General features: G+C 59.9%; 3 protein-coding genes across 11 annotated transcripts in view; 2 read left to right on the plus strand and 1 right to left on the minus strand.

The window, feature by feature from the left end:
• The first annotated feature begins 663 nt into the window (after positions 1–663).
• Positions 664–22,738, plus strand: DENND4B (DENN domain containing 4B). 2 transcript variants are annotated; one of them, XR_014616830.1, is made up of 28 exons: positions 664–743; positions 1,692–2,001; positions 2,732–2,984; positions 3,066–3,135; positions 3,626–3,795; positions 5,172–5,413; positions 5,493–5,559; positions 5,654–5,712; positions 5,791–5,935; positions 6,297–6,472; positions 6,558–6,658; positions 7,504–7,719; positions 8,653–8,798; positions 9,835–9,974; positions 10,043–10,166; positions 10,368–10,574; positions 12,006–12,134; positions 12,219–12,363; positions 12,706–13,226; positions 13,313–13,435; positions 13,966–14,141; positions 16,236–16,371; positions 17,332–17,565; positions 18,313–18,412; positions 19,067–19,232; positions 20,000–20,064; positions 21,642–21,898; positions 21,940–21,993. XR_014616830.1 is itself a non-coding variant. In XM_084223181.1 (27 exons), exons 2-27 carry the CDS (start codon positions 1,706–1,708, stop codon positions 21,785–21,787), a joined length of 4,353 nt encoding a protein of 1,450 aa, XP_084079307.1. In that variant the 5' UTR covers positions 664–743; positions 1,692–1,705; the 3' UTR covers positions 21,788–22,738. The 2 variants fall into 2 exon arrangements, 1 of the variants encoding a protein (XP_084079307.1); XM_084223181.1 differs by having other exon boundaries at positions 21,642–22,738.
• Positions 22,739–24,397: 1,659 nt separating this feature from the next.
• On the plus strand, positions 24,398–54,190 carry GATAD2B (GATA zinc finger domain containing 2B). The gene is given in 13 exon segments (XM_084223420.1): positions 24,398–24,567; positions 38,483–38,812; positions 40,496–40,625; positions 40,829–40,960; positions 41,075–41,206; positions 41,721–41,891; positions 42,853–43,168; positions 45,504–45,706; positions 48,206–48,316; positions 49,424–49,433; positions 49,436–49,482; positions 49,484–49,541; positions 50,622–54,190. Coding segments are annotated over 12 exon segments (1,773 nt in total). The 5' UTR covers positions 24,398–24,567; position 38,483; the 3' UTR covers positions 50,756–54,190.
• A 4,895-nt stretch (positions 54,191–59,085) lies between these two features.
• POLR3C (RNA polymerase III subunit C) overlaps positions 59,086–68,179 on the minus strand; it is a 16,954-nt gene continuing 7,860 nt past the window's right edge. The window contains exons 6-16 of one of the 8 annotated variants that reach the window (XR_014616821.1): positions 67,330–67,434; positions 65,882–65,974; positions 64,517–64,597; positions 63,355–63,406; positions 62,303–62,363; positions 62,067–62,217; positions 61,303–61,404; positions 61,038–61,256; positions 60,928–60,949; positions 60,332–60,783; positions 60,137–60,258 (exon numbers count right to left, since the gene is read on the minus strand). Coding sequence is in view for 1 of the 8 variants with exons in the window: in XM_084223063.1 (XP_084079189.1) it covers positions 59,151–59,232; positions 59,329–59,478; positions 60,096–60,145; positions 61,303–61,404; positions 62,067–62,217; positions 62,303–62,363; positions 63,355–63,406; positions 64,517–64,597; positions 65,882–65,974; positions 67,330–67,434 (927 nt within the window). In the remaining 7 variants the exon portion in view is untranslated. Of the gene's footprint in view, positions 59,233–59,328; positions 59,479–60,095; positions 60,259–60,331; positions 61,257–61,302; positions 61,405–62,066; positions 62,218–62,302; positions 62,364–63,354; positions 63,407–64,516; positions 64,598–65,881; positions 65,975–67,329; positions 67,435–68,179 lie in introns of those variants that run through there. The other 7 variants (XR_014616822.1, XM_084223063.1, XR_014616823.1 and 4 more) reach the window with 7 other exon arrangements.

Below are 68,179 nucleotides of genomic sequence, written 5' to 3' on the forward strand. Positions count from 1 at the left end.
ATTATTATTATTGTTTTTTAAAATATATTCTATGTTAATTAAATCCCCCCCTCCCCGCTGGTGTGTGGTTGATTTTGGGGAGGGGGGGGTTAAAAGGGGGGGTTCAGTCTCCCCCCAGCCCTGCCAGGCCATTGGGGCTGGGGTCGCTTAGTGGGGAGACAACAAGGGGGTCCCTTAATGGGGAGGGGGGGCAAAGGGGTCTCACTTTGGGGGGGCAGATAGGATCCTTACTCTGGGGGGGGAATGGGGTCCCCACGTTCCTTGGGGGCTCCTTGAGTTTCCTGGGGCGGGTCGGAGGGGTCTGGCAGTTTCTGTGGGATTTTGGGGGGGTTCTGGGGGTTTGGGGGGGTTCTGGGGGTTTGGGGGGTTCTGGGGGTTTTGGGGTTTTGAGGATTTGGGGGGTTCTGGAGATTTCGGGGTTTTGAGGATTTGGGGGGTTCTGGAGGTTTGGGGGGTTCTGGGGATTTTGGAGGGTTCTGGGGGTATAGGGGGTTCTTAGAATTTTGGTGGGTTTTGGGGATTTGGGGGGGTTCTGAGGCTTTTGGGGGGTTCTGGGGATTTTGGGGGGGATTTGGGGGGTTCTGGGGGTTTGGGGCGGGGGGCGGTGTCCCCCGGCGGGTACCGCGAGTCCTCCGCGCCCGCAGGGGGCGCTGTCGCGGCAGGGGCCGGGCGGGCGCGCGGTCGCGGCCCAGCGGAGCCCAAAGACGCGGCCCCGGCCCGGCCCGGCCCGGCCCGGCCCGCAGGTACCGGGGGAGGCGGGGGGAGACCCGGGAGGGGCCGGGCCGGGGGTCCCGCGGGGGCTGCGGGGCCGGGTCGGGGGCCTGCCAGCCCCGCGGCAGGACCCGGGCCGCATGTGGGGGAGTCACCGGGGGGGACACGGGGATGCGGACCCCGCCAGGGGGGTCACCGGGGCGGCCACGGGCGTGGGGAACCCTCCGGAGGCGTCACCCGGAGGGACACGGGGACAGAGGATCCTCCGGGGGGGTCACCGGGGAGGACGCGGGGATGGGGACCCTCGCAGGCCCTGGGCAGGAGGTGACCCCCGGCAGGGGCTGTCGCTGTCCCCGGGGGTGTCACCGCCCGTCTGAGGGGGTGGCACTGCTCCCCGGGGCTCGGGACCCCTCGGGGCAGCGACCGTGACCTCCGTCCCCAGGGTGCCCTCCCGGGGTCACGGTGCCACCCCGGTGGTCCTGCGGGGTGTCCGCGGCGGGGTCGCGGCCGTGTCGCCCCCGCGGTGTGGCGGGGCCGGGGTGACGTGGGCGGCCGGGCCTGGCGCCGCTTCCTTCCCCTTTCCCGCTGCCCCCGTTCTCCGGCTCCGCGCCTCCGGGCACTCCCCGTGGGCAAACCGGCCGTGCCGCGGGCGCGGAGCGGGGCTGGCCACACCGGAGGGGCTCCGGGCACCGGGGGGACTCAGGGGACGGGGCGTGCTGCCGGGCCCGGCGGCGCTGGGGACGGGGAGGGGGCGCAGGGAGGGAGCGGGTCCGCAGGCAGGGGCGCAGCCCCGATCCGGGGGTGTCTCGGGGTGGGGGCTCCGTCCCCCGGGCGCTGCCGAGGGGCCCTGCCCGTGCCCGGGGCTGGCTGGAAGCTCTGGGGGGTCCCCGTGTCCCGCGGCGTGACCGGAAACCTCCTCCCTTCCCGTCGGCCGGGGCAGCGGCGCGGCGGGGGTGGCGGCATCGCCCGTGTCCCCGCAGATGCTGTGACAGCCATGTCGGACGAGAAGCCCCCGCAGCTCGTGGATTACTTCGTGGTGGCCGGGCTGGCGGAGGCGTCGCGGGCGCTGGAGGAGGAGCAGCAGCCGCGGCCGGCGCGGCCCGGGGAGCCCATCACGGACGTGGCCGTGATCATCCGCTCGCAGGGCGAGGAGGTGCCCCAGGGCTTCACCTGCATCGAGACCAGCACGTCGGGCCACCCCGTGGACCTCAACGCGGGGCTGCTCAACAACCCCCAGATGTTCCTGTGCTACAAACGCGGGCGGGACAAACCCCCCCTGATCGAGCTGGGGTGAGTGGGGGAAGAACCGAGTCCTGCTCTGGGTCACACCAGGCTGGGCAAAGAGTTTGGGAAGGTGGGAGAGAACCTGGAGGGGGAAGAGTTTGGGAAGCTGGGAGAGACCCCGGAGGGGGAAGAGTTTGGGAAGCTGGGAACGACCCCAGAGGGGGAAGAGTTTGGGAAGGTGGGAGAGACCCCAGAGGGGGAAGAGTTTGGGAAGGTGGGAGAGAACCTGGAGGGGGAAGAGTTTGGGAAGTAGAGAGACCCCAGAGGGAGAAGAGTTTGGGAAGTAGAGAGACCCCAGAGGGGGAAGAGTTTGGGAAGGTGGGAGAGACCCCGGAGGGGGAAGAGTTTGGGAAGGTGGGAGAGACCCTGGAGGGGGAAGAGTTTGGGAAGTAGAGAGACCACAGAGGGAGAAGAGTTTGGGAAGGTGGGAGAGAACCTGGAGGGGGAAGAATTTGGGAAGGTGGGAGAAACCCTGGAGGGGGAAGAGTTTGGGTGGGAAGGTGGGAGAGAACCTGGAGGGGGAAGAGTTTGGGAAGGTGGGAGAGACGCCAGAGGGGGAAGAGTTTGGGAAGGTGGGAGAGACCCCAGAGGGGGAAGAGTTCGGGAAGGTGGGAGAAACCCCAGAGGGGGAAGAGTTTGGGAAGCTGGGAGAGACCCCAGAGGGAGAAGAGTTTGGGAAGCTGGGAGAGACCCCGGAGGTGCCGCTGGGGTTCCCCTGACCCCTCTCCCCTCTCAGGGTGCACTATGAGGGCAAGGACCGCCCGAAGCCGGGCTACCAGATCCTGGACACGACCCCCTACAGCCGCTCGGCCAACCTGGCCTCGGGCTCCCCGGGCCACCAGCGCACCTTCCTGACGTTCCGGCGCGCGGCCGAGCCCCCCGGCCACCACACGCTGGGGGTCACCGACATCTGCCTGGTGATGCCCAGCAAGGGCGAGAGCACCCCCCACACCTTCTGCCGCGTGGACAAGAACCTCAACACCAGCATGGTGGGTTTGGGGGGGTCCCTCTCATCCCTCCGGTGCTGCCCAGCCCGTGCTGAGCCCCAAAACCTCGATCCCTCCTTGCAGTGGGGCCCTGCCTTGTTCCTGTGCTACAAGATCGCCGTGGCCAAGGACAACACGCTGGTCTACGAGGCAGGTGGGGAGCTGGGGCTGGGGGTTCTGGGGCCTCCCAGGCAGGGGCAGAGTCGTTTATTGTCACAATTGTTTTAAAAATATTTTCTGTGTTGATTTTTGGGGGAGGTGCAGGAGCCCCTGGGTCTCCTCAGGGGGGTTTGGGGGGCACGAGGTGGGGCCCTTCAGCTGCTTCAGCACCCCTGGGGGGGCCTTGCCAGGCTTTTGGGACCAGAGTCACTTAATGGGGAGGGGGCACAATGGGGTCCCTTGTTGGGAAGTGGGGTCCCTTACTGGGGGGACAGCGGGGTCCCTTACTGGGGGGACAATGGGGTCCCTTACTGGGGTTTGGGGGCAATTTGGTTTCCTGTTGGGGGGAAGTTTTGGGAGGTGGTTTTGTGGAGCTGTGGGCACTCACCTGGCTGCTCCCTCTTCTTTGGGGTGGGTGAGATGACCTAGGGGGGTGATGCTGGTGTCCGGTGTCCATGTGTCCGGGTGTCCGTGTGTCCGTGCAGGGCTGCTGAGCCGCTACCCCGAGCAGGACAGCGAGTCCTTCCCTCTGCCCGAGTCGGTGCCCGTGTTCTGCCTGCCCATGGGGGCCACCATCGAGAGCTGGCCCGTGGGCACCAAGTACCCCCTGCCCGTCTTCTCCACCTTCGTCCTCACCGGCGCCTCGGGGGACAAGGCACGGCAGGATGGGGGGCTTGGGGGGGTGGGATGGGGGTCCCCAGTGCCATGGGAGGGGTTGGGTGTCAGCACCCGCAGCCTCGTGGGACTGGGATCCCTGTGCCAAGGATTCCCAGGGCTGTGGGACCAGGATGCCTTTTGCCAGGGGTTCCCAGGGCTGTATGACCGGGATCTCCAGTGCCAGGGGTTCCCATCCCTTGTGGGACCAGGATCCCCAGTGCCAGGGGTTCCCAGGGATGTGGGATGGGGATCCCAGTGCCAGGGGTTCCCATCCATCATGGGACCAGGATCCCTGTGCCAGGGGTTCCTAGGGCTGTGGGACCAGGATCTCCAGTGCCAGGGGCTCCCATCTCTCGTGGGACTGGGATCCTCAGTGCCAGAGGTTCCCAAGGATGTGGGCCCCGGATCCCAGTGCCAGGGGTTCCCAAGGATGTGGGCCCCGGATCCCAGTGCCAGGGGTTCCCATCCCTTGTGGGACCAGGATCCCCAGTGCCAGGGGTTCCCATCCCTTGTGGGACCAGGATCCCCAGTGCCAGGGGTTCCCATCCCTTGTGGGACCGGGATCCCAGTGCCAGGGGTTCCCAGCTCTGTGGGACCAGGATCTTGGTGCTAGGGGCTCTCATCTCTCATGGGACCAGGATCCCCAGTGCCAGGGGTGCCCAGCTCTGTGGGACCGGGATCCCCAGTGCCAGGGGTGCCCAGCTCTGTGTGACCAGGATCCTGGTGCCGTGGGTTCCTGTCACTGTGGGCCCCGGATCCCAGTGCCCGGGGTTCCTAGCTCTGTGGGACCAGGATCCCAGTGCCAGGGGTTCCCATCCCTTGTGGGACCAGGATCCCCAGTGCCAGGGGTTCCCATCCCTTGTGGGACCAGGATCCCCAGTGCCAGGGGTTCCCATCCCTTGTGGGACCAGGATCCCCAGTGCCAGGGGTTCATCCATCATGGGACCAGGATCCCCAGTGCCAGGGGTTCCCATCCATCATGGGACCAGGATCCTGGTGCCGTGGGTTCCTGTCACTGTGGGCCCCGGATCCCAGTGCCCGGGGTGCCCAGCTCTGTGGGACCAGGATCCCAGTGCCCGGGGTGCCCAGCTCTGTGGGACCAGGATCCTGGTGCCGTGGGTTCCCATCCCTCGTGGGCCCTGGATTGCAGTGCCCGGGGTTCCCAGCTCTGTGGGACCAGGATCCTGGTGCCGTGGGTTCCTGTCACTGTGGGCCCCGGATCCCAGTGCCCAGGGTGCCCAGCTCTGTGGGACCAGGATCCCAGTGCCAGGGGTGCCCAGCTCTGTGTGACCAGGATCCTGGTGCCGTGGGTTCCCATCCCTCATGGGCCCCAGATCCCGGTGCCCGGGGTGCCCTGACGGCCGTGCCCCGCAGGTGTACGGTGCCGCCATCCAGTTCCACGAGGCGTTCCCCCGGGAGCGGCTGTCGGAGGCGCAGGCGCTGCGCCTGGGGCTGCTCAGCGTGGTGGACCGGCGGCCGGTGCCCGGGCGCTCCCTGCACACCCGCAAGAGCATCTGCGTCCTGTCCCACTGGCCCTTCTTCGACGTCTTCCGCAAGTTCCTCATGTTCATCTACCGCTACTCCATCTCGGGCCCCCACGTGCTGCCCCTGGAGACGTGAGCGCGGACTGGGGGGGCTCCGGGGGGGGCGGGGGCCGGGGTCACCCCCGCGCTGACGGGGCCGCTCCGCCCGCAGGCACATCTCCCACTTCATGCACAACGTGCCCTTCCCGTCCCCGCAGCGCCCGCGGATCCTGGTCCAGGTGAGTCACCTGGGGGGGGTGTGATTGTCCCATCCCAGCCCGCCCCACCTCGGCGTGTCCCCGTGTCCCCCACCGCGTCCGTGTGTCCCTGCAGATGTCCCCGTATGACAGCCTGCTGCTGTGCCGGCCCGTGTCCTCCCCGCTGCCCCTCAGGTAGGACTGGGGGGTGCTGCTGGGGTGGGGACAGGTGGGGAGGGGGCTGTGGGTGACAGGTGATGTCCCCGCCCACAGCGGGGCCAGTTTCCTGACACTGCTGCAGAACCTGGGCCCTGACAACGCGGTGGCACTGCTGGTGGCCGTCCTCACCGAGCAGAAGCTGCTCATCCACTCCCTGCGCCCCGATGTGCTGACCAGCGTGGGCGAAGCCCTGGTGGCGGTGAGTGACCGCAGGGGACACCGCGGGGACACCGAGGGGACGCGCCACCGTGGGGCTGGGGACCCGCCGTGCTGGGGATCCTGGTCCCGCAGCGCTGGGGACTGCTGCCCCTCAGCACTGGGGACCCTGTCCTGCGGTGTTGGGAGCACTGATCCCGTAGTGCCGGGGACCTGCCGTGGAGATCTCGGTGCCACGGTGCCGGGGATCCCCGTTTGGTGCTGCTGGGGACCCCGATCCCGCAGGTCCCGTGCCATTGGCGATCCCGGTCCCGCAGCTCTGGAGACCCCTCCCCGCGGCGCCGGGCCCCCCATCCCGCCTGGCGGGGGCCCTGCGGCGCTGACCACCCTCGTCCTGTCCCCAGATGATCTTCCCCCTGCGCTGGCAGTGCCCCTACATCCCGCTGTGCCCGCTGGCGCTGGCTGACGTGCTGTGTGCCCCCGTGCCCTTCATTGTAGGCATCCACTCCAGCTACTTCGACCTCTACGAGCCCCCCCGCGACGTCATCTTCGTCGACCTGGACACCAACACCATTTTCCAGTGAGTGTCCCCAGGGCTGGGGGCGAGTGGGCTGTCCCGGGGGGTCCCAGGGGGTCCCGCCCTGCCCTCGTGCCTGTGTCCCCAGGAGCGAGGAGCGGAAGCTGCTGTCGCCCCGCGCGCTGCCCCGCCGGCCCTGCAAGGTGCTGCTGGCCTCGCTGCACAGCCTGTCCCAGCAGCTGGATGAGCGTGAGTGGGGGGCCTGGGGCTGGCCTGGGGGCTGCAGGGTGTCCCGGGGGGTCTGGGGGTCACCACGTCCCCCACCTCTGCTGTTATCATGGAATAGCCCAAACTGGGAGGGACCCGCTGGGCTCAAAGGCCGCCCTGAAATCCCTCCCTGCCTGGGAGCATTTTCCAAGCAGGATCAGAGCTGTGGCTTCACTCCCTCATTCCCTGGGCGTTGCTTCCCAACCAGCCCCAATCTCAGGGCTCCGTCCCATCCATATCCCCGATGCCAACACTGTCCTGTCCCTGTCCCCAGTGCCAACACTGTCCCATCCGTGTCCCTGATGCCAGCACTGTCCCGTCCCTGTCCCCAGTGCCAGTTCTGTCCCGTCCCTGTCCCCGGTGCCGACCCTGTCCCATCTGTGTCCTCGATGCCAATGCTCTCCCGTCCGTGTCCCCAGTGCCAACGCTCTCCCGTCCCTGTCCCCAGGGCCAATGCTCTCCCGTCCCTGTCCCCAGTGCTGACCCTGTCCCATCCATATCCCCGATGCCAGCACTGTCCCGTCCCTGTCCCCGGTGCCAACCCCGTCCCGTCCCTGTCCCCGATGCCAATGCTCTCCTTTCCGTGTCCCCGGTGCCAACCCCGTCCCGTCCCTGTCCCCGGTGCCAACCCCGTCCCGTCCCTGTCCCCGATGCCAATGCTCTCCTTTCTGTGTCCCCGGTGCCAGCACTGTCCCGTCCCTGTCCCCGGTGCCAACCCTGTCCCGTCCCTGTCCCCGGTGCCGACCCGGTCCCGTCCCTGTCCCCGGTGCTGACCCTGTCCCGTCCCTGTCCCCGGTGCCGACCCCGTCCCGTCCCTGTCCCCGCAGTGCTGAGCGCGCCGGGCGAGGAGGAGCCCCCGGAGCTGGTGCTGAGCGACGCGGAGGCGGCGGGCGCGCGGCGGGCGCAGCTGGAGCTGGAGGCGCGGGCGGCCTTCCTGCGCTTCATGGCCTGCGCCCTGCGCGGCTACCGCTCCTTCCTGCGCCCCATCGCGCCCGCGCCCGCCCCGGCCGGCCGCGACGCCGGCAGCCTCTTCGCGCTGCAGGGTGAGCGGGGAGCCGGGCTGAGCCTGGGGTGTCCCTGGGGGTTCTGTGCTGGTCCTGCTCGGAGAGTTCCGGCTCATCTGCAGCCCGTCCTGTCCTGTGCATCCTATCACATCCTGGGCATCCCGTCCCGTCCTGTGCATCCCATCACATCCTGGGCATCCCGTCCTGTGCATCCCATCCTATCCTGTGCATCCCATCACATCCTGGGCGTCCCATCACATCCTGGGCGTCCCATCACATCCTGGGCATCACATCCCATCCTGTGCATCCCATCCCATCCTGTGCATCCCATCCTATGCATCCCATCCTGTGCATCCCATCCTGTCCTGTGCATCCCATCCTGTCCTGTGCATCCCATCCCATCCTGTGCATCCCATCCCATCCTGTGCATCCCATCCCATCCTGGGCATCCCATTCTGTCCTGGGCATCCCATCCTGTCCTGTGCATCCCATCCCATCACATCCCATCACATCCTGTGCATCCCATCCCATCCTATGCATCTCATCCTATCCTGTGCATCCCATCCCATCCCATCACATCCCATCCCATCCTGTGCATCCCATCCTGTGCATCCCATCCTGTGCATCCCATCCCATCCTGTGCATCCCATCCCATCCTGTGCATCCCATCCCGTCCTGGGCATCCCATCCTGTCCTGTACATCCCATCCCATCACATCCCATCACATCCTGTGCATCCCATCCCATCCCATCACATCCCATCCCATCCTGTGCATCCCATCCCATCCCATCCTCTGCATCCCATCCCATCACATGCTGTGCATCCCGTCCTGTGCATCCCATCCTGTGCATCCCATCCCGTCCCATCCCATGCATCCCATCCCATCCTGTGCATCCCATCCCATCCCATCCCATCGATCCCACCCCACCCCAATGACCCCCTCCCCTTGTCCCCGTGTCCCCGTGTCCCCAGGGTTCCTGCGCTCCCGCGAGCGGGCGTACCAGCGTTTCTACGGGCAGCTGCTGCGCACGCAGCTCTTCACGCAGTTCATCGAGGACTGCTCCTTCGCCAGCGACCGCGAGCCCTGCCTCGAGTTCTTCGACACCTGCGTCGACAAGGTGTGTCCCTGTGTCCCCTCCGTGTGTCCCTCGTGTGTCCCTCGCTCCCCACCTCGAGTTCTTCACCCCTGTGTCCCCTCCGTGTGTCCCTGGTGTGTCCCTCGCTCCCCACCTCGAGTTCAAGGTGTGTCCCTGTGTCCCCTCTGTGTGTCCCTCCTGTGTCCCTTCTGTGTGTCCCTGGTGTGTCCCTCGCAACCCACCTCGAGTTCAAGGTGTGTCCCTGTGTCCTCTCGATGTGTCCCTGGTGTGTCCCTCACTCCCCACTTCGAGTTCCAAGGTGTGTCCCTGTGTCCCCTCTGTGTGTCCCTTGTGTGTCCCTCACTCCCCACCTCAAGTTCCAAGATGTGTCCCCTCTGTGTGTCCCTCGTGTGTCCCTCACTCCCCACTTCGAGTTCCAAGGTGTGTCCCTGTGTCCCCTCCGTGTGTCCCTCGTGTGTCCCTCGCTCCCCACCTCGAGTTCACGGTGTGTCCCTGTGTCCCCTCCGTGTGTCCCTCGTGTGTCCCTCGCAACCCACCTCGAGTTCCAAGGTGTGTCCCTGTGTCCCCTCCGTGTGTCCCTTGTGTGTCCCTCACTCCCCACCTCGAGTTCCAAGGTGTGTCCCTGTGTCCCCTCCGTGTGTCCCTCGTGTGTCCCTCGCTCCTCACCTCGAGTTCCAAGGTGTGTCCCTGTGTCCCCTCCGTGTGTCCCTCGTGTGTCCCTCGCTCCCCACCTCGAGTTCCTCACCCTTGTGTCCACAAGGTGTGTCCCTGTGTCCCCTCCATGTGTCCCTTGCTCCCCACCTCGAGTTCCAAGGTGTGTCCCTGTGTCCCCTCCATGTGTCCCTCGCTCCCCACCTCGAGTTCCAAGGTGTGTCCCTGTGTCCCCTCCATGTGTCCCTGGTGTGTCCCTCTCTCCTTGCCTCGTTTTTCCCCCCTGTGTCCACAAGGTGTGTCCCCTCCACATGTCCCTTGTTCGTCCCTCTCTCCCTGCCTCGAGTTCGTCCCCTGTGTCCACAAGGTGTGTCCCCACCGTGCTGACCCCGCTGCCCCTCCCCAGGTGCAGGTGGACCTGGAGAAGCCCGAGGACACGCCCCTGATGGAGCTGGACGACCCCCGGGGCGGGGAGCACACGGTGTTCATCACCCCCCCCGAGCAGCCGGCGGGGCCGGATGGAGCCGAGCCCCCCGCCCGCTACAGGTGAGCCCCCCCCAGGCCCTCCCTGCGTCTCCCCCTCCCCAAACCCCCCTCACCTGTGCCCCCCCCAGGTATGACGGGTTCCCCACGCTGCGCCCCGAGCTGCTGGAGCCCCCCAGGGACCCTCTGGTGGCCCAGCTGTGCCAGGCCCGGAGCAGCGCCCCGAGCAGCCCCGCCCCGCGCCGCACCAAGCAGGTGAGGGACGGCACCTGGGCCGCTGTGACACCCAGCTGGGACAGCACGTGCCTAAGGAGTGTCCCCGTGATCTGTGCCACCTGGACAGGTGCCCAGCTGGCACAGCACCCGCCCAGGTGTCTCTGAGCCGTGCCAGCTGGGCACGGCGCCGAGGAGCTCAGCTCCCCTTCCCTGACTCTGCCCTGTCCCTGCTGTCCCCAGGAGATGAAGGTGGCCCAGCGGGTGGCCCAGAAGTCGTCGGCGGTGCCCGAGCTGTGGGCACGGTGCCTGCTGGGGCACTGCTACGGCCTCTGGTTCCTGTACCTGCCCACGCACGTGCGCGCCGCCCCCGCCAAGCTCCGCGCGCTGCAGCTGGCCTACGACGTGCTGCGCAAGATGGAGCAGCACAAGGTGGTGCTGCCCGACGAGGTGGGTCAGGTCCTGCCCCACATCCTCCTGGATCCTCCTGGGGACAGGGGGAGCTGCCCCTGGGGGTGGGACTGCTGCCCAAAGAGGTGGGTCAGGTCCTGCCCCGGATCCTCCTGGGAAAGGGGGAGCTGCCCCTGGGGTGGGACTGCTGGGACTGCTGCCCAACGAGGTGGGTCAGATCCTGCCCTGGATCCTCCTGGGAAAGGGGGAGCTGCCCCTGGGGTGGGACTGCTGGGGGTGCTGCCCGACGAGGTGGGTCAGATTCTGCCCTGGATCCTCCTGGAAAAGGGGGAGCTGCTCCTGGGGTGGGACTGCTGGGACTGCTGCCCAACGAGGTGGGTCAGGTCCTGCCCCACATCCTCCTGGATCCTCCTGGGGACAGGGGGAGCTGCCCCTGGGGTGGGACTGCTGGGGGTGCTGCCTGATGAGGTGGGTCAGATCCTGCCCTGGATCCTCCTGGAAAAGGGGGAGCTGCTCCTGGGGGTGCTGCCCGACGAGGTGGGTCAGGTCCTGCCCCACATCCTCCTGGATCCTCCTGGGAAAGGGGGAGCTGCCCCTGGGGTGGGACTGCTGGGGGTGCTGCCCAACGAGGTGGGTCAGGTCCTGCCCCACATCCTCCTGGAAAAGGGGGAGCTGCCCCTGGGGTGGGACTGCTGCCCAACGAGGTGGGTCAGATCCTGCCCTGGATCCTCCTGGAAAAGGGGGAGCTTCCCCTGGGGGTGCTGCCCGACGAGGTGGGTCAGATCCTGCCCCGGATCCTCCTGGAAAAGGGGGAGCTGCCCCTGGGGTGGGACTGCTGCCTGATGGGGTGGGTCAGATCCTGCCCCACATCCTCCTAGGAGAAGGGGGAGCTGCCCCTGAGTCAGCAGGGCTGGAGGCTGGGGGAAATGGGAATCTGTGTCCAGTGGCCAGTGCTGTGTCCAGTTCTCAGGAGCACATCCAGAGAAGGGGAAGGGGCTGGAACAGCAGGAGAAGGGAATGGAGAACTCCTGAGGGAGCTGGAGAGGGGCTCAGCCTGGAGAAAAGGAGGCTCAGGGGGGACTTTGTGGCTCTGCACATCTCCTGGCAGGAGGGGACAGCCAGGGGGTCAGCCTGTGCTGCCAGGGAGCAGGGACAGGATGAGAGCTGGGCCAGGGGAGCCTCAGGGTGGAGATATTTGGGAAAACTCCTGCTGGAAAGGTTGCTCAGACCTCGGAAGGGCTGCCCAGGGAGGTTTGGAGCAGCCACCCCTGGAGGTGTGTGAGGAAGGCCTGGAGATTGGTCCAGGTGGGGATGGGGCCCTTTCCCCCCGGCTGCCCGTGGCACCTGAGGCCGGGCAGGTGGCCGGGGTGCCCCCAGGCTGACGGGCAGGTGGCCGGGGTGCCCCTGTGGCACCTGAGGCTGGGCAGGTGGCCGAGGTGCCCCCCAGGCTGACGGGCAGGTGCCCCCCAGGTGTGCTACCGCATCCTGATGCAGCTCTGCGGGCAGTACGGCGAGCCCGTGCTGTCCGTGCGCGTCCTGCTGGAGATGAAACGCGCCGGCATCGTCCCCAACACCGTCACCTACGGCTACTACAACAAGGTGACCCCGCGGGGATCCCCCTGGGTTGGGGATGGTGGGGGGGGTCCCCTGGCCCCTCCTAACGCCCCCCGTGTCCCCTGGCAGGCGGTGCTGGAGAGCAAGTGGCCGGCGGGGACGCAGGGCGGGCGGCTGCGCTGGGCCAAGCTGCGGAACGTGGTGCTGGGGGCGGCGCAGTTCCGGCAGCCCCTGCGGCAGCGCCAGCGCCAGGGCGCCGCCGGAGACCCCCCCGGTGAGGGCACGGGGGGCACCCCACTCACACCCCCTGGCACCTGCAGCCCCTCTGGGCATCTCCAGGCCTGGGGGAGATCCCAGCGATTCTCCCCTGCCGCCCCTCTGGGCTGGGGGGGTGTTATGGGGGTCGGGGGGGGGTCGTTGACACCCCCTTCTCCTGCTCAGGTGACTGAGCCCCCCCAGCCCACCCACTCACATCCCCCGATTAAGCCCCTCCGAGTATCTCCAGAGCCTGGGGGAGACCCTGGTGACTCTCCCCTGTCCCCTCCTGTCCTGGCCAGAGCCCCCCTGGGCCGGGGGGGTGTTCCGGGGGTCGCTGACACCCCCTTGTCCCCCCCAGGTGACCGGGCGCCCCCCGCCCCGCGCCCCCCCCTGCAGCGCCAGACCACCTGGGCCGGTCGGAGCCTGCGGGACCCGGTACCGGCCCCGCGGCTCGTCAAGAGCGGCAGCCTCAGTTTCCCCGGCCCCGCCCGGCCCGAGGGGGCGGCCCGGGAGAGGCCGGGGGAGCCCCCCCTGCTCCCCGTCACCCCCACCCCGCCGCCCCCCCGCCCGCGGGGCCCCCCCGGTTCGGCCGACGGGAGCCTCTCGGACATCGCCACCGACGACAGCGGCGGCGACGAGGGGCCCGGCGGGGGTCCCGGGGGGGGTCCCGGGGCGGCGACCCCGCGGCGGGGGCTGGCGGCCAAGCTGCAGCAGCTGCTGTCGCCCGGCAAGCGGCCCCCCCCGCGCTCCGCGGAGCCCCCCCGGGAGCCCGGGACACGCCGGGGGTCGGAGCAGCGCGACGGGGACCCCTCCTCACGGCGCAGCCCCGCCGAGACCCTGCTGCGGCCCCGGGAGCGGCCCGAGTCCACGGCCTCCGAGGTACCGGCGTCGCCGTGTCCTGTCTGTCCCGTCCGTCCCTCTGTCCCCCCGGCCCGGCGCCCCCCCTGAGCCCGTGTCCCCCCCAGAGCTCCGTGTCCCTGGGCAGCGAGCTGGACCTGTCCGATGCCTCGGGGGGCAGCAGCGGGGCCCCCAAATCCACGGAGCCCTGCACGGAGGGGGCAGCGGGGACGGAGCCCCCCGCCCTGGAGGTGAGAACGGGGGGGCACAGGGCTTGGGGGGCAGAGCTGGGGGTGGGGGGCACAAAGGGTTTGGGGGCAGAGTTGGGGTTTGGCGGCAGAGCTCAGGTTTGTGGGGCACAGGGGGTTTGGGGGGTAGAGCTGGGGTTTGGGGGGGCAGAGCTGGGGTTTGGGGGGCACAGCAGGTTTGAGGGCAGAGCTGGGGTTTGGGGGCAGAGCTGGGGTTTGGGGGGTAGAGCTCAGGTTTGGGGGCAGAGCTCAGGTTTGGGGGGCACAGGAGGTTTGGGGGCAGTGCTGGGGTTTGGGGGCAGAGCTGGGGTTTGTGGTGCACAGCTGGGGTTTGGGGGCAGAGCTCAGGTTTGTGGGGCAGAGCTCAGGTTTGTGGGGCACAGGGGTTTGGGGGGCACAGCTGGGGTTTGGGGGGCACAGGGGGTTTGGGGGGCAGAGCTGGGGTTTGGGGGGCACAGCTGGGGTTTGGGGGCACAGCAGGGTTTTGGGGGGATGCAGAGCCCAGCTGGGGCAGCAGTGACCGCCGTCCCCAGGTGCTGCTGTCCAGCTGCTCGCGCTGCCCGGGCTGTGCCGGGCTGGTGTTCGACGAGGAGCTGATGGCGGGCTGGACCTCGGACGACTCCAACCTCAACACCTCCTGCCCCTTCTGCTCCCGCTCCTTCGTGCCCTTCCTGAGCATCGAGATCCGCGACTTCCGGCGGCCCCCCAGGTGCCACCCCCGGGGACACACCCAGACACACCCCCGGGGACCCCTCTGCCCTCCCCATGTCCCCAAGGTGTCCCCCAGGACACCCCTCTCTGCTCCCTGACATTTCCCCATCCATCCATCCATCCATCCATCATCCATCCATCCATCATCCATCCATCCATCCATCCATCATCCATCCATCCATCCATCCATCATCCATCCATCATCCATCCATCCATCCATCCATCCATCCATCCATCCATCCATCATCCATCCATCATCCATCCATCCATCATCCATCATCCATCATCCATCCATCCATCATCCATCCATCATCCATCATCCATCCATCCATCCATCATCCATCCATCATCCATCCATCCATCATCCATCCATCATCCATCCATCATCCATCCATCATCCATCCATCCATCCATCCATCATCCATCCACCATCCATCCATCCATCATCCATCATCCATCCATCCATCATCCATCCATCCATCCATCCATCATCCATCCATCCATCCATCCATCCATCCATCCATCCATCCATCCATCATCCATCCATCCATCATCCATCCATCCATCCATCCATCCATCCATCCATCCATCCATCCATCCATCATCCATCCATCATCCATCCATCCATCCATCCATCATCCATCCATCCATCCATCCATCCATCCATCCATCATCCATCCATCCATCCATCATCCATCCATCCATCCATCCATCCATCCATCCATCCATCCATCATCCATCCATCCATCATCCATCCATCCATCATCCATCCATCCATCCATCCATCCATCCATCCATCCATCCATCCATCATCCATCCATCCATCATCCATCCATCATCCATCCATCATCCATCCATCCATCATCCATCCATCATCCATCCATCCATCCATCCATCCATCATCCATCCGTCCGTCCATCCATCCATCCATCCATCCATCCATCCATCCATCATCCATCCATCCATCATCCATCATCCATCCATCCATCCATCATCCATCCATCCATCCATCCATCATCCATCATCCATCCATCCATCCATCCATCCATCCATCCATCCATCATCCATCCATCCATCCATCCATCATCCATCATCCATCCATCCATCCATCCATCCATCCATCATCCATCCATCCATCCATCCATCCATCCATCCATCCATCATCCATCCATCATCCATCCATCCATCATCCATCATCCATCCATCCATCCATCCATCCATCCATCCATCATCCATCCATCCATCCATCATCCATCATCCATCCATCCATCATCCATCCATCCATCATCCATCATCCATCCATCCATCATCCATCCATCCATCCATCATCCATCCATCATCCATCCATCCATCATCCATCCATCCATCATCCATCCATCATCCATCATCCATCCATCCATCATCCATCCATCCATCCATCATCCATCCATCCATCCATCCATCCATCCATCCATCCATCCATCCATCCATCATCCATCATCCATCCATCATCCATCCATCATCCATCCATCATCCATCCATCCATCCATCATCCATCCATCATCCATCCATCCATCATCCATCCATCCATCCATCCATCCATCCATCCATCCATCCATCATCTATCCATCATCCATCCATCATCCATCCATCCATCCATCCATCCATCCATCCATCCATCATCCATCCATCATCCATCATCCATCCATCCATCCATGGATCCATCCATGGATCCATCCATCCATCCATCCATCCATCCATCATCCATCCCTCCATCCATCCATCATCCATCATCCATCCATCATCCATCCATCATCCATCCCTCCATCCATCCATCCATCCATCATCCATCCATCATCCATCCATCCATCCATCCATCCATCCATCCATCATCCATCCATCCATCATCCATCCATCATCCATCCATCATCCATCCATCCATCCATCATCCATCCATCCATCATCCATCCATCCATCCATCATCCATCCATCATCCATCCATCCATCCATCCATCCATCCATCCATCATCCATCCATCCATCCCTCCATCCCTCCCTCCTTTGGGGGTCCCCCAGTGCCCCCCATTCCCGTGACCCCCCTGTCTGTCCCGCAGCCCCCCCGGTTCCGGCCCGGTGCCCCCCTCCCCTCAGGGGCCGGTGCTCAGCGACCGCCGGCGCTGCCTGGAGCTGGACGAGACCCCCGAGCCCCCCGAGCCCCCCGAGCTGTGCAACGGCTGCGCCGAGACCCCGGTACCGGGGGGCACCGGGAATGGGGGGGGGGGGTCCTTCCCTCACCCCTGAAACTGGGGCTGGGACAGTCCCACCTGGGCTTTGGGGTCACTGGGGGGGCTGGGCAGGGGGTCCCAAGCGTGTCCCCCCCATTCCGAGGTCCTGCTGAATTCCAGGCTGGGCAGGGGGTGTCCCTCCCCCCTAATTCGGGGGTCCCCCCCATTCCCAGGGCTGGGCAGGGGGTCCCACACCTCTAATTTGGGGATCCCCCTCCATTCCCAGGTCCTGCTCCATTCCAGGGCTGGACAGGGGGGTCCCCTTCCACTAATTTGGGGGTCCCAAGTGTGTCCCCCCCATTCCCAGGTCCTGATGCATGCCAGGGCAGGGCAGGGGGTGTCCCTCCCCCCTAATTCAGGGGTCTCCCCCCCATTCCCAGGTCCTGCTCCATTCCAGGGTTGGGCAGGGGGTGTCCCCTCCCCTAATTCAGGGGTCCCAAGTGTGTCCCCCCATTCCCAGGTCCCAGGGCTGAGCAGGGGGTGTCCCTCCCCCCTAATTCGGGGGTCCCAAGTGTGTCCCCCCCCATTCCCAGACCCCACTCCATTCCAGGGCAGTGCAGGGGGTGTCCCCTCCCCCCTAATTCAGAGGTCCCAAGTGTGTCCCCCCATTCCCAGGTCCCAGGGCTGAGCAGGGGGTGTCCCTCCCCCCTAATTCGGGGGTCCCAAGCGTGTCCCCCCATTCCCAGGTCCCAGGGTTGGGCAGGGGGTGTCCCTCCCCCCTAATTCGGGGGTCCCAAGTGTGTCCCCCCCCTCGCAGCCCATTCCCAGGTTCTGGTGCATTCCAAGGCAGGGCAGGGGGTGTCCCCTCCCCTAATTCGGGGGTCCCAAGCGTGTCCCCCCCCCTCGCAGCCCATTCCAGGGCAGGCCAGGGGGTGTCCCCTCCCCTAATTCAGGGGTCCCAAGCGTGTCCCCCCCCCCCCCCCAGCCCCCGGGGCGCCGGGAGCGCGTGGCCTTCGCCTACCTGAGCCCGCTGGTGCTGCGCAAGGAGCTGGAGAGCCTGGTGGAGAACGAGGGCGGCGAGCTGCTGGCCCGGCCCGAGCTGGTGGACAGCCACCCCATCATCTACTGGAACCTCGTCTGGTACTTCCAGCGCCTGGCCCTGCCCAGCCAGCTGCCCCTGCTGCTGCTGGGCTCCCAGCACGCCCCCCGCCACCCCCAGGTGGGTTTGGGGGGCTTTGAGGGTCTTTGGGGGGGTCTGGGGGTGTCCTTGGTGGTGCTGAGCCACCCTCCATCCTGCAGCCCCGCTGCTGTTGGGCTCGCAGCATGCCCCCTGTGACCCCCAGGTGGGTTTTTGGGGGGCTCTGGGGGGTGGTGGTGGTGCTGAGCCCCCCTCCATCCTGTAGCCCCGTTACTGCTGGGCTCCCAGCACGCCCCCCATGACCCCCAGGTGGGTTTTTGGGGGGCTCTGGGGGGGTCCCTGGTGGTGCTGAGCCCCCCTCCATCCCACAGTCCAGTTACTGCTGGGCTCCCAGCACGCCCCCCATGACCCCCAGGTGGGTTTGGGGGGCTTTGAGGGTCTTTGGGGGGGTCTGGGGGTGTCCTTGGTGGTGCTGAGCCCCCCTCCATCCTGTAACCTGGCTGCTGCTGGGCTCCCAGCACGCCCCCCGCGACCCCCAGGTGGGTTTGGGGGGGCTGGGGGGTTCCTGGTGATGCTGAGCCCCTCTCCATCCTTCAGCCCCATTAAATGCTGGGCTCCCAGCACGCCCCCCGTGACCCCCAGGTGGGTCTGGGGGGCTTTGAGGGTCTTTGGGGGGCTGGGGGTGTCCTTGGTGGTGCTGAGCCCCCCTCCATCATGCAGCCCAGTTATGGCTGGGCTCTCAGCACGCCCCCCATGATCCTCAAGTGGGTTTTTGGGGGGCTCTGGGGGGGTCCTTGGTGGTGCTCAGCCCCCCACCCTGTCGTGCAGCCCCCCGAGCCCTCCCGGGTGCGTGTGAGGCTCCTGTGGGATGTGCTGAGCCCCGACCCCGAGAGCTGCCCCCCACTCTACGTGCTCTGGAGGCTGCACAGTGAGACTGGGGATGGGGATTGGGATTGGGATTGGGGGATTTGGGATTGGGATTGGGGGATTGGGGGATTTGGGATTGGGGGATTTGGGATTGGGGGATTTGGGATTGGGGGGTTGGGGGATTTGGGATTGGGGATTGGGGATTGGGGGGTTTGGGATTGGGGATTGGGGGATTTGAGGTGGGGGATTGGGGGATTGGGGGATTTGGGGATTTGGGATTGGGGGATTGGGATTGGGGGATTGGGGTTGGGGGATTGGGGGATTTGAGGTGTGGGATTGGGGGATTTGGGATTGGGGATTTTGGGATTGGGATTGGGGGATTGAGGTGTGGGATTGGGGGATTTGGGGTGTGGGAATGGGGATAAAGGGTTGGGGGATTGGGATATGGAAATGGGGGTATGGGAATAAGGGTATGGGATTTGGGATATGGGAATGGAGATACGGGATTGAGGGTATGGGATTGGGAATGGGGATTTGGGATTGGGGTGTGGAGTGGGAGATGTGGGATTGGGGTACCCGGGGGGATGGAAGGAGTAGGGGAATGGCCAAGAACAAAGAGGGGGACCGGGGACACCCTGGGGTGACACTTTGGGGTCCCCCAGGTGACATCCCTGGGGCTTTGGGGACACTGGGGTGACACTTTGGGGTCCCCCAGGTAACATCCCCCCCCGGCTGCACCCCTGGGGCCCCCCAGCCCCCCCGTTCTCGCTGCCCTTCCTGGAGGCCCTGCTGAGCCACGTGGGGCTCAACGAGGTGCACAAAGCCATCGGGCTCTTCCTGGAGACCCTCGGGGCCCCCGGAGCCCCCCGCGCCCTGCACAGGTACACACGGACCCCCGGAGCCCAAATACCCCAAATACCCCCAAATTCCCCCTAAAATCCCCCCCAAATTCCTCCTAAAATCCCCCAAAATCCCACCCAAATTCCCCCTAAAATCCCCCCAAATTCCTCCTAAAATCCCCCCAAAACCCCAGCCAAACCCGACCCAAATTCCTCCTAAAATCCCCCAAAATCCCCCCAAATTCCTCCTAAAATCCCCCCAAAATCCCACCCAAATTCCCCCCAAATTCCTCCTAAAATCCCCCAAAATCCCACCCAAATTCCCCCTAAAATCCCCCCAAAATTCCACCCAAATTCCCCCAAATTCCCCCTAAAATCCCCCCAAAACCCCACCCAAATTCTCCCCCAAATTCCTCCTAAAATCCCCCAAAATCCCACCCAAGTTCCCCCCAAATTCCTCCTAAAATCCCCCAAAATCCTCCAAAATTCCCCCCAAATCCCACCCAAATTCCCCCTGAAATCCCCCAAAACCCCACCCAAATTCCTCCCAAAACCCCACCCAAATTCCCCCCAAATTCCTCCTAAAATCCCCCCAAATTCCCCCCAAATCCCCCCAAATACCCCCAAATTCCTCCTAAAATCCTCCCAAATCCCACCCAAATTCCCCCAAATTCCCCCTAAAATCCCCCAAAATCCCACCCAAATCCCCCCCAAATTTTGCCCAAAATCCCCTAAAATCCCCCAAATTCCCGAAATCCCCCCAAACTCCCCCAAATCTCCCCAAAATCCCCTCCTGGCCCCTCCTGCAGGAGCATCTACCGGGAGCTGCTGTTCCTGACGCTGGCGGCGCTGGGCCGGGAGCACACGGACATCGGTATGGGGGGCTCGGGGGGATTTGGGGGGATTTGGGGGGGCTCAGGGGGCACCTGGGGGGTGGTGGGGGGTCAGGAGGGGGTCTCAGGGGGCACCTGGGTGACATTTGGGGCGTGGGGGGGATGCTGGGGGTAGCACAGAGGGACACGGTGGGTCTGGGGGTTTCACGGGGATTTAGGGGGGCTCAGGGAGTTCAGGGGGCTCAGGGGGGACAGGGGGGGCTCAGAGGGACTTGGGGGGCTCAGGGGGGGCTCAGAGGGACTTGGGGGGCTCGGGGAGGGGGCTCAGGGTGTGTTTGGGGGGGTACACAGGGGTCTCAGGGGCACCTGAGTGGTTTTGGGGGCTCAGGGGGGACATGGGGGGGGCACAGAGGGACGTGATGGGTCTGGGGGGCTCAGAGGGACATGGGGGGCTCGGGGGGGGCTCAGAGGGACATGGGGGGCTCGGGGGGGGCTCAGAGGGACATGGGGGGCTCAGGGGGGACACCTGGGGGGGCACAGAGGGACAGGGGGGTCTCAGGGGCACCTGAGTGGTGGTGGGGGGACAAAGGGAGGGGGCACAAAGGGACACGGGGGTCTGGGGGTCTCAGAGGGACACGGGGGGGCTCAGAGGGGCATGGGGGGCTCAGGGTGAGTTTGGGGGGGACACGGGGGGCTCGGGGGGCTCAGAGGGCCATGGGGGGCTCAGGGCATGTTTGGGGGGGACACGGGGGGCTCAGGGGGGCTCAGGGCATGTTTAGGGGGGACATGCTGGGTCTGGGGGGGCTCAGAGGTTCAGGGGGGGCTCGGGGGGGCTCAGGGCGTCTTTGGGGGGCACACGAGAGTCTCGGGGGGCTCAGAGGGGCACGGGGAGCTCAGGGTGAGTTTGGGGGGGACACGGTGAGTCTGGGGGGGCTCAGAGGGCCATGGGGGGCTCAGGCCGTGTTTGGGGGGTACACGAGGGTCTCGGGGGGCTCAGAGGGGCACGGGGGGCTCAGGGCGTGTTTGGGGGGCACTCGGGGGGCTCAGAGGTCCATGGGGGGGTCAGGGTCTGTTTGGGGGTGACATGCTGGGTCTGGGGGGACTCACAGGGACATGGGAGGCTCAGGGTGTGTTTGGGGGGCACACGGGGGTCTCGGGGGGCTCAGAGGGCCATGGGGGGCTCAGGGCATATTTGGGGGTGACATGCTGGGTCTGGGGGGGCTCAGAGGGCCATGGCGGGCTCAGGGGGGGCTCAGAGGGACACGGGGGGCTCAGGGTGTGTTCGGGGGGCACTCGGGGTCTCAGAGCGTGATTGGGGGGCACACGAGAGTCTCGGGGGGGCTCAGAGGGCCATGGGGGGTTCAGGGCACGTTCGGGGGGCACTCGGGGGGCTCAGAGGGACACGGGGGTCTCGGGGGGCTCAGAGGGACACGGTGGGCTCAGGCTGTGTCCAGGGGGCACACAGGGGGCTCAGAGGGATACGGGGGGCTCAGGGCGTGTTTGGGGTGACTCGGGGGTCTCAGAGGGACACGGGGGTCTCAGGGGGTGACACGGGGGTCTCAGGGGGTGACTCGGGGGTCGCGGGGTGCCGGTGCTGACCCCCCCGCGCCCCCCGCAGCCGCCTTTGACCGCCGGTACCGCTCGGCGCTGGGCAAGCTGGGCGGGGCGCTGGGCCGGGACGAGCTGCGGCGGCGGCGGGCGCAGCCCCCGAGCGCCCGGGCCTCCGAGTGCCGCCGCACCTTCGGGGCGCCCCCCGAGTGCTGAGCCCCCCCGGACCCCCGAGCGGGACATCATGGCGTGGGAAACACCCCACAGAGGGGTGCGGGGAGCCCCGGGGGGGAGGGACCCCCGGGAGCCCCCCCGGAATGTTCCAGAGTGGGGAAAGGACCCCCCAGGATCCCCCCCAAATACTCCAGGAGGGACAAGGGACCCCAGGACACCCCCCAAATGTTCCACCGTGGGGAAGGGACCCCCCCCAAATACTCCAGGAGGGACAAGGGATACTCCCAGGACCCCCTCAGATGCTCCAGGGGGGACAAGGGACCCCCAGGAGCCCCCCCCAAATGCTCCAGGAGGCAGAAGGGACCCCCAGGACCCCCCCCGAATGTTCCACCATGGGGAAGGGACCCCCCCCAAATGCTCCAGGAGGGACAAGGGACCCTCAGGACCCCCCTCAAATGCTCCAGGAGGCAGAAGGGACCCCCAGGACCCCCCTCAAATACTCCAGGGTGGGGAAGGGATCCCCAGGATCCCCCCCAAATACTCCAGGGTGGGGAAGGGACCCCCCAGGATCCCCCCCAAATACTCCAGGGTGGGGAAAGGACCCCCAGGACCCCCCTCAAATACTCCAGAGTGGGGAAAGGACCCCCAGGACCCCCCCGGAATGTTCCACCATGGGGAAGGGACCCCCAGGACGCCCCACAAATACTCCAAGGTGGGGAAGGGATCCCCAGGACACCCCCAAATGTTCCACCATGGGGAAGGGACCCCCCCCAAATGCTCCAGGAGGGACAAGGGACACCCCCAGGACCCCCTCAAATGCTCCAGGAGGGACAAGGGACCCCCAGGACCCCCCCCCAAATACTCCAGGGTGGGGAAGGGACCCCCAGGACCCCCCCAAAATGTTCCACCGTGGGGAAGGGACCCCCCCCAAATGCTCCAGGAGGGACAAGGGACCCCCAGGACACCCCCCAAATGTTCCACCGTGGGGAAAGGGACCCCCCAAATGCTCCAGGAGGGACAAGGGACCCCCAGGACCCCCCCCCCAAATGCTCCAGGAGGCAGAAGGGACCCCCAGGACCCCCCCCAAATGTTCCACCATGGGAAAGGGACCCCCCTCAAATGCTCCAGGGAGGACCAGGGATCCCCAGGACCCCCCCCCAAATACTCCAGGGTGGGGAAGGGACCCCCAGGCCACCCCTCAGATGCTCCGGGGTGGGGAAGGGACCCCCAAAACACCCCCCAAATGGTCCACCGTGGGGAAAGGACCCCCCTCAAATGCTCCAGGGGGGACAAGGGACCCCCAGGACCCCCCCCAAATACTCCAGGGTGGGGAAAGGACCCCCAGGACCCCCCTAAAATACTCCAGGAGGGACAAGGGACCCCAGGACACCCCCCAAATGTTCCACCGTGGGGAAAGGACCCCCCTCAAATGCTCCAGGGGGGACAAGGGACCCCCAGGACCCCCCCCAAATACTCCAGGGTGGGGAAAGGACCCCCAGGACCCCCCTAAAATACTCCAGGAGGGACAAGGGACCCCCCAGGACCCCCCTCAAATGCTCCAGGGTGGAGAAAGAACCCCCAGGACCCCCCTCAGATGCTCCAGGAGGCAGAAGGGACCCCCAGGACCCCCCCCAAATACTCCAGGGTGGGGGGAAAGGACCCCCGGCAGCCGCAGGCTCACCACGGGTTTTCTATGTCAGTGTTAATATATTTTTATTTATTTATTCACCCTCCCCCAGAGTGAGAGCGCGGGCGGGACGGGCGGGGGCGGCTCTGGGGGGGCTCCCCCTCCTCAATTCTGCCCCGGGGGGGTTTGGGGGTGGCGGGGCAGCCGGGGGGGCCCTGGGTTTGCGCCCCCCTCCCATCCCCGGCCCTCCCGCGCCCCCCGGGGGGGCTCGGCGGCCATGGGGGGGGGTCCGGGGCCGCCCCCTCCCCTCGCACTGTGCAATAGCAGCCCCCGCCCCAGGGGCCTGTAAATAAAAGCTGCTGCGGTATTTTCCTCGCCGTCTCCAGGATCGTTTTTATTTACCGGTCTGAGGGTGCGGAATCCCCCCGAGGGGAGGTGAGGCCGGCCCCGCCATCTTCCGCCCGGGCACGGCCCCGCGCTGCCCTCAGGCCGCCATCTTGGAGCCGGGCACGGGCCATGAGGCCTCGCCGCCGCCGGGCCCCGCGCGCTGCCGCCCCGCCGGGCATTGGGGGGGTCCCGCCCGGTATTCCCATTACCGGGATCCCCCCTCAGAGCCGCCGCGGCCTCGCAGCGGCGCCACGTGCGGCGGAACCGGGCCGGTATCGGGCCCGCGGCCGGTACGGCGGCTGTGAGGGGACAAACCTCCCCGGTGGGCCGGGGGAGAAGCCGCGCGCCGCCACCGCGCGCTGCCGGCGGTACCCGGATGTTCAGACTCGGGGACCCATTAAAGGCGCCCCGCGGGGAAGCTCGGCGCGTTCCCATTAGTGCGGCGGGACGTCAATCATTGCTGAGACAACCAGTGAAAGCTGGGAGGCGGGCTAAGAACGGATTTCACCGATTCCATTGGTGAGATCTCATGCCAGTCTGCGCGCCGCACCAATGGGCGTCGCGGCTGGGGTCGGGAGGCGGGGCGGGCGCGGCGGCGGCGGCGGCCAATCAGCGGCATTGTTTGTGGTGGTGCCGGTTGCGCTCGGCGGCGGCCGCGTCTGCTCCGCCCGCCCGGCCCGGGACCCCCGGGACCCCCCGGGACCCGCCGGGATCCGCCGGGAACCCACCGGGAACCCACAGGGAACCCACAGGGAAACGCCGGGACGCGCCGGGAACCCGCCGAGACCCCCCGCGACCCCCGAGCCAGGTGAGGCCCGCGGGGGCGGCGGGGCCGGGCCCGGCGGGGGCGGGGCAGGGCCTGGCTGGGGGGGGGGCCGAGAGCCGGGGCTGGGGGGGATTTGGGGGGGCTGGGGGCGGATCTGGGGGGCTCGGGGCGGATCTGGGGGGCTGAGGGCAGCAGGCAGAGCCCCAGGGGTTGCGGGCTGGGCCTCGGGGGCGCGGGGCTCGCGTCTGGGGGGCAGAGCCCGAGCGTGGGGCGGCGGCGGAGCCCGGGCTGGGGGCAGAGCTCCGGGATTTTGGGGGGCTGAGCTCGGATTTGGGGGGCAGAGCTCGGATTTGGGGAGCGGAGCTCGGATTTGGGGGGCAGAGCTCGGGTTTGGGCAGCGGAGCTCGGATGTGGGGGGCAGAGCTCAGATTTGGGGTAGCAGAGCTTGGATTTGGGGAGCAGAGCTCCGGGATTTTGTGGAGCAGAGCTCGGATTTGGGGAGCGGAGCTCAAGGATTTGGGGGAGCAGAGCTTGGATTTGGGGGAGCAGCGCGCAGATTTGGGGGAGCAGAGCTTAGATGTGGGGAAGCAAAGCACAGCGAATTTGGGGGCAGTACTCAGAGATTTTGGGGAACAGAGCCCAGGGATTTTGGGGTGCAGAGCCAGAAGGATTTGGGGCACAAAGCAGGCAGATCTTGGAGGGGAAGAGCCTGGATTTTGGGGAGTGATCTCAGGGGTTTGGGGGGGGGCAGCGCTCAGATTTGAGGCGCAGCCTGACGGGTTGGTGGGGGCAGAACTCAGGGATTTTGGGAGCAGAGCCTGAGAGGTTTTGGGGGCACAAAGCAGATGGATTTTGGGGGAGCAGAGCGGGGGAGTTGGGGAGTAAAGCCAGACGGATCTGGGGGGGCAGAGCTGCGGGATTTTGGGGAGCAGAGCTGAGGGATTTTGGGGAGCAGAGCTGCGGGATTTGGGAAGCAGAGCTGAGGGATGTTGGGGAGCAGAGCTGAGGGATGTTGGGGAGCAGAGCTGAGGGATTTTGGGGAGCAGAGCTGAGGGATGTTGGGGAGCAGACATGAGGGATTTTGGGGGCAGACATGAGGGATTTTGGGGAGCAGAGCTGAGGGATTTTGGGGAGCAGAGCTGAGGGATTTGGAGAGCAGATCTGAGGGATTTTGGGGAGCAGAGCTGCGGGATTTTGGGGGCAGACATGAGGGATTTTGGGGAGCAGATCTGAGGGATTTTGGGGAGCAGAGCTGCGGGATTTTGGGGGCAGACATGAGGGATTTTGGGGAGCAGAGCTGACGGATTTTGGGGGGGCAGAGTTCAGGGATTTGGGGGGGCAGAGCTGAGAGATTTTGGGGGGCAGAGCTGAGAGATTTTGGGGGTCAGCCCGGGAGGTTTGGGGGAGCGCCGGGGAAGCCCCCGGGAAAGCCGGGGGGTTCCCGATGGGATTGAGGGGGGCGGATGCCGGGACCCCCCCGGGTCGTCCCCCCTTTGTTTCCCCCGGTCCGTGCCGGGGTTCGGGAGCCGCTCCCGGTTCCTTTCCGCGCCGTTTCCCCGGGTCCCGGCCTCATCCAGGATTTCCTCCCCGCGGGATTCTCCCTCTTTTCCTGCTGCCCCCCCTCAGTTCCCGGCGCTGCTTCCCCTGCTCAAAGGCAGCAGGGAAACTTTGCCATCCCTGCCGGAACGCCGAGCAGGAGCCTCCGGCGCCTTCCCCTTCCCGGATTTTGGGTGGGATCGGGATGAAAACCCCACTGGGGGGTCACAGACCCTTCCTCACCCCTTTTTGGGAAGCTGGATCCTCTCCCAGCAGGAGATCCGAGAGGATTTCTCCTCCCTTGGATGAGGATTTCTGCTCCCGAGGAGAATCCTTGCCCAGATTCCCAAAATTGAGGCGTTTGGGCGCTTTCCCCTCCCCGTGGAGCCTGGAGAAGGGATCTGTGATGGCGGGGGGAGGGGGTGCTGTGCCGGGAAGAGAGGAGGAGGAGGAGATTTGGGAATCTGGGAGCGAGGAGGAAGAGCGGCGGATGCGCCGGGATCGATCGGCTTTTCCAGAGCGTTTTTGATTTTTAGGTGTTTTAAATTTGAACATCCATTTGATTTTTTGGAGCTTCCTCGGCCGCTGCCGGGCGGGAGGAGGAGGAGGAGGAGGAGGAGGAGGAAGGGGGAGCACGGGAATGGGAACAGCCTCCTCCTGGCAGGAGTGTGGGAGGATTTGACTCCTGTTCCTCGGTGCTCCCGGGTGGGGGTTGGGGCTGATGGCACAGGCAGCTGCGGATTTTCGGCAGTTTCAGCGATTTTGGGGGCTGGGCAGGCCCGCTCTGGGAGACCCTGGCACGTGGCAGGATTTGGGACAGGCAGGATGCTGCGGGGAGAGGGAGATTCCATAGGGAGTCCCTGCTGGGAGTCCGGGATTGGGCTGGGATCCATCCCAGGGCTCCGTGGTGATCCAGCGCTCTGATCCTTTGGGATCTCGGTGCCACCTTCCCCTGGCACCTGTCCTGGGCACGAGGCTGGGAGCATCCATCCATCCATCCATCCATCCATCCATCCATCATCCATGGATCCATCCATCCATCCATCCATCCATCCATCCATCATCCATCCATCCATCCATCATCCATCCATCATCTATGGATCCATCCATCATCCATCCATCCATCCATCCATCCATCCATCCATCCATCATCCATGGATCCATCCATCCATCTGTCCATCCATCCATCCATCCATCATCCATGGATCCATCCATCATCCATGGATCCATGGATCCGTCCATCATCCATGGATCCATCCATCATCCATCCATCATCTATGGATCCATCCCTCTATCTATCATCCATCCATCATCCATCCATCCATCCATCCATCCATCCATCCATCCATCCATCATCCATCCATCATCCATCCATCCATCATCCATCCATCATCCATCCATCCATCCATCATCCATCCATCCATCATCCCTCCATCCATCCATCATCCATCCATCCATCCATCCATCCATCCATCCATCCATCCATCCTCCATCTATCCATCCATCCATCCATCCCTCCATCCATCATCCATCCATCCATCCATCCATCCATCATCCATCCATCCCTCTATCCATCATCCATCCATCCATCCCTCCATCCATCCATCCTCCATCTATCCATCCATCCATCCATCCCTCCATCCATCATCCATCCATCCATCCATCCATCCATCCATCCATCCATCCCTCTATCCATCATCCATCCATCCATCCATCCATCCATCCATCCATCCATCCATCCATCATCCATGGATCCATCCATCCATCCATCCATCCATCCATCCATCCATCCATCCATCATCCATCCATCCATCCATCATCCATGGATCCATCCATCATCCATCCATCATCCATCCATCCATCCATCCATCATCCATCCATCCATCCATCCATCCATCCATCATCCATCCATCCCTCCATCCCTCCCTCCATCCATATTCCTGCCTGGCAGGATCGATCCCACTCAGGATGTTCTTGGAAGCGCCTTCCCCTGCAGTGCCACCTCCCAAGGGGGTTGGGAGAGGAATTCCCCGGATTCCCTGCAGTCATTTCAGCTTTTTCCCTGATTGTTTCCCAGTTCATTGACAGTTTGCCATGCTTGGCTCTTCTGTATCCAACAGCAAAACTGCTCCTTGGTCCATCGTTGTTCCTGGTGGAAATCTGTGGGTTTGGGTTTCACTTGGATCTTGGAATTCTTCCCCATGGACTGCTGGGGTTGTGTCTGCCGTGGGTTTTGTCAGTGCTTGAGTTTCTTTTCCAGGTTTTTAGGGGAATTCTGGGTTTTGTAGCACTTAGGGATGCTCTCATGGCTGGGGTGGGATGTGTTGGGGTGCACCCTCATTTCTCTGCAGGGATTTCTTCCCAACATCCCACCCAAATCTCCCCTTTCCCAGCCTCAAGCCATTCCCACTTTTCCTGCCTCTCCATGTCCTTGTCCCTTTGGAGCCTCTTTGGCTGCTGGGAGATTTTGGGGGTCTCCAAAGATCCAGGGTCTCCCTGGATCTTCTCTTTTCCAGGCTGGGCAATCCCAGCTCTCTCCATAGCAAGGACAGAGCTTTAACAGCTCCTCCCAGCAGGACCCAGGGAATGTTCCAGGACATCCCAGCCCATTCCATGAGGAGCTGCCCTGCTGTGTCTGGGGGTCCTTCCAGCCCTGAATCCGCTCCCCATCCCGCTGGTTTGGAGATTTTGGGGCACCTCAGAGCTGGGGGAGCTCATCCTGATCCGAGGGAAGTGGGTCAGGAAGAGGCTGCGGTGCTGAGCTTGGTTCTTTTTTTATTTTTCTTTTTTTCTTTTTTTATTCCCCCGATTTCGGCGCTTCCCGGCGCTGGCAGATCCAGGATGGGCCGGGGGAAGGGGCTAACTCTCCCCTCCAGACCCCAGGGCTGCCTCTCTGCCCCTTGGATGTGGAATCCTCCCCGGGAATTTGGGATGGTGGCATCTGGAACATGCCTGAAATCCCTCTGAAGAGCAGCACCAGCCCCTGGAATCCGGAGGGTGTTGGGAGCGGCGCTTCCAAGCCTAAAATTAGCCCCGAGGAGGCCGGGTTTGATTTCCATGGATGCTCATCACGTCCATGCTGTCCCATCCCTGCTCCAGGGACTGCACTCCCTGAGGTCTGAGCGTGGATTTTGGGGCTGAATCCCAAAATTGTCCCATTTTGGAATCCTTTGATGGGAAGAGTTGGATTTGTGTGCGTTCTCCGTGCTCGGGGGGGTTTTCCCAATTAAATTTGAGCTTCATTTGCAGAGAATCCCAGAAGATGGATGCATGAATCCTGGTATTCTCTGGGATGAGACTGAGCCAAAGCCCTTGGGAAGGGGAGGCTGCTCCTTGATCCATCCCAGCATCCATTTTTGGTTTCCCAGTCAGTTACGAGCAAGAGGTTCCCCAAAATCCACCTAAAATTCCCCAAAATCCACCTAAAATTCCCCAAACTCCGGGAGCAGAGCTCCAGGTGTGCTCCCCAAATCCTGATTTTAGTTAGGCCTGGCTGGAAAACCTGCTTGGGCTGTTTCCCACAGGATCCACAGCCCTCAGGGCATTTTAAGGTCGATGCTCCAGGTTGGGTCCTTGGCTGAAGGAAGGGTTGGTAATCTCGGCTGCTCCCAGTTTGCTCCCAGTTTGCTCCCAGTTCCAGCTCACTCAGGGATGAGAGGTGCGGGTGGAGGAGCTCATCTGTGTCCATCAGGAATTCTCCTGCTCCTCAAACCCATCCCTGTGCTGCCTCCACAGTGAAAAGAGAGAAAAGATGGCAATCAGAGGGACACAGAATTCCAGGGAATTCCAAAATGATCCCATTGCTCTCCAAACTTGCTGGGTTTTCCTCTTTATTAAATCCTGGATTCCAATTCAACCTTGGAGCCTTGACAAATCCCAACAGCTCCTGGGTGTTTGTTCCCTGCAAGAATTCCTGCAGACCAGCAGAGCCTTCCTGAAGGAGAGGGAAAGCTCCCAGGCTGCTTTTCCAAGGAATGGCCTCAGTGGAAGGTTCAGGAAATCCCAGAACCCAACACTGGCTGGTTTTAGCTGGAAGTGCCGGGCTGGGAAGTTGGAGCTGCTGGATGTGGGTGGGAATCCTGAATTCCCAGGGGGCACAGGACGTGTTCTGGAGGGGCTGGGATGAATCCATAGCAGTGGGATCGTGGATTCCCACCTTCCTGGGGGGCTGCATCCTGGCAATCCCTCGGTTGGGTTGAGTTTGTGGTGGGAGCTCCTCGAGCAAGGCCTTCCCTGGAGGTCAGATTCCCATTGGATGGCAAAATTGGGGAAAAATCATCCCTTTTCCTGCTTTATCATCCTCCAGTTCACCCAGAATCTCTTCCTGAGTACACAGTGCTGGCCTGAGGCTGGATCAGGATCACAGCTCGGTTTAGGAGGAGGGAATTGGATCCAGGAATTCTCTGCTTTGGGGGAGATGCACCAGTGGGGAGGCAGATCCAGGGATCCTTTGGATTTGGGATAAAAGGAGCTCTGGTCAGACTTCCTCAAAGACCTTTTCAGGAAACAGAAGCTCCCAGGGGATGGATCCACAGGGAAAAAACCCCAAATCCAATTAAATGATGGTTTAGTGCTTCCTTTGCCCATCCTGGCTGGGAAGATCCCTTGGGGAGGTGGGAGCAGTGGGATGGGAGGGATTCCATCCCTTCCCAAATCCCCACCCAGCAAAATCAGGGATGGAAGGGCCTGAGGAAGAGGGGGAGGATGGAAACAGCCTGGAATGGTCCTGAAAAACCAGGGAATGGAGAAAGAAAGGAATTTGCTGCTCTCCTGTGCCCTCTGCGTTTTCCATGGACACAGCCTGGAATAAATCATCCCTGGGCCCATCCCACCCCCTCATTAGCTGATAAATCCATGGAAACGAGCATGCAATTAAAGCTAATTAATCCTTTCCCCCTTTGGAAACCGAATTGTTCCATTTTATCCAATAAAGGCAAACTGGGGGTTCCAGTGCTGGAATGCTACGGAATTCCCAGACTCCCACAGCTCAGGGGTGGAGCAGAGCCGGGGATGCTGGGCACTGTCGGGGTGTTCTGGGGGAATCTGACACCTTCCATCTGCTCCAGGCCCTGGCCTTGAGCACTTCCAGGGATGGGGCAGGCTCAGATTCCCGGGATAACCTGTGCCAGGGCCTCACCACCCTCCCAGGGAGGGCTGCAGTGAGGATGGGGATATTCCCTTGGCTCAGGAATTCCAGATATCCACTCTCAATCTCCAGTGGTTTGGTTTAAAACTGTGTTTTCCATCTCCTGGGTTCTCCGTGTGCTGGACACTCCAAGCACTCTTAATTCCTTAAAAAGGTCCCAAATCTGTCCCCATCCTCTTCCCTCTGCTCCCTGCTCGGGACACCCTCAGCCCTGGGGGCCCAGAATGGGAATTTGGCACCTCTGGAATTGGGCTGGAGCAGCTCAGCTGGTCCAGGGGGTTTGGGACAGCCAGAATCCCTCTGGATTGCCAGAGGGCACCTCCCAGCCCATCCTGGGGCTCTCAGCATCCCTTGGCATCTCCAGGGCACCTTCCCAGGGAATCCTCAGGGATCCTCAGGGATCTTCCCCTGCTCCCTGGGATCCCTTTGGCATCTTCCTCACCTCCCTCAGCCTCTCCTCCAGCGCCTTCCTTCCTTCCCTTGGGCTCTTGTTGGGGATTTTGGCGTCTTCACTGACATCCCTGGGTGTCTTCCTGGCGTGTTCCTTGGCATCTTCCCTGGCATCCTCATCCACATCCCTGGGCAACTTCCCTGGCATCCCGGGACACATTCTGGGATCCCCCCTGGGGACATTCTGGGATCCCCCCTGGGGACATTCTGGGATCCCCGGGCACATTCTGGGATCCTCCCTGGGCACATCCCCGGACCCCTGGGGACATCCCCGGACCCCTGGGGATATTCTGGGATCCCTGGGCACATTCTGGGATCCTCCCTGGGGACACTCCCGGACCCCCGGGGACATTTTCGGCCTCCTGGGGACATCCCGGCCCCCTGGGCACATCCCCGGACCCCTGGGGACATTCTGGGATCCCTCCTGGGGACATCCCCGGCCCCCTGGGGACATTCCCGGCCCCTGGGGACATCCCCGGACCCCTCGGGATCCTCTCCCTGCCGCGGGCTCGGCGGTCCCGAGGCAGCTCCGCCGCCGGGCCCGACCTCGGGCCGCGGTTTTTTGGCAACGGGAGGGGCGGATCCCGGCGGCCCCGCGGCTCCTTTTTGGGAGGGAAACAGTTAAAATTCCAGGGGAGGGAAGGAGCTTCCATGAATGAAGACAAAGTTTGGCGGGGGGCCAGGAGCGGGGGGAGGGGGAGCGGGGAGGGGGCGGCCGCGCCAGCGCCGAAATCCCAGGAAAAATTAACCCCCCTCCCCAAAATCCGGAGCCAGTTCCCTGTCGGGAAGTGCCAAACCGGTCACGACCGGAATTTTTCATTTCTTCTTTTTTTTTTTTTTTTTTTTTTTTTTTTAATTTCCCGTAAAAATTTTTTTTTTTCATTCAAATTTTTTTTTTTTTTAATTCCCTTTTTTTTTTTTTTTTTCCCTCCCTTCTCTTTTTCCCTGCCCCGCGAAGCATCATGGGAGAAAGTCAGCATCCCCCTTTTCTTTTGTTTAATAAAACAGAACGCGCATGATTGGCAGGGAAGGGCCCGCTCGGAGCGCGGCTCCGGCTCCGGCTGCGGCTGCGGCTCCGCGGGCGATGGAGCGCGGGGCCCTGCCCGGCCCCGGCCGCCCCCTGCCCCTTCCCGCTCCGCTCCCGGGCCCCCCCGCCCTGCTCCTCCCTCGTTTTCTTGGCAGCTGGAGGCAGCGGGAATATTGTACCTGTGAGTATCCGTGAGACCATCCCGGGGTTTGTCGGCAATTCGGAGGCAGGACAAAAGGGATCCTGAGGCTGCTTTTTTGTACGTTTTTATTATTATTTGGTATTTTTGGGGGGGGATGTCTCGAGGGAGTGTTTAAGGAGGAAAGGAGCGTGGTGTTGGGGTTTGCTGGCGGAGCCGATCCGTGATTCCCTTCTCCCTTCCCTCCCCCCCTTCCCCACCATCGCTATTCCACCGGAATGCTCCAATCCCACCCTCCCCGGCAAAAATCCCGGCAGGAACGACGGCCCCGCGTGGCTGTCACCCCCTCCCCTCGCCGATTTAACGATCGATGGGGCCGTTCACCGGTGATCGATGGGGCCGTTCACCGGTGATCGATGGGGCCGTTCACCGGTGATGGGAGCCCCGGAGCCGCACAAAGGCAGCGCCCGCAGTCGAGGAAATCGGGCAGCGTTATATAAGGGAGCCTGGGAAGTCTGCGTCATCCCGGATGGGGAGGGGGCCGGGCGCTCCCTCCCCCCCCTCCACCTTCCGTCCCATCCGTTTTTATTGGGTTTTCTTTTCCCGGAGCGTTTTCCAGCTGGCTTTTCCCAAAACGGGCCCGTCCCAGCCAGATGCCATGGAATTTTTATCTCTCTTTAAGAGTTTGTGGAGTTTTTGGGGTCTTTTTCCCCCCCCAGCTTCTGGAATTCCTGCTCTCCTCCTGCATCCCAAAAATGCTGGGGTGGGATGAGGTGTGAGGCCCGTGGTGCCTGACCCGGCCCCGGCATTCCCAAGAAGCGGAGTTGGACAAGAACACAAACTCAGGAGGGAAGGGAAGCACTTTTTGGGAGGGAGGATTTTCCTCCTTTCCTGCTTTTCCTGCTCCCCATTGTTAGTTTCGTACTTGACCCGGAGCTGCAGAATCTGAGGGCATCCCGAGCTGGGGGTGGTGATCTGGAATCCAGGAGATCCAGGGTCTGGGAGATCCAGAATCCAGGAGATCCAGGGTCTGGGAGATCTGGAATTGGGGGGATTCAAGGTCTGGGAGATCTGGAATCTGAGAGATCCAGGGTTTGGGAGATCCAGGTCTGGGAGATCTGGAATCCAGGAGATCCAGGGTCTGGGAGATCTGGAACCTGAGAGATCCAGGGTCTGGGAGATCTGGGAGATCCAAGGTCTGAGTGATCCAGAATCCAGGAGATCCAGGGTCTGGGAGATTTGGAATCTGAGAGATCCAGGGTCTGGAAGATTTGGAATCCCAGAGATCCAAGGTTTGGGAGGTTTGGAATCTGAGAGATCCAGGGTCTGGGAGATCCAGAATCGGGGGGATTCAGGGTCTGGGAGATCTGGAATTGGGGGGATCCAGGCTCTGGCAGGAGTCTGTGTCCCCATGCTGGGATCCAGGAATGGGAGCAGCAGAACTCCTGGAGCAGTTTGCTCCATAGGAATTCTCACTCTGCCACATCCCGGTGCCCGCTCCCATCCCTTCCCAAATCCCTCACCCCGTTCCCGTTCCCTCCCGGGAGCCTTCTGGGATGGCTCCAGGGTCGTTCTTAGGGCTTCTCTGCTCTTGCTTTGATCCCAGTGCTCCTCCTGCTCCAGAGGAAATCTCCCCTCATCCTCCCTCACCTGCCCCAGAATTCCTTCCCGGGGATTCCTGGAGCAGCAGCCTCGGGAACAGCAGCAGCACGCTTTTTGTTCAGCCGCCTTTTCCTTTTCCCCTTCCCTTTTCCAGCGGCGTTCCCGGATCCCGCTGCCGACCGCCGAGCCGTTAAATCCTAATTACCTTTTTAGGTGATTATCCTTTTCCTGGCGTTCCTTGGGAATGCTGGCCCTGGGAGCCAGCCATTTTGTGTTCCGTGCGTTTTTTACGGCGCCGCCGCCGACGTCGGGATGTGCCGAGCCCAGATGGAATTGGAGCCGCCTCGTGCCGGGCTCCGGGAAGCCCCCGGAGCGGGATTGGGGCCGGATGGCTCCGGATGAGCAGCCAGCCCTGAGGATTTCCCACGGGATCTGCGGGGATTGAGGCCAGATCCTGGGATTTAGGGGGGTTTGGGCAGCGGGAGCGTGCCCAGGTGAGCTGCAGGAGTTGGGTCTCACCAATTCCTGATCCCGGGAAAACGGGACTTTAGTGGGATTTGGGCGGGTTTTATTCCATCAGTCTCGGGTCTGAGTGATGTCCTGGGATGGAGCTGGAGCCTCTGGGAGCACCTTGGCTCCGGGGATGGGCGCTGGGGGTCACGTTGGGTTTGGATTCTGGGTCTCTCCTGGGATTAATTCTGGCATTCCAGCCCCAGATGGAAACTGGGGGATGCTCTGGGTCCTCTGAGGCTGCCTCTGCCTAGGAATACCAGAGCTTCTCGAGGAGCAGAGCAGGTGCTGGGCTGGTTTATCCCTGATTTCCCATCCTCGCTCCCTCGGATCCCAGGGATCCACCTCGGATCATCTGGGGCTGCCGGCAGCTCCGCTCAGCGGAATTCCAGCACTGCCCGAGCGGGGTGGGGAAACTGGAGGGTGCTGGGGAGACCTGGAGGCACTGGGGGCACCTGGAACCCTCGTGGCAGATCAGGGATCACTCCTGGTGGATCAGGGATCACTCCTGGTGCTGGATCAGGAATTACAACCCCTCCATGAGCTCCGGAGGGCCCGAGGCCGGGAATTGGGGCTGGAAGAGCAACATGGGGATTGACCCGAAGGGGCTGGCACCTCCCTGGATAAACTCCGGCTGGAATTAACTCCTGGCGCTGCCAAGTCTTGGTTCTGGACTCCATCGGGTAAATCCCAGGATATTTTCCCTCTCTCCCTGGATATTCCCACTTCTCCCTGGATATTCCTTCTTTTGGCCCAACTGGCTCGCTCCAGCCTTTCAAATCCTCCCGCTGAGGATTTTTTTTTTTTGTTGGATTGTTTCCCCTGCGGGCACCACATCCAATATCCATGGAAAAGGGGGTGCTGCTTTGTGTGTCTGCACCAAACCCGTCCTGCCGGGCCCCGTGGAGCGGGAGGAGCGCCCGGAGCCAGCGGAACGTGCCGAGGAGCACGTGGTGCCGCGGCAGGGACGGCGGCAGCGTCCCCACCGAGAGCCGGGAATCGCCCTCGGGACGGAGCCAGGCCGTGTCCAGCACCCTGGGATTCCTGGAAAGCCCTTCCAAGGTCGGTCCGGCCGACCCTGCTGATCCCACTCCGGCAGCCTCTGGAATCTTGGCTCTCCCCCGGCTCCCGGGGGTAATCCCAGTCGGAGGCACGCCGTGGATTTAGCTCCTGTTTTCCATGAGTTTTGCCACCATTTGGGAATTTGGTTCCGGCGAGGAGGATTTTTTTTAGATGGAAGCTGAAGGGAGAGGCTGTTCCCTGGGATGTGCCGGATCGCTGGGGGCTGTGCCCGAGGGTGGCGGGGCCGGATGATCCGGTTTGGGATGTGCCGAGACCGGAGCGGGGCCAGCACGGAGCCTCCCGCCTGCCCGACCTCCAGACCCATTCCCGGGATTGGAATCATTCCTGCTCTTTGCTGTGGATTTCTGGATGGAATCAGGAGCTCTCCCCTGGCTTTCCCAGCGCTCTGGAAATTCCCAGTGGATCCTCCCCTTCCCCTCCAGCCAAAGGGCCCCATTCAATACCGAATCCGGAGCCTAATTTAATTTTTATTGGATCTGGCTGAGCCTGGAAAACCTCTGGAGTGGATTAAATAGTGGTGGGCCCCATTCCGGTAACGGCACTTTGGATTTCTTTGGAATGCCAGAGGGGAGGGCATGGGGAGACCACCTTGGTGATGGAGCAGGGACCGGGGGATCTCAGGAATTCCTGCAGGATCCTTCCATCCTCCCTGGATGTTGGTGCAGGAGATCCTGCCTCTCCCTGCTGGATCCCATGCTCAGTGGGGAGCTCCCATCCTGTGGGATGTTGCTCCTGTGGACCTCTCCCTCCTCCTCCTCCTCTCTCCTCGCCGGGAGCAGCCGTGAGCCCGTTCCTGGCGCGCTCCCAGCGGCTCCAGCCGCAGCGCTGGGCGCGGCTCCGAGCGCTCCCGGGGTGTCTGGAACATCCCCGATCCCCCCGGGGTCACTCCTGCGGGACGGGGGCGGGAGCGGCTCCCGCGGCCTGTCCCGGCTTGCCGGGCTAAATTTGGGAGACGTGCGGAGCGACGGGACCAGCAGGTAGGGAGGGGAGAGCCCTCGGTGCTCCTCGGAGGCTCCGGCCGGCCCGGCCTTTTCTCAGCCGGTGTTTGGGATTCCCGTGGGTTTTCCTGCCGCCCTCCCCTGCTCCTGCTGTCTCCAGCGGAGCTGAACTCGTGTGCCGATGTGCGGATGCGTCATTCCGGGGATTTGTGCCCGAGCCAGAGCCTCCTCCTGGCGGGAGTTTGTCCCGGGAATGACTCGGAGCCGGCTCCAGGCAGGTGTGGAGCAGCTCCAGGTGCCCGGGACCCGGCTGCTCTGAGCAGGGACGCTTTCTGTTCCCTGCGGAGCGAGGAATTCCCGTGTTCCCGAGCCGGCCACATGGAATTCCCAGCGATTCCCCGGGTGTTTGTCCTGGTCCCCAGCCCTGCTCCTCAGGGAGAGGCCTCGCCCAGCTGGTTTGCAGGTGGAGCTCCGTGGCTCTTTGTTGTCGGAGCTGGTTCCTTATCAGCCTGGGAGCGGGATTGGGATGGGGTTGGGATGGGCTCCAGGCTTGGGATGGGGTTGGGATGGGCTCCAGGCTTGGGATGGGGTTGGGATGGGCTCCTGCCTGTTTTCCAGAGGGCATTCCTGCACCTGGAGCTGAGGCGGGGGAGCAGGAGAGGTGGGAGGGCGGGGATGGACCTGCCCGAGCCTCCATCCCGGAGCTGCCGAGCATTCCTGCCTGGAAGAGCACGCGGTGGGGGATTTCCTGGCATTCCAGGGCTCCCAGGGGTTCATCCCAGCTCCCCTTCCTTGCTGAGCCGCATCCGTGGGGTTCCATCCCAAAGGAGGGATTGTGCTGCCATTCTCGGGGACTTCAGAGCCTTTCAGAGGGGGAAACTCCTGACCTGGATGGGGGCTGGGGAGGCTGGAGCTCTGTGAGGAGGTCGGAGCTCTCCAAGGAGCTCTGTGAGATTGGAGCTCTCCAAGGGGTTGGAGCTCTGTGAGGTTGGAGCTCTGTGGGATTGGAGCTGTCCCAGAGGTCGGAGCTCTGTGAGGTTGGAGCTCTCCCAGAGGTCGGAGCTCTGTGAGATTGGAGCTCTCCTAGAGGTTGGAGCTCTGTGGGATTGGAGCTCTCCTGGAGGTTGGAGCTCTGTGGGATTGGAGCTGTCCCAGAGGTCGGAGCTCTGTGAGATTGGAGCTCTCGTAGAGGTCGGAGCTCTGTGAGATTGGAGCTCTCGTAGAGGTTGGAGCTCTGTGAGATTGGAGCTCTGTGAGGTTGGAGCTCTGTGAGATTGGAGCTCTCCAAGGGGTCAGAGCTCTGTGGGATTGGAGCTCTCCTGGAGGTTGGAGCTCTCCCAGAGGTCAGAGCTCTGTGAGATTGGAGCTCTGTGGGATTGGAGCTGTGTGAGATTGGAGCTGTGTGAGGTTGGAGCTCCCTGAGGAGATCAGAGCTCTCTGAGGGAGCCAAGCTGAGCTCGGGGGGGACCCTGGGGGGGTTCACCAGGATCCTTGGCACTGACCCTGTCCCTGTCCCTGTCCCTCAGGATGGACCGGATGACGGAGGACGCGCTGCGCCTGAACCTGCTCAAGCGGAGCCTGGAGCCGGCGGAGGAGCGCGAGGACGTCCTGGCCAAGAGGCTGAAGATGGAGGGACACGAGGCCATGGAGAGGCTGAAGATGCTGGCACTGCTCAAGCGCAAGGACCTGGCGGGGCTGGAGGTGCCCCACGAGCTCCCGGTGAAGCCGGACGGGATCAAGGGCTACGAGGAGAAGCTCAACGGGAGCCTGAGGCCCCACGGGGACGGGCGGAGCGCGGCCCGGCCGGGCAAGGAGAACATCAACGACGAGCCCGTGGATATGAGCGCCAGGAGGAGGTGGGTGTGGGAATTCCAGGGTCTGGAGGGGTGGGAGGAGCCGGCTTGGGAATGAAATGGGATTTGGGGGGTCCTGGAGAGCCCGTTGTGGTGATGGCGAGAGCTGGGAACGGTGGGATGAGGGGGAATGGCTGCCCACGGACAGAGGGCAGGTGGGATGTGAAGGTGGCACAGGTTATCCAGGGATTTGTGGATTTCTCGTCCCTGAGGCCAGGCTGGACGAGGCTTGGAGCAGCCTGGGATGGTGGGAGGGTCCCTGAAGGGTCCTGCTCTGAGTGAGGAGCTGCATCCTCAGCGGAATTCCTTGGATACTGTGCAATATGAGGGTACCCAGTGGGGCACCAGCATCTCACACGGACACTTGGATCAGGAAATCAGCCCTGGGAAGAGCTGGGAATGCTCCACTCTGAGATGAGAAGTGAGACTGGGAATATCTTGTTTTCCTGGATTTTCCTTGGGAATGTGCTCCACCTCTCCTCACCTCTGCCTGCCTCCCTCGCCGTGGCTCCTCCTCCAGTGATTCTGTTGGAATCCTGCTCTTCCCTGGACAAAGGAAATCCAACAGCTGGTGATTCCTCATGGATGGATCTATTTTCCCTCTTGGATTTGGACTCTGGCACTGCCTTATTCCCCTGGTGGAATGGCAGTAATCCAGGCTGGATGTTTTGGGATGCTCCTGCAAAAATAATCCCCAGGAGCTGCAGGACAGCCCTGATGCAGGGAAGTGCCATCCAGATGTGGCAAACCAGTTTGGAACTCCTGCCGTGCAGCCTGCTTTCCCTGGCTCCTTCTCCTTGGGATACTCTGGAATTTCTCTGCTGGAGCAGGGGCAGCTCCGTGCCCTGGTGTTTGGAATATCCACAGAAACAGCTGGAATGTTTGGCAGATGAAGGCAGACCCAGCTCTGAGCATCTCCCCAGCCTCGGAGCAGCCAAACCTGGAGCTGGGATTTGGCTCTGGGCTCCCTCCTGGGTGTTCAGAGCTCACAGTTGGGGATGAGTTATTCTCTGGTGTCCCCTCACTCCAGGGACCTTCCAGGGAGCTGGAATTACCTCCGTGCTGGATTATCCCACAGTTTTCCAAGGCTCTCCAGCAGCAGGAATGAAATCCAGGGTAGCAAAGGGCTTTTCTTGGAGTCTCCTTCCCCGGGGTGATCCCGCCTGGATCCTGCTGGATTCCACCACTGATTTTTGGTTCATTTCTTTTCCCTGCTGCTCCTTTGGTTTCCCAACCCCATCACGGATCAGTTGGATGTTTTCCTTTATGGAATGAGCTTTTCCAATGGATTTGGGTTGGGGTAGGCTTGGAGTGCTGCAGCTGATGGGGGGGAATTCAGCCCCTTCTCCGCCGCGGTGAGGACGAGCAATTCCAGGCTGGAGTATCCCTGCCATTCCCTCCCATCCCAGCACCAGGACACACTCCTGGTTCCCACCTCATTCCCAGCTGGGATTTGCACCCCTGGAGAGGGACCTGGAGGGCGAGGGAGTGCTTTGGAGGGAGTCCTTCCCTCCTGGTGTCCATGGGAGCCGCGCCGCTCCGGATCCGTGCTGGAACGAGGGGGGTCCTGCTCCCAGAATCCCACCTTGCTGGCTCAGTGGGGCTCCCCAGATCCCCAATTCCTGGCTCCCTGGGGCTCCCCAAATCCCAGATTCCTGGCTCACTGGCATTCCATTCCCCCCTCAGTGACCAGGACCGGGGCAGGTTGACCCCGTCCCCGGACATCATCGTCCTGTCGGACAACGAGGCCTCCAGCCCCCGCTCCAGCTCCCGCATGGAGGAGCGGCTCAAGGCGGCCAACCTGGAGATGTTCAAGGTGAGGGAACGGGAATTCCATCCCGGGAAAGGCTCAGGGTGGAGGGGGGATGAAGCATTTGGGGCGTTGGGGTGGGATGAGGAGTTTGGGGCGTTTCTCAGCAAGTTCTCGGTGCAGCCCCCCCCAGTTCCAAATTCCTGCTTGGATTCAGCTTTTCCCCCCCTCCCTTGCTCACATCCTGCCTGATATCCGGGTTTTTCCAGGGGAAAAGCCTGGAGGAGAGGCAGCAGCTGATCAAGCAGCTCCGGGACGAGCTGCGGCTGGAGGAGGCCCGGCTGGTGCTCCTCAAGAAGCTGCGGCAGAGCCAACTCCAGAAGGAAAACGTGGTGCAAAAGGTGAGGCTGAGGGTGGGTGGGATGACAGCAAGGGCTGCACACGGAGCCTCCACTCCTCCTAAATCCCTAAATCCCTTCCTGGGATGATCAACCCTGTCCTTGCTGCCCCCCCAGACCCCCGTTGTCCAGAACGCCGCGTCCATCGTGCAGCCGTCCCCAGCCCACGTGGGACAGCAGGGCCTGTCCAAGATCCCCTCCCGGCCCGGGGCCCAGGGCGTGGAGCCGCAGAATTTAAGGACATTACAGGTGAGAATTCCTGGAAAATGCTGGTTTGGTGGATGCACACAGAGCTGAGGGGCTTTTTCCTTCAGTTCCCGGTGTTTGGGGTTGGATTTGGGTTTGTCAGGAATTGGATTCTGTGATCCTTGTGGGGATGGATATTCCACAGTCCTCTGAATGTCCCAGCTGGAGTGGGATGAGGATGGTGGGAATTCTCCAAGGCCTTCAGCCTCCCTGCTGCTCCCAAGGGAGAAGCTGCTGGAAGTGGAATTCTGCCCCTCTCCTTGACCATGGAGCAACTCCTACCACGGGAAATAGGGATGTGCCAGCTTGAGCTGGGGAGAGGGGCACAACCCTGTAAAATCCAGGAGAGTTTGGGGAAGAACGAGGGATTTGGGCAGGAATTCTGTGGATCAGGGAATCAACGCTCCAAATTTCCCTCATTTTTCCCCGATTTTGTTACCGAGCTCTGAGGGGTGGTTTGGGGTTTTCTGAGCCGGTTCCCAGGATCTGCTCCCTGACTCCCCGTGGATCCCCACAGGGCCACAGCGTGATCCGCTCGGCCGCCAGCTCAGCCCTGCCCCACATGTTGATGTCCCAGCGCGTCATCGCCCCCAGCCCCGCACAGCTCCAGGGCCAGCGCGGGCCCCAGAAACCCGGCCTGGTCCGCAGCTCCACGCCCGGCATCAGCCCGGCCATCAACTACCAGCCGGTGCGCCGCTGGGTTGGGCTGGTTGGGGCTGGTTTGGGCTGGTTTGGGCTGGTTTGCACTGGTTGGGGCTGGTTTGGGCTGGTTTGCACTGGTTTGCACTGGTTTGGGCTGCCTGGGCACTGGTTCGGGCTGGTTTGCACTGGTTTGGGCTGCCTGGGCACTGGTTCAGGCTGGTTTGGGCTGGTTGGGCTCTGGTTTGGGCTGGTTTGGGCTGGTTTGCGCTGGTTTGGGCTGGTTGGGCACTGGTTTGCACTGGTTTGGGCTGCCTGGGCACTGGTTCGGGCTGGTTTGGGCTGGTTGGGCTCTGGTTTGGGCTGGTTGGGCTCTGATTTGGGCTGGTTGGGCTCTGGTTTGGGCTGGTTGGGCTATGGTTTGGGCTGGTTTGGGCTGGTTGGGCTCTGGTTTGGGTTGGTTGGGCTCTGGTTTGGGCTGGTTGGACTCTGGTTTGGGCTGGTTGGGCTCTGGTTTGGGCTGGTTGGGCTCTGGTTTGGGCTGGCTGGGCTCTGGTTTGGGCTGGTTGGGCTCTGGTTTGGGCTGGTTTGGGCTGCCTGGGCTCTGGTTTGGGCTGGTTTCACTGGTTTGGGCTGGTTGGGCACTGGTTTGGGCTGGATTTCTCCCCCGCAGCAATCCCAAATCCCCCAGTCCCAATTCCCCCCCAATCCCCACCCCAATCCCCGATCCCGGCCCCCTGACCCGATTTCTCTCCCGCAGCAATCCCAATCCCAATCCCCCAACCCCAATCCCCGATCCCGGCCCCCTGACCCCATTTCTCCCCCGCAGCAATCCCAAATCCCCCCAACCCCAATCCCAATCCCCCAATCCCAATCCCACTCCCCCCGATCCCACCCCCTGACCCCATTCCTACCCCGCAGCAATCCCAAATCCCCCCAACCCCAATCCCCTCCCAATCCCAATCCCCCAATCCCCGATCCCACCCCCTGACCCCATTCCTCCCCCGCAGCAATCCGGCTCCTCGGTGCCGTGCCAGCGCTCGTCCTCCTCCGCCATCTACATGAACCTCGCGTCGCACATGCAGCCGGGCTCGGTGGCCCGCGTGTCCTCCCCTCTCCCCAGCCCCAGCGCCCTCTCGGACGCCGCCAACTCGCAGGCGGCCGCCAAGCTGGCGCTGCGCAAGCAGCTGGAGAAGACGCTGCTGGAGATCCCTCCCCCGAAACCGCCGGCGCCGCTGCTGCACTTCCTGCCCAGCGCCGCCAACAGCGAGTTCATCTACATGGTGGGGCTGGAGGAGGTGGTGCAGAGCGTCATCGACAGCCAAGGTGACGACCGGGTGGGAAACGGGCACAAAAATGGGGTTGGGAAGGGGTTCTGGGGGTGCCATCCACAATTTGGGGTGAAATCGCGGTTTGGGGGTGGTTGGAAGGGGTTGGAGGAGGAGCTGGTGGGGAGAGCGTCATCGACAGCCAAGGTGACAAGCGGGCACAAAAAAGGCACAAAAATGGGGTTGGGAGGGAGTTCTGGGGGTGACATCCACAATTTGGGGTGAAATCGCGGTTTGGGGGTGGTTGGAAGGGGTTGGAGGAGAAGGAGGTGGTGGGGAAAGCGTCATCGACAGCCAAGGTGACAACGGGGCACAAAAATGGGGCTGGGAGGGGGTTCTGGGGGTGACATCCACAATTTGGGGTGACACCACGCTTTGGGAATGGTGGGAAGGGATTGGAGGAGGAGGTGGTGCAGAGCGTCATCGACAGCCAAGGTGACGACCGGGTGGGAAACGGGCACAGAAATGGGGTTGGGAGGGAGTTCTGGGGGTGCCATCCACAATTTGGGGTGAAATCGCGGTTTGGGGGTGGTTGGAAGGGGTTGGAGGAGGAGCTGGTGGGGAAAGCGTCATCGACAGCCAAGGTGACAACCGGGCACAAAAACGGGTCTGGGAGGGGGTTCTGGGGGTGACATCCCCGATTTGGGGTGACACCGCATTTTGGGGGTGGTTGGAAGGGGTTGGAGAAGGAGCTGGTGGGGAGGAAATTGAGATTTTGGAGGTTTTGGAGGGGTTTGTAGGGTTTCAGGTTAAATCGGTGGGATTTGAGATGAAATTTTTAGGGTTTTTGGCAGATTTCGGCCGAAAATTTCAATGTTTCCGCTCAGTTTTTTGGGATTTCGGTCAGGATTTTCACCCAAAATGTTGGGTTCTGCCTGGGTGCGGGATTTTGGTCGATTCTCAGGGTTTTTGGCCAATTCTCAGGGTTTTTGGCCAATTCTCAGGATTTTGGCCGATTCTTAGGGTTTTTGGCCGATTTGCAGGATTTCAGCCAAAACTTTCACTATTCCCACCCAGTTTTTTGCAGTTTCAGTCCGGATTTTCAGTTTTCAGCCCAAAACATTGTGTCCTGCTGGGTGCAGGATTTTTGGCTGATTCTCAGGATTTTGGTCAACTCTCAGTATTTTTGACCAATTCTCAGTATTTTTGACCAATTCTCAGTATTTTTGACCAATTCTCAGGATTTTTGGCTGATTCTCAGGATTTTTGACCAACTCTCAGGATTTTTGACCAACTCTCAGGATTTTTGGCCGATTCTCAGGATTTTTGCCTGATTCTCACGATATTTGGCCGATTCTCAGGATTTTTTCCCAATTCTCAGGATTTTTAGCCAATGCTCAGGATTTTCATCCGATTCCCAGCATTTCAGCCCAACCTTTCCCTATTCCCGCTCAGTTTGCTGTGGTTTCAGTCAGGATTTCCAGTCTTTTCACCCCAAAACGTTGTGCTCTGTCTGGGTGCGGATTTTTGGCCAATTGGCAGGATTCCAGCCAAAAATTTCAATATTTCTGCCCAGTTCTTTGGTGATTTCAGTTGGGATTTTCAGAATTTTAGCCCAAAGTGTTGCACTCTGTCTTGGTGCAGGATTTTGACCGATTCTCAGGATTTTTGCCCAACTCTCAGCATTTTTGCCCAACTCTCAGTATTTCATCCAATTCCCACCCTTCCAGCCCAACCTTCCCCTACTCCCACCCAATTTGTTGCGATTTCAGTCAGGATTTCCAGTCTTTCAACCCCAAAACGTTGTGCTCTGTCTGGGTGCAGGATATTTGGCCAATTCTCAGGATTTTTGGCCAACTCTCAGGATTTTTAGCCAATGCTCAGGATTTTCATCCGATTCCCAGCCTTTCAGCCAAACCTTTCCCTATTCCCACCCAATTTGTTGCGATTTCAGTCAGGATTTCCAGTCTTTCACCCCAAAACGTTGTGTTCTGTCTGGGTGCAGAATTTTTGACCAATTCTCAGGATTTTTGGCCAATTCTCAGGATTTTTGACCAATTCTCACGATTTTTGGCCAACTCTCAGGATTTTTGACCAATTCTCAGGATTTTTGACCAATTCTCACGATTTTTGGCCAACTCTCAGGATTTTTGACCAACTCTCAGTATTTTTGACCAATTCTCAGGATTTTTGGCCGATTCTCAGGATTTTTGACCAACTCTCAGGATTTTTGACCAACTCTCAGGATTTTTGACCAATTCTCATGATTTTTGCCCAACTCCCAGTATTTCCTCCAATCCCCACCCTTCCAACCCAACCTCCCCCTACTCCCACCCATTTTTTTTTGGTGATTTCCCTCGTGATTCTCACCTTTCCCCCCCAATGCCCCGCAGGGAAGAGCGCGCCGGCGGTGCCGCGCGTGGAGCCCTTCGTGTGCGCGCAGTGCCGCACCGACTTCACGCCGCACTGGAAGCAGGAGAAGGGCGGGCGCATCCTGTGCGAGCAGTGCCAGACCTCCAACCAGAAGAAGGCGCTCAAGGCCGAGCACACGAATCGCCTCAAGAACGCCTTCGTCAAGGCCCTGCAGCAGGAGCAGGTGGGGATCCCCCCCCGGGAGTGGCCCTGACCGTCCCAGACCGCCCCAAACTGCCCCAAACCACCTTAAACCGCCCCAAACTGCCCCAAACTGCTCCAAATCACCCCAAACTGCCCCAAATCGCCCCCAAATCACCCCAAACCACCCCCAAACTGCCCCAAACCACCCCAAACCACCCCAAACCACCCCAGACCGCTCCAAACTACCCCAAATCACCCCAAACATCCCCAAACCAACCCAAACCACCCCAGACCGCCCCAAATCACCCCAAACTGCCTCAAATCGCCCCAGACCACCCCAAAGTGCCCCAAATCACCCCATACCGCCCCAAATCGCCCCCAAATCACCCCATACCGCCCCAAATCGCCCCCAAACCGCCCCAAACCAACCCAAACTGCCCCAAACTGCCCCAAATCACCTCAAACCACCCCAAACCGCCCCAAATCACCCCAAACCACCCCAAATCACCCCAAACCAACCCAAATCACCCCAAACCAGCCCAAATCACCCCAAACCGCCCCAAACTGCCCCAAAGCGCCCCAAACCGCCCCAAAGCGCCCCGAATCACCCTGTGCCATCCCATTGCATTATCCCCATCCCACTGTTCCCATTGATCCCATGGATCCCATCCCATTGATCCCATTGATTCTATCCCATTGATCCTGTCCCATTCCATTATCCCCATCCCACTGTTCCCACTGATCCCATTGATCCCATTCCATTATCCCCACCCAATTGATCCCATTGATCCCACCCCATTGATCCCATCCCATTCCATTATCCCCATCCCACTGCTCCCATTGATCCCACCCCACTGATCCCATTGATCCCATCCCATTCCATTATCCCTATCCCATTGATCCCATTGATCCCATTGATCCCACTCCACTGATCCCGTCCCACTCATCCCGTCCCAGCCAGGTTGGCATTCCTGAAGAATAGAGCAGGGTGGCATTCCCATGGGCATTGAATGGGATGACATTCCCAAGGGGATGGCATTCCCATGGGCATTGAATGGGGTGGCATTCTGAGGGGATTGAATGGGGTGGCATTCCCAAGGAGCTGGGCGGGATGGCCATTCCCATGGATGTCATTCCTGGGGCTGGCATTCCCGGGCTGGCATTCCCAGGGCTGTCATTCCCATGGATGTCATTCCCGGCTGTCATTCCCGGGCTGTCATTCCCGGCTGTCATTCCCGGGGCTGTCGTTCCCATGGATGTCATTCCTGGCTGTCATTCCCGGGCTGTCATTCCCGGGCTGTCATTCCCGGGCTGGCATTCCTGGGCTGTCATTCCCGGGCTGGCATTCCCGGGCTGGCATTCCCGGGTGCCGTTCCCGGCTGTCATTCCCGGCTGTCATTCCCATGGACGGCATTCCCATGGCTGTCATTCCCGGCTGTCATTCCCGGGGCTGGCATTCCCATGGCTGTCATTCCCGGCTGTCATTCCCGGGGCTGGCATTCCCATGGCTGTCATTCCCGGCTGTCATTCCCGGCTGTCATTCCGGGCTGTCATTCCCATGGATGTCATTCCTGGGCTGTCATTCCCATGGATGTCATTCCCATGGATGTCATTCCCGGCTGTCATTCCCGGGGCTGGCATTCCCATGGATGTCATTCCCGGCTGTCATTCCCGGCTGTCATTCCCGGCTGTCATTCCCGGCTGTCATTCCCGGCTGTCATTCCCGGCTGTCATTCCCGGGCTGTCATTCCCGGGCTGTCATTCCCATGGACGGCATTCCCATGGCTGTCATTCCCGGCTGTCATTCCGGGCTGTCATTCCCATGGATGTCATTCCTGGGCTGTCATTCCCATGGATGTCATTCCCATGGATGTCATTCCCGGCTGTCATTCCCATGGATGTCATTCCCGGCTGTCATTCCTGGGCTGTCATTCCTGGGCTGTCATTCCCATGGATGTCATTCCCGGGGCTGTCATTCCCATGGATGTCATTCCCGGGGCTGTCATTCCCATGGATGTCATTCCGGGCTGTCATTCCCATGGATGTCATTCCCATCTGTCATTCCTGGGCTGTCATTCCCATGGATGTCATTCCCGGCTGTCATTCCGGGCTGTCATTCCCATGGCTGTCATTCCCGGCTGTCGTTCCCATGGATGTCATTCCCGGCTGTCATTCCCGGCTGTCATTCCCATGGCTGTCATTCCCATGGATGTCATTCCCGGCTGTCATTCCCATCTGTCATTCCCGGCTGTCATTCCCGGGGCTGTCATTCCCATGGCTGTCATTCCCATGGATGTCATTCCTGGCTGTCATTCCCGGGCTGTCATTCCCATGGATGTCATTCCTGGCTGTCATTCCCGGGCTGTCATTCCCATGGATGTCATTCCCGGCTGTCATTCCCATGGATGTCATTCCCGGGCTGTCATTCCCGGGCTGTCATTCCCATGGATGTCATTCCCATGGATGTCATTCCCATGGATGTCATTCCCATGGACGGCATTCCCGTGCGCGGCTGATCTGTGTCCCCCGCCCCGTGCAGGAGATCGAGCAGCGGCTGCAGCAGCAGGCTGCCCTGTCCCCCACGGCCGCGCCCGCCGTGCCCAGCGTGGGCAAACAGGACGGGATCCTGCGGCACCACACGCTCCGGCAGGTGGGACACCGGGAACGGGGCACCGGGAACGGGGGATCGTGGGACCGCCGGGAACGGGGCACCGGGAACGGGGGATCGGGGGATCGTGGGGTGGGACCACCGGGAACGGGGCACCGGGGACGGGGGATCGGGGGATCGGGGGGTAATGGGATTGTGGGGTGGGACCGCCGGGAACGGGGGCACCGGGGATGGAGGAACGGGGGGTAACGGGATCGTGGGATGGTGGGACCGCTGGGAACGGGGCACCGGGAACGGGGGATCGGGGGGATGTGGGATCGTGGGGTAATGGGGTTGTGGGGTAATGGGATGGGATCATGGGATGGTGGGATAATGGGATGGATCGTGGGGTGGGATCACGGGATGGGACCGTGGGATAATGGGATGGGATCATGGGGATGGGATAATGGGATCATGGGGTGGAATCATGGGATAATAGGATTGTGGGATAATGGGATCATGGGATCATGGGGATGGGACCATGGGATAGTGGGATGGGATCATGGGGATGGGATCATGGGATCATGGGATGGGATCATGGGGTCATGGGGTGGAATCATGGGATAATGGGATTGTGGGATAATGGGGTAATGGGATGGGATCATGGGATTGTGGGATAATGGGATCACGGGATGGGACCATGGGATCATAGGATGGGATCGTAGGGATGGGATCATGGGATGGGACCACAGGATAATGGGATGGGATCATGGGGACGGGACCATGGGATAATGGGATAGTGGCATCATGGGATGGGATCATGGGGTCATGGGATGGGATCATGGGGTCGTGGGGTGGAATCATGGGATAATGGGATTGTGGGATAATGGGGTAATGGGATAGGATCATGGGATGGTGGGATAATGGGATGGTGGGATGGAATCCTGGGATAATGGGATGGAATTAATGGGGTGGGATCGTGGGGTGGGATCATGGTTTTATGGAGATGGGATGGGTTTATGGGGATGGGACCGTGGGGATGGGGGGAATGGCCTCCCTTTCTCCCCGTTCCCCACAATCCCAACGCCTGTCTGTGTATCCGTGTGTCCGTGTCCGTGTGTCCGTGTGTCCGTGTGTCCGTGTCCGTGTGTCCGTGTGTCCGTGTGCCAGGCCCCGCAGCCCAGAGCAGCCTGCAGCGCGGCATTCCCACCTCCGCCCGCTCCATGCTCTTCCAACTTCGCCCAGGCCCCGCAGCTCTCCGTGGCCGGGGGGCTCCTGGGAATGCCAGGTAGGGCGGGAACGGGAATGGGAACGGGAATGGGAACGGGAATGGGAACGGGAATGGGAACGGGAATGGGAACGGGAATGGGAACGGGAATGGGATGAGTGGGGTGGGAATGGGAACGGGGCTGGGAACGGGAATGGGAATGGGGCTGGGAACGGGGCAGGGGTGAGTGGGGTGGGAATGGGAATGGGAATGGGATGAGTGGGGTGGGAATGGGGCTGGGATAAGTGGGGTGGGAATGGGAATGGGGCTGGGATGAGTGGGGTGGGAATGGGGATGGGGCTGGGATGAGTGGGGTGGGGATGAGTGGGGTGCTGTCTGTGGGATCTCTGGGATATTTGGGCTCTATGGGATCTCTGGGATATTTGGGCTCTCTGGGCTCTCTGGGATATTTGGGCTCTCTGGGATATTTGGGCTCTGTGGGATCTCTGGGATATTTGGGATATTTGGGCTCTCTGGGATATTTGGGATATTTGGGCTCTGTAGGATCTCTGGGATATTTGGGCTCTCTGGGCTATCGGTGCCGGTCCGGTGCGAGGCTCTGTGCTGTCTGTGGGATCTGTGGGATATTTGGGCTCTGTGGGATATTTGGGCTCTCTGGGATATTTGGGATCTCTGGGATATTTGGGCTCTCTGGGATCTCTGGGGTCTTTGGGCTCTGTGGGATCTCTGGGATATTTGGGCTCTCTGGGATATTTGGGATCTCTGGGATATTTGGGCTCTCTGGGATCTCTGGGGTCTTTGGGCTCTGTGGGATCTCTGGGATATTTGGGCTCTCTGGGATCTCTGGGGTCTTTGGGCTCTGTGGGATCTCTGGGATATTTGGGATCTCTGGGATATTTGGGATCACTGGGATCTCTGGGATATTTGGGCTCTCTGGGCTCTGTGGGCTGTCGGTGCCGTTCCGGTGCGAGGCTCTGTGCTGTCTGTGGGATCTGTGGGATATTTGGGATCTCTGGGATATTTGGGATCACTGGGATCTCTGGGATGTTTGGGATATTTGTGCTCTCTGGGCTCTCTGGGCTCTCTGGGCTGTCGGTGCCGTTCCGGTGCGAGCCCCGCCCCGCCCCGCCCCGCCCGCAGGTGTGAACATCGCCTACCTGAACGCCGGCATCGGGGGCCACAAAGCGTCGAGCCTGGCGGACCGGCAGCGGGAATACCTGCTGGATATGATCCCGCCGCGCTCCATAGCGCAATCCATCAGCGGGCAGAAATAGCCCCGAGCCCCCGCCGCCCCTCCGGGCCGGGCCGGGCCGAGCCGAGCCGAGCCGAGCCGAGCCGAGCCGAGCCGAGCCGCTCCCGGGGACCGCGAGAACCCAAGAGAAACAAACAGAGAAAAAAAAAAAAAAACCTGGGGAAAAAGAAAACAAAACAAAACAAAACAAAAAACAAAACAGCAAAAGAGACAAAAGAAACATTTCAAACGGCGACCCAGCCCCCGATCCCAGCCCGAAATTCCGAAATTCCTTTGGTTTTCCAGGCCGGGAGTCGCTGCAGCCCCGGCCCCGCCGCTCGTTTTGTAACGCCGCCGCTTCCCCCTTGTGTTGTGGGTTGTTTTTTGCCCCTTTTTTCCTTATTTTTGCCCCCTTCCCTTCGCTCCATGGATGGTTAAAGCTTTTTTCTCCCTTTTTCCAGAGACTTTGGCAAGGGCACCTTCCCCCATCCCCCGGGGGGAGATTCTGGGGGCAGCCTGTGCTGGTTCTGGGGCTCTGATCCCGGGTGGGAGGGGGACAAATCCCTTTTGGATCTGATCCCAGGGGTGTCACCTCCCCCTGGTCACCCTCCCGGGGTGTCACCTCCCCCTGGTCACCCTCCCGGGGTGTCACCTCCCCCTGGTCACCCTCCCGGGGTGTCACCTCCCCCTGGCCCCGGGAGATGCCAACCCCGACGAGAGCTCCGGTCCTGATCCCGATGTCCCCAGGGGTGACAGACGCTGCCACACCCGCCCCAGTCACCCCTGGGGGGTCCCTCAGTGTCCCCAGGGAGCCCTGCAGGTGACCAGCCCCCCCCCCAAGGTGCCACCCCCCGGGGGTGGCGCTGTCCCTGTCCCTGTCCCTGTCCCCGCGGCGGGGACGCGGCGGCTCCGGAGCGGACGGCGGAGCGAAGGCGCGGCCAGGGCGGGTGAGTGTCCCCAAATTGTCCCCAAATTGTCCCCAAATCTGTCCCCAGAGCTGTCCCCAACGTGTCCCCAAGCCCTGCATGCTCCGGAGCCGCGCTCGCCCCTCCCTGTCCCCTCTGTCCCCCGGGGGTGGCTCCGTGTCCCCCCAGGGACAGCACAGGGGGTCCCCGAGTGCCACCCCGGGGGTGACGGGGGTGGCACCGATGGGGGCGGGGTCTCTGATGTCCCCTCTGCCCGCGGGGGTGGCACTGGAGGGGTCTGGGTGTCCCCTGGGGGCGTCGAGGACAACCCAAAGTGAGGAAATGAGCCGCGAGAAAAATCTCGATTTGCACTTCAGCCTTCCCGCCCTCCCCCCCTCTCCATTTTTTCATGGTTTTGGTGAATTTTGGTCACAATTCCCCTTTTTCCCTGACTCTGAGCCTTTCCTGCTCCTCTCGTGCAATTCCCCCAATTGGGGGGGGGGCCCAAATCCCCGAGGTCAAAGAGCGTGGGGATCCCCCCCCCCATCAATTTAAGGGGGACCCCACCCCCCCTCCAGCCCCCTCCCCAAATTCAATGAGCACTTACCCCGGGTGGGGGAGGGGGGAAGGGTTGGACCCCCCCAAAATCCCCCCCCGGGACCCCCCCCCCCCCAGAGGCAGGGCAAGGGTGGAGTTTATTCTGATTTTTGGGGTTTTCTATCCAGAATTTTGGGGTGTTTTCGTTGGCTTTGATCATTTCCAGCTGCTCCCCCCCCCCATTTTTCCAGTTCCCTCCCCCCCAAATCCTCCCCCCCTCTTTTCTCACCCCGGGAGCACTTTGACAAATCGGGTTTTTGGGGCTAAAACCTGAATTTTGGGGTTATTTTAGGGGTTTCTTTTATTTTAAAAAGGGGGGGACATTCCCTCTCCACCCCCTGGGGTGTCCCCCCCCCCCCAAAGTGCCACTGTCCCCCCCCAGGGCCCCCCGGGCTGAGTTTTAATGAGAAAAACAAATTTTAAAAAAAAAAAAACCCTAAAAAAAAGAGATTTTCACCCATAAAAATGGTGAAAACCTGGGGGAAAAAAAATAAAATAATCCCAAACCCAAGTGCAATAGGGGGGGGCCCGGGGGGGCCGAACTCTTGGTGCTATAAACGAAATTTGGGGGGGGGGACAGCCCTGTCACCCCCCCCGGGGGGTCTCAGCCCCGGGGGCTGCGGGCAGTTCCCCCCCCCCAAAATGATCCCGGGCAGTTCCCACCCCCCAAAATCCACCCCAAATCTTCCCTGGGGGTCTTGGGGCAGTTCCCACCCCCCAAAATCCACCCCAAATCCCTCCCTGGGGGGTCCTGGGCAGTTCCCACCCCCCAAAAATCCACCCCAAATCCTTCCCCGGGGGTCCTGGGCAGTTCCCACCCCCCCAGAATTGACCCCAAAAGTGATTCCCAGGATTTTGGGGAGTGGGGAACGTTCCCAACCCCAAAATGACCCCAAATCCTTCCTGGGCTCCTGAGCAGTTCCAACCCCCCCAAAAATGGGCTCCCCCCACCCCCAGAAACGCCCCCAGACCCTTCCTGGGATCCCAGGCCGTTCCCCCAGCCCCAATCCCGGAATTCCAGGGGGGATTTGGATCCATCTCCAGCCCCCTCCCCCTCCCCAGCATAGGTTTATCCCTATTTTTATTATTATTATTATTATAATTATTATTATTTTTGGCTTGCCCCCCTTTTCCCCCCACCTCTCCCTGCTGCCCCCAGGGCTGTGATATCCCAGAAAATTCCCTTTTTTTATTCCCCCTTCCCCTCCCAGCTCCAAACTTTGAGGATTTTTCCCGCTTTTTTTCCGGCTAGGGGTAGATCCGCTTGTGAAAATGCTTTTTTGGGGTTTCTGTTTTGGGGGAGGGGGGGTTTTTTTTGGTTCCTCCAAAGGCATATCCCATTCCCATCCCCAAATTCCCAGCCCTATTCCCTCCCCTCCCTGTCCTGCTTCCGCTCTCGCTGCCGATATAACCAGGACTCATCCGTGTATATAAAACTTGAGCTGTTTCTTGACACATTAAAAAATGAAAAAAAAAGGAAAAAAAAGGCAAAAAAAAGGCGAAAAAAAAGGTGAGAAAAAGGCGAAAAAAAAGGTGAGAAAAAGGCGAAAAAAAGGTGAGAAAAAGGAAAAAAAGGTGAGAAAAAGGCAAAAAAAAAGGTGAAAAAAAAAATACAAACAAAAGCAGAAATGAGAAAAAAAAAACAAACGAAACCTGTACATTGTGTAGAAAAAAAAAAAAAAAAAAGGAAAAAAAAAAAAAAAGACAAAAATAACGGAAAACCGGCAAAAAATTCCCGGGAAGGCGCCGGGAAGGACCCGCCTGGTGTTGTGGAAGTGTCACGTCCGTGTCGTGTGACCTGGTGTGTGTGACATGAACCGTGCAAGGAGGGGGGGCGGGGGCGCGGCCCCACCCCCCGATTCTGTGCCTTTCACACGGGGCGGCGCCGGGACCCCCGGGGGGCCCAGATCCCTGTTCCTGTATTTGCACTGTTTTTATTCTGGATTGGCTTCCCGACAATACACGGCTCCAACACGGCCCGGCTGCGCCTCTTCCTGCCCGGGGAGGGGGGGAGGGGAGGGGAGGGGGAGGGGTGGGGTGGGATTCCGGGGTGGCATCCCAAAGTCCCGGCGTTTCAGGAAAAAATCTGGGATTTCGGGAAAAAAATCCATTATTGTAGCCCAAAAATCCAAGATTTCAGCCCCAAAATCCATTATTTTAGCCCAACGTTCCAGCATTTTAGCCCAAAAATCCAGGATTTCAGCCCCCAAAATCCCGGCATTTCAGGAAAAAAATCCATTATTTTAGCCCAAAAGTCCAAGATTTCAGCCCCCAAAATCCCGGCGTTTCAGCCCAAAAATCCGGGATTTCAGCCCAAAATCCGGGCTTTCGGGAAAAAAAGCCAGCATTTCAGCCCAAAAATCCATTATTTTAGCCCAATATTCCAGCCTTTTAGCCCAAAATTCCAGCATTTCAGCCCCCAAAATCCCAGCATTTCAAAAAAAATTCCATTATTTTAGCCCAAAAATCCAAGATTTCAGCCCCCAAAAGTCCAGGATTTCAGCACCCAAAATTCCAGCATTTCAGCCCCAAAAGTCCAGGATTTCAGCCCCCAAAATCCAAGATTTCAGCCCAAAAATTCCAGGATTTCGGGAAAAAAATCCATTATTTTAGCCCAAAATTCCAGCGTTTCAGCCCCCAAAAGTCCAGGATTTCAGCCCCCAAAATTCCAGGATTTCAGCCCAAAATTGCAGCGTTTCAGCCCAAAATCTGGGATTTCGGAAATAAATCCATTATTTCAGCCCAAAAATCCATTATTTCAGCCAAAAAATCCAAGATTTCAGCCCCAAAATCCATTATTTTAGCGCCCAAAATCCCGGCGTTTCAGGAAAAAATCCAGGATTTCAGCCCCCAAAATCCCAGCATGTCAGCCCAAAATGGCAGCATTTCAGGAAAAAAAATCCATTATTTTAGCCCAATATTCCGGCATTTTAGCCCCAAAATCCCAGCATTTCAGCCCAAAAATCCGGGATTTCGGGAAAAAAATCCATTATTTCAGCCCCAAAATTGCAGCATTTCAGCCCCCAAAATCCCAGCATTTCAGCCCAAAATTCCAGGATTTCAGCCCCAAAATTGCAGCATTTCAGCCCCCAAAATTCCAGCATTTCAGCCTGAAATTCCAAGATTTCAGCCCCCAAAATTCCAGGATTTCAGCCCGAAATTGCAGCATTTCAGCCCCCAAAATTGCAGCATTTCAGCCCCAAAAATTGCGTCATTTTAGCCCAAAAGTCCAGGATTTCAGCCCAAAATTGCAGCATTTTAGCCTAAAATTTGCACCATTTCAGCCCCTAAAATTCCAGGATTTCAGCCCCCAAAATTCCAGCATTTCAGCCTGAAATTCCAAGATTTCAGCCCAAAATTCCAGGATTTCAGCCCAAAAATCCATTATTTTAGCCCAAAATCCCAGCATTTCAGCCGCCAAAATTCCAGGATTTCAGCCCCCAAAAATCCAGGATTTCAGCCAAAAAATTCCAGGATTTCAGGAAAAAAATCCGTTATTTTAGCCCAAAAATCCAGGATTTCAGCCCCAAAATTGCAGCATTTCAGCCCCCAAAATTTTGCAGCATTTCAGCCCAAAAATTCCAGGATTTCAGCCCAAAAATCCATTATTTTAGCCCAAAATTGCAGCATTTCAATCCCAAAATTGCAATATTTCAGCCCCTACAATTCCAGCATTTCAGCCCCCAAAATTGCAGCATTTCAGCCCCAAAATCCATTATTTTAGTCCAATATTCCCGCATTTCAGCCCAAAAATCCAAGATTTCAGCCCCCAAAAATCCAGGATTTCAGCCCCCCAAATTGCAGCATTTTAGCCCAAAAATCCAGGATTTCAGCCCGAAATTCCAGCATTTTAGCTGAAAAAAATTCCAGTATTTCAACCCCTAAAATACCAGGATTTCAGAAAAAAAAAAAATCCAGTATTTCAGCTCGAAATTCCAGCATTTTAGCCCAAAATCCAGGATTTCAGCCCAAAATTCCAGCGTTTCAGCCAGAACTCCAGGATTTCAGCCCAAACCGTTGGGTTCCGCTCTCGATTTTCAGGATTTCCCACCCAGGCTTTTTTATTTCCCGCCCAAATTTGGGGATTTCAGTCAAATTTCCAAGATTTCAGCCCAGTTTGGGTGTCAGAAAAATTAAAAAATCAAGATTTTAGGCCCGATTTCAGTCTAGAATTGTGGAGTTTTGGTCCCAATTTCCAGGATTTTAGGCCCAATTTCTGGCTTTGGAATTCTGATCCCAACTTGCAGAATTTCAGTGCCCAGTTCCTGGATCCAGCCCCAAAATCGCTGAATTTTACCCCATTTTTTTGGCTTCCAGCCCCCTCTGCAGGATTTCCATCCCCATTTCCACCTCTCAGACTCAATTTTGGGGATTTTGACCCCAGATCTGTCGGGTTTGGTCCAAATTTTGCAATTTCAACCCCAAATTTGCAGGATTTTGGCTGCCAGTTTCTGGCTCGGGGTGGGGGCGGGTGGAAATTGGGGTTTTTTTGCACAAATTTAAGAGATTTTCCCCATTTTTTCCCTCTTTTCCATCGGGTTTGAGCTCGGGGCTGATGGCAGAGTCGGGGGAGGGTGTGAGGGTCCCCCAATTTTTGAAGAAAGGCTTAAAAATAAAATGAATTAAAACCTCAGCCCTTTGTAATTATTTAATTAAGAGACGAATCGTTTGCTGGGGTGGCAAATTGGGGGGGAAGGGACCCCAAAAAGCCTCCAGGAGATGGGGACACCCCTCTGGTGTGTCCCTGGGGGTGACAGGGACCGGATTTGCTACAAAAAAAAAATTTATTGGCCAAAAAAAAGACCCCAAAAAGGGAAAATTTCTGTGTAAAAAGGTGGGGGGGGGGACAAGGTGGGGATTTGAGGACCCCCGAGAGGGGACACGGGGCTGGAGGGGACGGACAGGGGGGGATTTGGGGACCCCCGGACAGGCAGGGGAACCCCCGGGATGGATTTGGGGACCCCCAGGATGGATTTGGGGAGCCCCGGGATGGATTTGGGAACCCCCGGGATGGATTTTGGGAACCCCGGGATGGATTTGGGGACCCCCAGGATGGATTTGGGGACCCCCGGGATGGATTTGGGGAACCCCCGGGATGGATTTGGGGACCCCCGGGATGGATTTGGGGACCCCCGGGATGGATTTGGGGAACCCCCGGGATGGATTTGGGGACCCCCGGGATGGATTTGGGGAGCCCCGGGATGGATTTGGGGAGCCCGCGGGATGGATTTGGGGACCCCCGGGATGGATTTGGGGACCCCCGGGATGGATTTGGGGAGCCCGCGGGATGGATTTGGGGAACCCCCGGGATGGATTTGGGGAACCCCCGGGATGGATTTGGGGACCCCCGGACAGGCAGGGGAACCCCCGGGATGGATTTGGGGACCCCCGGGATGGATTTGGGGAACCCCGGGATGGATTTGGGGACCCCCGGGATGGATTTGGGGACCCTCGGGATGGATTTGGGGAACCCCGGGATGGATTTGGGGACCCCCGGGATGGATTTGGGGAACCCCGGGATGGATTTGGGGACCCCCGGGATGGATTTGGGGGCACTTTGGCCCTTGGGAAAGGAGGACGCGGAGGGGGGACGGGAATCCCACGGGACCCCCGAGCCCGGGCCCCGATCTGCCTTCACAGCGGGCCCCGGATCCGCTTCCATCCCGGCCCCGGATCCGCCTCCATCCCAGCCCCGGATCCGCTTCCATCCCGGCCCCGGATCCGCCTCCATCCCGGCCCGGATCCGCCTCTATCCCGGCCCCGGATCCGCCTCCATCCCGGCCCCGGATCCGCCTTCACCCCGGCCCCGGATCCGCCTCCATCCCGGCCCCACCGAGCGGCGTCACCGCGGCCCGGCCCGGCCGTTCATCGTGGCGGGCGGATCCAGCTGGGGAGTGCCAACGTTCCCTTCAGAGCAGCCGCCAAAATAAAATAAAATAAAATTTACCCATAGGAAGGAAAAAGGGAAGGCACAAAAGGGAATTTGCACAGGGAGGATCCCTGCCTTACTCAGCAGTATTGAGTGCCTTAATAATGTGTTTTAAATACTGGACGTTTCAGTGCTTGGCATTATTTATTTGGAGCAGTAAAATGCTCTTGCTTTCTGAAATTATGCTTTGTAAAAAGAAGCTCTTTCTTTCTGAATGCAATGATCTGTTTTGATGGAAACACTTTTTAGGGGTATAAAACTTGAAAAAAAAATTTTAATAAATTAAGAACATTACTACTGTCTTTTCTCAAGTGTGTGTGTGTGTTGTGTGTCCATCTCATCCATGACAGCCCTGCAGGTGCTCACCTGAGCTCGGTGCTTGGAGCTGGGCTGGGGAGGGACAGAATTTAGCAGCCAGGCCGGGCTCAGCAGCTAAGCCAGGCTCAGAACTCAGCAGCCAGGCCAGGCTCAACAGTTAAGCCAGGCTCAACAGCCAGGCCAGGCTCAGAACTCTGCTGCCAGGCCAGGCTCAGCCACCAGACCAGGCTCAGAGCTCAGCTTGTTCCTTGGAACCAGCCTTAGCCCTGGGCTGGGCTGCTGCCTGGGGTTAGGGTTGGGGTTTTTAAGCAGAGCCCAGAGCTCCAGGCACGCTGCAGCTGCAAAAGGCGTCCCAGGGGGACACAAAGTGCCACCACGGCTCCTTCCTTGGAAGATCCTGAGCCCACCAGGACCCCAGGACCCCAGGACCATGGGCTGGAGGGTTTTGTTTGCCTGGCAATGCTGCTGGTGGCCTTCAGGGGCTGGTGGTGGCTGCTGCCATCCCACCTGGCACAGGACGCTCCCAGAGCCAGCCAGGCTGGCACCGGTGCCAGCAGGAACACGATCCACAGGTGAATTAGCAAATAAATGTTCCTTTATTCTCCTCAGCAGCACCAGCTCTGTGGGCAGAGCCAGCTGCTCCCTGTCCCCCCTCCCTGTTTGCTGTGTCCCTGTCCTTGTCCCCTCCCTCAGGGCCTCTTCACGGTGCTCTCGATGAACGACTCCAGCACAAAGATGGTCTCGTCCACCTGGTTCTCGCTGGCGTCGATCCTGGGGCACAGACAGGGATGGGCATCCCCCCCACAGGGTGCCCATCCCCCCTCCCCACCCCCTCTCCATCCCCCACCCCGTTCCCATCCCCCTCACTTGTTGACGTTGCGTTTCAGGTTCTCCAGCTGCTGCCTCTCGGGCGCTGTGATCATCTCCTCCACCTCGTGCAGCTGCGCCGCCTCGGCCCCCGTGGCCTGCATGGAGGCCAGGATGGCCTCGACTCGCTGGGACTTCTCCAGGAGCCTCCTGGGAGGGAAGGAGGCCGGGGGGAGGTGGCAGTGCCAGCTGGGCACCCACCCTGCCCTGCCCTGCCAGCCCTGCCCTGCCCTGCCAGCCCAGCCCAGCCCAGCCCTGCCCAGCCCTGCCCTGCCCTGCCCTGCCCTGCCCTGCCAGCCCAGCCCAGCCCAGCCCAGCCCTGCCCTGCCCTGCCAGCCCAGCCCGGCCCTGCCAGCCCAGCCCAGCCCAGCCCAGCCCAGCCCAGCCCTGCCAGCCCAGCCCTGCCAGCCCAGCCCAGCCCAGCCCAGCCCAGCCCAGCCCAGCCCAGCCCTGCCAGCCCAGCCCAGCCCTGCCCTGCCAGCCCAGCCCTGCCCTGCCCAGCCCAGCCCAGCCCAGCCCAGCCCAGCCCAGCCCTGCCAGCCCAGCCCAGCCCAGCCCAGCCCAGCCCTGCCCTGCCAGCCCAGCCCTGCCCTGCCCAGCCCAGCCCAGCCCAGCCCAGCCCAGCCCAGCCCGGCCCAGCCCGGCCCAGCCCTGCCAGCCCTGCCCTGCCAGCCCAGCCCAGCCCTGCCAGCCCAGCTCTGCCAGCCCAGCCCAGCCCTGCCAGCCCAGCTCTGCCAGCCCAGCCCAGCCCAGCCCTGCTCTCTCACTTGTTCTCCCGCATCTCGTGCTGCCGCCGCTCCATCAGGTTGGCCACGCTCTGGGGAGGAGAGAGGGGAGGATCCAGGGAGGGCGGGCTGGAGAGCACTGGAGAGCCCCATGGGGACACGTGGGGACAGCCACTGCCACCCCTGGGGGACAGGCACTGCCACCCTTGTGGGGACAGCCACTGCCACCCCTCGTGGGGACAGTCATTGACACCCCCCGTGGGGACAGCCACTGCCACCCCTGTGGGACAGGCACTGCCACCCCTCATGGGGACAGGCACTGCCACCCCTGTGGGGACAGTCATTGACACCCCTGTGGGGAGAGGCACTGCCACCCCTGTGGGGACAGTCACTGCCACCCCCGTGACACCAGGAATGAGGAGCTGTGACACCTGGACCTCAGAGCAGGGAAGGAGCTCTGGAGGGACAAAACCCAGGTGAGACCCCAGCCCAGGTGTACTGGGGGGCACCAAGGGATCCTTCATTCCCAAAAACCCAGCAGGGACACGTGGAATATGAAGCTGCTGCCACCCCTGTGACACCAGGAATGAGGGGCTGTGACACCTGGACACGGGGGCTGTGACACCAGGAATGAGGGGCTGTGACACCTGGACACGGGGGCTGTGACACCAGGAATGAGGGGACACCTGGACACGGGGGCTGTGACACCTGGACACGGGGGCTGTGACACCTGGATACTGGAGCAGGGAACTCCAGAAAGACAAAAACCAGGTGAGCCCCCAGCCCAGGTGTACTGGGGGACATTAAGGACCCTCCACTCCCAAAAACCCAGCAGGGGATACACAGGATGGAGCTGCTGCCACCCCTGTGACACCAGGAATGAGGGGCTGTGACACCTGGACACGGGGGCTGTGACACCTGGAATGAGGGGCTGTGACACCTGGACACGGGGGCTGTGACACCTGGACACTGGGGCTGTGACACCAGGAATGAGGGAGCCGTGACACCTGGACACGGGGGCTGTGACACCTCCCTGGAGCAGCACCTGGGGGCCCAGCAGCACCTGGGGCTCACCTTGTAGCACCTGTGCAGCAGCACCTGGGGCTCACCTTGTAGCACCTGTGCAGCAGCACCTGGGGCTCACCTTGTAGCACCTGTGCAGCAGGGCCTGGGGCTCACCTTGTAGCACCTGTGCAGCAGCACCTGGGGCTCACCTTGTAGCACCTGTGCAGCAGCACCTGGGGCTCACCTTGTAGCACCTGTGCAGCAGCGTGCGCGCGGCGGCCGGGACGTTCACCGTGTACAGGTAAAAGGTGCGGGACGGGGCGTGGTCTGGAGTCTTGGGGATCTCCTGTGAGGGCAGAGGGATGGTGGGAACCACATGGAAGTGTTTCCTTCCCCTGGAGGAACCTGTGATCCCTTCCCAAATGGTTCCCTGTGCCCAAATTCCAGGTGGGATCACCTGGAAGTGCCCAGAAGTGCCCATCACCTGGCCAGGTACCACACCTGAGCAATCCCTAAGATCCCAGAGCTGGGAATCACCTATGGAAGGGCAGAGGGATGGAAGTGTCACCCTCCCCAGGGGTGTCCCTGTGTTCCCTGTGCCCAAATCCCAGGTGGGACCACCTGGAAGTGCCCATCCCCTGGCCAGGTGTCACACCTGGGCAAATCTCTGGGATCCCAAAGTTGGGAATCACCTGTGGAAGGGCAGAGGGATGGAAGTGTCACCTTCCCCAGGGGTGTCCCTGTGATCCCTGTGCCCAAATCCCAGGTGGGATCCCCTGGCAGTGCCCCTGCCCCATCCAGGTGTCACACCTGGGCATCCCCTCACCTGCAGGGTGACCAGGCAGTGCCCCTGCCCATCCAGGTGCCCACCTGGGCATCCCCTCACCTGCAGGGTGACCAGGGGTGTCCCTGCCCATGCAGGTGTCACACCTGGGCATCCCCTCACCTGCAGGGTGATCCCTGGCAGTGCCCCTGCCCATCCAGGTGCCCACCTGGGCAGCCCCTCACCTGCAGGGTGACCAGGTTCTCGCAGAGCAGCCTGTAGAGCACCTCCTTGGCCTCCTTGGCCGGGATCATGGCGAAATCCTCCACCTGCTTCTGCTCCAGGTGCTTCTTGCGCAGCAGCAGCCGGAAAATGCGGGCACAGCGGGAGCCAAACCTGCCCAGGTGGGGAGGGCAGGTGAGGGAGGGTCCTGGGGAGGGGCTGGGGGGGCTCAGGGGGGGCTCCAGGGGTCTGGGGTCACCTCTCCTCCACGATGGACTCCAGCGTGGCCGTGGCCAGGGACACCAGGGCCTTGTGCAGGTCTGGGGAGGGTGAGGTCAAGGAGAACGGGGCAAAAATCATCCCAAAATCACCCCAAATCACCCCAAAAATCACCCCAAAATCACCCCAAAAATCACCCAAAATCACTGCCAAAATCCCCTGAAAATCACCCCAAAATCACCCCAAAAATCACCCCAAAATCACCCCAAAATCACCCCAAAAATCACCCCAAAAATCACTGCCAAAATCCCCCAAAAATCACCCAAAATCACTGCCAAAATCCCCTGAAAATCACCCCAAAATCACCCCAAAAATCACCCCAAAAATCACCCCAAAAATCACCCCAAAATCACCCCAAAAATCACCCCAAAAATCACCCCAAAATCACTCCCCAAAATCACCCAAAATCACTGCCAAAATCACCTGAAAATCACCCCAAAAATCACCCAAAATCACCCCAAAATCACCCCAAAAATCACCCAAAATCACCCCAAAAATCATCCCAAAATCACCCCAAAATCACCCCGAAAATCACCCCAAAAATCACCCCAAAATCACCCCCAAAATCACCCCCAAATCACCCCAAAAATCACCCCAAAATCACCCCAAATCCCCTGAAAATCACCCCAAAATCACCCCAAAAATCACCCAAAATCACTGCCAAAATCCCCTGAAAATCACCCCAAAATCACCCAAAATAACTGCCAAAATCCCCTGAAAATCACCCCAAAAATCACTGCCAAAATCACCTGAAAATCACCCCAAAAATCACCCCAAATCGCTCCCAAAATCACCTGAAAATCACCCCAAAAATCACCCCCCAAATCCCCTGAAAATCACCCCAAAAATCACCCCAAAATCACCCCAAATCTGCTTCAAATCACCCCAAAATCCCCTGAAAATCACCCCAAAAATCACCCCAAAATCACTCCCCAAATCCCCTGAAAATCCCCTGAAAATCCCCCCAAAATCCCCAAAATCCCCCAAAATCCCCCAAAATCCCCAAATCCCCCCAAATCCCCCGAAGGATACTGACAGTGTAGGTGCCCCCTCCACTGTCCCCTGACTTCCCCACAAATTCCAACTGCAGGGAAAAAAAAATGAAATTTTTACTTCAAATTTGGAGTGGGAAGAGGAAAATTATTTCAGGAGAAAAAAAAAAAAAATTTAATTTATAATTCCAACTTTTAACTTTTTAACTTATACTAAATAAATAAATAAAAATAAAAATAAAGTTATTATTTAAATATAAAATATAAAATATTGTATTATATAATATTAAATTAATTATATTAATTATATTAATTATATTACATTATATTATATTACATATATTAAATTATATTATATTTATTATATTATATTACATTATATTACATTATATCATATTAATTACATTACATGATATTATATTAATTATATTATATTATATTATATTATATTATATTATATTATATTATATTATATTATATTATATTATATTATATTATATTATATTATATTATATTTATTATATTATATTTATTTTATTATATTACATTATATTATAATCTATTTAAATATAAATAAAATTATAATTTTATCTTTAAATATATTAATTAACTCAAGTATTCTTAAATAACTTCAGCACCTTTTCAATACCTTCAAAGTCAGTAAAACAGAATATAAATAAACCCTGATCAATAATAAATAAATATTGATTTTAAAACCTTCAGCAGCTGTTCAATACCTTCAAAAGAATATTAAATAAACCCTGATCAATAATAAATAAATATTTTTGATTTTAAAGTCTTTAGGAGCTGTTCAATTCCTTCAAGTTCAGTCAAATAAAATTCAGAATATTCTTCAATACCTGATCAATAATAAATAAATATTTTTGATTTTAAAACCTTTAGGAGCTGTTAAATTCCTTCAAAGTCAGTAAAACAGAATATTAATAAGCCCTGATCAATAATAAATAAATATTATTGATTTTAAAGTCTTTAGGAGCTGTTCAATACCTTCAATGTCATTAAAATAAAATTCAGAATATTCTCTAATACCCGATCAATCATTTCAATATCTTTGATATCTGTTTAATCACTTTAAAATTTCTCAAATATCTGTGTAAAACCTTTTTTAAACTCTCAATAAAAAGGTTTTGGGAGGAGAAGGGAGGGAATTTGGGGAGGGGGAATTTGGGGCTGGGGCTCACCGGGTCGTCGGCCAGCAGCGCCAGGTGCTGATCCAGCAGCGCCTTCCCCAGGGGGAGCCCGGCGGGCAGCGAGCGCAGAATCTGGGAGGGACGGGAAAGGGGGATTCTGGGGGGGGCCAGGGGGAATTCCAGGGAATTCTGGGGGTGCCAGGGGGTGCCAAAGGGAATTCTGGGGGTGCCAAGGGGTTCCAGGGGGTTCCAAAGGGATCCAAGGGGTTCCAAAGGGAATTCCAGGGGGTTCCAGGGGTCCCAAAAGGATCCAAAGGGAATTCTGGGGGGTTCCAAAGGGAATTCCAGGGGGTTCCAGGGGGTTCCAAAGGGATCCAAAGGGGTTCCAGGGGGTTCCAAAGGGTTCCAAGGGGTTCCAAAGGGTTCCAGGGGGTTCCAGGGGATCCCAAAAGTTTCCAAAGGGAATTCCAGGGGGGTCCCAGGGGGTTCCAGGGGGTTCCAAAGGGAATTCCAGGGGGGTCCCAGGGGGTTCCAAGGGGTTCCAGGGGGTTCCAAAGGGATCCAAAGGGATCCAGGGGGTCCCAAAGGGAATTCCACGGGGTTCCGGGGGGTTCCAAAGGGATCCAAAGGGATTCCAGGGGGTGCCAGGGGGATCCAGGGGGATCCAGGGGGATCCAAAGGGAATTCTGGGGGTGCCAAGGGGAATTCCAGGGGGTTCCAAAGGGATCCAAAGGGAATTCTGGGGGGGCCAAGGGGAATTCTGGGGGTGCCAAGGGAATTCCGGGGGTGCCAGGGGGAATTCTGGGGGTTCCAAAGGGAATTCCAAGGGATCCCAAGGGGTTCCAGGGGGTTCCAAAGGGATCCAAAGGGAATTCCAGGGGGTGCCAGGGGGATCCAGGGGGATCCAAAGGGAATTCCAGGGGGTTCCAAGGGGTTCCAAGGGATTCCAAGGGGTCCCAAGGGATCCCAAAGGGTTCCAATGCATTCCAGAGGATCCCAGAGGATTTTGGGGTTCCCAGGGGATTTTTTGGGGCTCACCTCGTTGGAGGAGAGGGGCTGGGTGTGTGGGCTCCCAGAGGATCCCAGGGGATGCTTTGGGGCCCCCAGGGGATGTTTTGGGGCTCACCTCGTTGGAGGACAGGGGCTGGGTGTGGGGGCTCCCCAGATTTTGGGGTTCCCAGGGGATGTTTTGGGGTTCCCAGGGGATGTTTTGGGGTTCCCAGGGGATGTTTTGGGGCTCACCTCGTTGGAGAACAGGGGCTGGGTGTGGGCATTCCCAGAGGATTTTGGGGCTCCCCACAGGATTTTTTGGGGCTCTCAGGGGATGCTTTGGGGCTCACCTCGTTGGAGGACAGGGGCTGGCTGTGGGGGTTCCCAGGGGATTTTGGGGCCCCCAGGGGATGTTTTGGGGCTCACCTCGTTGGAGGAGAGGGGCTGGGTGTGGGCAGCCCCCGAGGCCGTGGTCACCTCGCTCAGGCGCAGCATGGCCCGGATCACCTCGCTGCTGGTCTGCGCTGGGAGCGGGGAGAGAGGGAATGGGGGAAAAACGGGAATTAGAGGGGGGAAACTGGGATTAGGGGGGGGGGAAAAACTGGGATTGGAGGGGGGAAACTGGGATTAGAGAGGGGAAAAATGGGAATGGGGGGAAAAACGGGAATTAGAGAGGGGAAAAACCGGGATTGGGGGGGAAAAACGGGAATTAGAGGGGGAAAAGGGGGAATTAGGGGGGGAAAAACGGGAATTAGAGAGGGGAAAACGGGAATGGGGGGGAAAAAACGGGAATTAGAGGGGGGAAAAACGGGAATTAGGGGGGAAAAGGGGGATTAGAGGGGGGAAAACTGGGATTAGGGGGGGGAAAGGGGGAGTTAGAGCAGGAAAAGGGGAATTGGAGGGGGAGAAACCGGGATTAGAGGGGGAAAAGGGGGATTGGAGGGGGAAAAGTGAGAGTTAGAGCAGGAAAAGGGGAGTTAGAGGGGGAAAAACCGGGATTGGAGGGGGGAAAGGGGGATTGGAGGGGGAAAGGGAAATTGGAGGGGGAAAAACTGGAATTAGAGGGGGAAGGGGGAGATTGGAGGGAGAAAAGGGGGTATTGGAGGGGTAAATGCGGGAGTTAGAGAGGGAAAAATTGGAATTAGAGGGGGAAAGGGGGGAATTGGAGGGGGGAAAGGGGGATTGGAGAGGGAAAAGGGGGAATTGGAGGGGTAAAAGTGGGAGTTAGAGAAGGAAAAGTGGGAGTTAGAGGGGGAAAAACTGGAATTAGAGGGGAAAAGGGGGAATTGGAGAGGGAAAAACTGGAATTAGAGGGGGAAAGGGGAATTGGAGGGGGAAAAGTGGGAGTTAGAGAGGGAAAAATTGGAATTAGATGGGGAAAGGGGGGAATTGGAGGGGGAAAAGGGGGATTGGAGGGGGAAAAAACTGGAATTAGAGGGGTAAAACTGGAATTAGGGGGGAAAGGGGGAATTGGAGGGGGGAAAACTGGGATTAGAGGGGGGAAAGGGGAATTGGGGGGAAAAGGGGGATTGGAGGGGGGAAAGGGGGAATTAGAGCAGGAAAAGGGGGAATTAGAGGGGGAAAAACTGGAATTAGAGGGGAAAAGGGGGAATTGGAGGGGGAAAAATGGGAATTAGAGGGGGAAAGGGGGGGATTGGAGGGGGAAAAGTGAGAAAAGTGGGAGTTAGAGCAGGAAAAGGGGGAGTTAGAGGGGGGAAAACTGGAATTAGAAGGGGCAAAACTGGAATTAGAGGGGAAAAGGGGGAATTACAGCAGGAAAAGCTGGAATTACAGCAGGAAAAGCTGGAATCAGTGGGAAAAGCTGGAATTAGAGCAGGAAAATGAGGAATTGTAAGGAGAGCAGCAGCACTGACCTGGTCCATCCTGCTGGCCACGGCGCTGACCAGGGCCTGGTCACGGAAATGCTGATGGAAACGCTCCAGGTTCACCTGCCAGTGAATGCCAGCGTCGGGGGCAGCCTGGGAAACAGGGAAAAATGGGGAAAAATGAGGGGAAATGGGGAAAAATGAGGGGAAATGGGGAAAAATGAGGGGAAATGGGGAAAAATGAGGGGAAATGGGGAAAAAGGGAGGGGAAACGGGAAAAAAGTGAGGGGAAACGGGGAAAAAGGGAGGGGAAATGGGGAAAAAGTGAGGGGAAATGGGGAAAAAGGGAGGGAAATGGGCAATAAGTGGGGGAAATGGGGAAAAAGGGAGGGAAACGGGCAGGGAAAGGGAGGGAAAATGGGCAAAAAGTGAGAGAAAATGGGCAAAAAGGGAGGGGATATGGGGAAAATGAGGGGAAACGAGTAAAAAGTGGAGGAAACAGGGAAAAAGTGAGGGGAAATGGGGAAAAGGGAGAGGAATGGGGAAAAAGTGGGGGGAATGGGGAAAAAGGGAGGGAAAATGGGGAAAAAGGGAGGGGAATGGGGAAAGATGAGGGGAAACGGGAAAAAGTGGGGGGAATGGGGAAAAAGGGAGGGAAATGGGGCAGGAGAACTGGGAAATGGGGCAGGAAAATAGGGGGAAAAGAGAGGGAAATGGGCAGGAAGCCAAGGGAGAGCAGACACAAAACTGAGGGATGGGAGCCAGGAAAACGAGGAAAAAGCCACAAAAAATGAGGAAAAAGAGCCTCGAAAAATGAGAAAAAAGCCACAAAAAATGAAGAAAAAGAGGCACAAAAAATGAGGAAAAAGAGCCTCGAAAAATGAGGGATGTGAGACAG

This window comes from Fringilla coelebs (assembly GCF_963513975.1).
Source record: "Fringilla coelebs genome assembly, chromosome: 29".
NCBI classification, from domain to species: Eukaryota; Metazoa; Chordata; class Aves; order Passeriformes; family Fringillidae; genus Fringilla; species Fringilla coelebs.

What these genes read in the sequence shown, in the direction of transcription:
- DENND4B (XM_084223181.1), top strand. Translation starts at nt 1,706, where the DNA reads ATGTCGGACGAGAAGCCCCCGCAGCTCGTGGATTACTTCGTGGTGGCC. An exon ending in CACGCTGGTCTACGAGGCAG is followed by an intron (nt 3,136 to 3,625) that starts GTGGGGAGCTGG and finishes GTGTCCGTGCAG; the next exon opens with GGCTGCTGAGCCGCTACCCC. An exon ending in CAGCCTCTTCGCGCTGCAGG is followed by an intron (nt 7,720 to 8,652) that starts GTGAGCGGGGAG and finishes CCGTGTCCCCAG; the next exon opens with GGTTCCTGCGCTCCCGCGAG.